Source organism: Amborella trichopoda, chromosome 10 (genome assembly GCF_054954075.1).
Source record: "Amborella trichopoda isolate Santa Cruz 75 chromosome 10, AtrichopodaSantaCruz75HAP2 v2.0, whole genome shotgun sequence".
Classification (NCBI taxonomy): Eukaryota; Viridiplantae; Streptophyta; class Magnoliopsida; order Amborellales; family Amborellaceae; genus Amborella; species Amborella trichopoda.
In genome coordinates this window covers 28869672-28941760 of record NC_142345.1, presented here as the reverse complement: position 1 = coordinate 28941760, position 72089 = coordinate 28869672, and the positions used below count along the sequence as shown (strand labels likewise).

The window sequence follows — 72089 nt, the reverse complement described above, 5'->3', positions numbered from 1 at the left end:
GAGGAAGTGATAGCATTGGTAGAGAGAGAGATTGAGTATGAGAAGGTTTTGAGGTAGTAGGTAGGCCTGCCATCTCTGTATACTAGGAGGGAGTTTGCAGGGCTACACAGGCTCCATTTTCAAAGGCAAAAGGCGTGAGTTTGCCCTTTTGAATGGCGGCCAACCATCTTCAACGAATTCATCTGGGCCGTTGGCGCACCAACATGCAATATGTGATGGGGCGTACGGCATATTTTGATAAATAAATATATATATATATATATATATATATATATAAATATATATATATATATATATATATATATATATATATATATATATATATATATGGGAGTGGATCTGTCAACCTACGGGCTGATTGCTACAGTATCAGCCAATGGCCCAGATTCAATCTGAGCTGATCTGACGGTTACAAAATCATTTCATATTCGAATTTTTATTTGTTTTCTACAAATCCAAATCACTTTAAATTTTAGGTGTTTATTCTTCTCATTAAGGTGTACGTAATAAAAATAAAAAAATAATAATTTACAAAATATAAATTGATCAAAATGCTCTAAAAATATCTTGACAAATTATTTTTTTATATTTTTATTAGATTTTTCTATTTTTGAAGAATAGACGCTCCAAATTTCAAGTGATTTAGATTTGTAAAAAAAAAAAAAAATTCAAATTCAAAATGAAGTCGTGACTGTCAGATTGACCCAGATTCAATCTGGGTCATTGGCTGACACTGTACCTATATATATATGGATGCATCAGTAGCTGTAGAGGTAATTTTGATGGTATATAATTTTATCTTCACTTAAGTTACCACAAAAGGGGGCATGAGCTCAACCGGCAACCCTATTACCGAGTGAGAGAAACCAGAGTGAAGAAAAGAAACCAAAATGCGTTTTCCACTCTATCACTGGTTTCTTTTCTCGTGTTTTCACTCTGGTTTCTCTTCTCCCATGCCCGTGCTCGTGCTCTCCCTCCTCTAGCATGCCCGCTCTCTTCTCTAGCATGCCCTCTCTCCTTCTTTTATCAACCGGTTCAGCCCGTTGCTGTTTTTGTGACATTTTTAGTGAGGTGATCTCAACCGCCCATTTTTTATCTCAACCACCCCTTTCAAACGAATAGTTGAAAACAAAAAAAAAGATAGTTCTTTAAGAGAAGCATAAAAAGCTTTCCCATAATAAAAATCCACGACAAAGAGGGCTAGGTAGAGTGATTAGGGATCGTCTTAGATAATATTCGTTTATCATACTTTGGTCTGTGTGAACCCGCCACACCAAATTTCATCGAAGGAAATCCCTTAAATACCATAAAATGGTGTAATAAAGAGCTAAGAATTTATTGGACTTCGAGATAATAGTGTAGCTACAGATTATGGAGCTTAGTTGCCAATTAACGATTCGTTTCATATGTTTGCGGGGAAGCGAAGCTAATAATGGCAGATGCATTTAGCCAAGACAGAAGCAACTTATCCTCAGGAAATCCATTTTTTGCCCTTTTTTATATCTCCATTTATCGAGGGGAAAGAGAAGATCGAAAAATCATCGCCCAGGGCTCATTATTGGATGAGGTTTATATAACGCATCAACTTTGAGCAAAGTACGGCACACCTCCAAACACGGTGGTTTCGTTGCTAAAAATCGGACTGAGAATATATTTATTATATAAAATTAAAAAATAACGTGAATTGTGCTAATGTATCGATACTTAAAAATCTAAAAAATGAACAGTAAGTAATGTGTTGTAAAATTTACTAATTTCAAAACTTGAAATTCGCATTTTGTTTTTTTGGTACCCATACATCTCGATGTTAAAGATATTTAATTGAAAGGTCATCCAACATTAAAATCACCTTTCTCAATAAAGATAAGGCAATTCTTTTAAAAAAATAAAAAAAATAAAAAATTAATAAAGGCATTTCTTATATATATATATCTCCTGTCCGTATCTTAAGGGCACATTAACCCTCTTTCAAAACCAACCTCGGCTTTTCTCTCTCTCTAATGTAAAACCAAACCCAATTCCATGTGAGTGTGATTTTCGTGAATTGGATAGAAAAAAAAATCTCTCATCAAATGATGAGAAACAAAGGACCAAAAAAAACTCTGTTATCATATATTACAAGGAAAAAAAGGGCTCGCCAAATCCTGCAAAACAAGCCGGATTCCGGCCGAAGCCCTGCCGGAGTCCTTGAAAATGTCACCGGAGTCCTACATGCACTCGCCCAATTTGTCAGACCTCAAGCTTATGGTTAATCGTACGGCGATGAGGGCCGAACCACTTGGCCTGAATATACCTGTATCTCCTCCATGGTGGAAGGTGCATTTCTTGTGCCCTAATCGACCTCTTTGTTTCTTCACAGAGGAGCTTGATGATGGATTTTAGAATTTGTGGTTTTCCGACGAAGACAGGGGGAATAAGTTGCCGGATTCCCAAAAAGTGGCTCGTGGGTCGGGCTATGTCAAAATTTGACACCAGATCAAGATCGATTATGTACCTTGTGGTGTTGTCAATGGAAGAGATGACATCGATGTATTCATAGTCGCCGGCTGGAAGATTGCCCAACCTTTCCCATCTCGATATGCACAGACCTGAAATTCAATTGAGAGTAGGAGAGATTTGAATTACGCGAAAAAGAGAAGAATTTTTCCAAAAATCAAGTAGAAGTGAGATTTAACTCTAAAGAAAAAGAAATAGAGGAGAGATTTTGAATTACATTAAAAAAAAGAGATTTTCGCTGCAAATTACCTGCATTATAACCTTTATCTCTGAGTTTCTTCATCAACCATCGATTGGAGCTGCAAGTTTCTCTACTCGATTCCAATTTTTCAACACAGAGGATAAGTTCTCTTTGAAATAAATCATCAGAGCAAATCTTCCCCAATACAAAACCCTCGATCGTTTTCTTCACACTTTCCCCATCTTCTTCCTCACCTCGTAACAAAAATCCAAAATTCTTACCACCTCTCATATTTTCGCCTGCCTTTTCATCATCAACAAAGAGACCATCATAGAACAGCTCATCGTGCTCGCTTCCGCTGCAACTCTCGGTCCCCGATTCAAACAACTGAGCTTTAACCAATTCGTTCAAGGGATCAGTCACCTTCTTCAACCTCACACCCATTCTCCTGCACATGCCGCCTCTCTCTCTTTCTCTCCAAATTTCAAACAGATGAAGAACTCAGATGATTTCTCTCTCTCTAAGCTCTGGATCATAAAACATGTCCACGATATATAACATGGAGGGCGGAGGAGAGAGAGGAAGAGAAAAGGCTTCATTTCTAGAGAGATAAAGAATGGATAAGGATGAGAGAGACACAGCCATCCATACGTTTGAGCGATAAAGATCGTCTCTGAGGTAACAGCGTCCGTTATGTGGAACGGAGCGCAGCCTACGGTGACCGCTGGTGAGGGTGGAATAGCCAACGGTTTGCGCACGACGTTTCGCCGCCGTGGTGTCGCGACGGCGAGGTGTGTGTCCCTCGTGAAGCCCACGTGCGGGAGGCGCTGACCTGGCCGGAAACTTCAGGTCGACACGTGACCTGACCAACCCCTCGATACGTGTGATATTAGATTGGGGTTAATGCAGACGGAGAGGCGTCTAGGTACATGGGGTTGTCTCCCTACATTGTGTCTGTCTTCCAATTCCCATTCTGTTCTCCTTTCCTTCAAGATTTGCTCATTCATCAAAAATAGGAAAGATTATCGAAAATAACATTAAAAAAAAAAAAAATTTATATACAAGCTCTCCAAACAAGCAAAATTAGAACCCACCTTAATAATTTCACTAGAAAAAAAGTTATTTTGATGTCTAAATATTTTCAAATTAATCATCTCAATATCAAGATGCATAAACATGACAAAAAAAATAGATTTCGAATTTATTTGAAGGCATGCTTTATTTTAATTGTTTAGAGCCTCGGCTCTATACAAACAGCACCCAATTAAGTAAACCACGAGTCGTAAGATGGTTTTCTAAAGGTGGCCGCTTTGTAATGATAAAAAAACCGAAGTGACGCTTTGTGAAAGTAACGGGTTTGGTTTAAGTGACTGCTCTGTGAAAATAACGGGTTTGGTTTATAAAGATGGCCTTCGTGAAAATAATGTGTCATATTACTTAACGGGTCCAATCAAGCGAGTTTTAGTCCAATAAAAAATAATAATAGTATTGAAAATAATACCTAAAACTAAATAAATAAATCAATGAACAACTTCTCATATCTGTTTTTGAATCATATGATGTAATTAAAGTTTCGAACCAAATCTTATAAACGAAACCGTCCAATAATAGGCAACCTTGACAATACCCTTTTAGTGAAGTCATTTGCTTGGCATATCTCTTTTGTCATTTTTTATCTTTTTCACATTTTTTTCTTGAGGTGTTAACCTCCTTTTATTGATAATATGTCTCTTTTGTAACTCACACTCTGTCTAGGAGTTGAGATCTGTTTATACTAGAAAATATGGGCAAGGAACTCTATCCTCGCCTTAGTTTCGGGTACAAATTTGTAAAAAGAGTTGATAGAGAAAGGATCCCGTCAAATTGCATTCCGAGTGAGAAACTGGCCAGCATGCTGTATCCCACTCGGGCCTCCGGCAAAACCAACTTCCCACACACCTTAGCCCACTCGGAGCTCCGGTAGAGCCAGCTTCCCACACACCTTGGCCCACTTGGAGCTCCGGTAGAGCCAGCTTCCCACACACCTTAGCTTTGTAGTTTGACAAAAGTAGATGGGAGTAATTTAATGAAGAACTTTAGAAAAAAGAGCAAAATCAAATAAAACAATAAATGAACTAGGGAAAACTAATAAATATGCAAGAATGATACTAAATAAAGCTCTTAAATGGCAATAAAAGGAATGACAACAAATAAGAAAATGATACTTGAGGCTAGGCCCCTAGGCCCGGCGCCCTGAGTCGGTGCCGGTTCAGAGTAGATTGTTGCACTATCAATCTCGGTCTTTCGGGTTTTAATGGGCAAGTGAATATAGGTAGAAGATGGTCCATTGTGCATACACTTCTTATTTTTGTTTTTAATTATGCATTTTATTATTGTTTCAAAGTTGATAAGGTTTCTTTTGTTAGATGACTTTTCATTTTGAAGGTTTTGAGTTTAAGGAAGTGCGAAGTGCATCAGCCCTTTTTAAAGATCTACGATCCCCTTTAAATTTCCACTCACCAATAAGATTTTGAGGTGTAGGATCCTTGTGGTTTAAAGATAATATAGTCACAGTAGATTCTCATGAACTAGGTAAACTACTAAATATGGTTAAGAGTTATTGTGGATCAATCAAAACATAACCAGCAATAATGAGTTTCTTGCCCAACGAAATCATTTTTCTAACATGTTGAACTACAAAATCATTTTCCATCATCTTGGAAGACTAATATTCTTGAGTCTTAAATTGTTCAATGAAGTTAGCGCAAATTGTATTTCAATTCATCACAAATATCCTTGGTATTTTAAATTTATGAAATCTCAATAATAATTCATCTTCTATGTTTCTCAATATTATGCACTTCTTATTTTCTTTTCTCAATTATCATATGCCAATTTTTTTGCGATACTACTGTCATCATTTGGTGTAGTAGGAACTTCTTCTGAAATGATATAATTCTCATGCTTTAAAATCAAACACAATCTTCTTTCCATACATTAAAATTCCCATTAAGTCTTTCTATCTTCAATTCTAGCTTTTGATCTATTAATAAAACAAAAATACAGGCCAAGTAAAATAAATCTAATTTATGATTTCGATCTCACCAAGCAGTAGCCTGGACCATCAAGAAAAAGAGCTTGAGAAAACTTGGTACAGTATGGTGATGAAGAAGCCTCAATGTGGATCCTTCTCAATCAACCATTTTTCTATCCCTCTCAGCCAAAGTGCAAACAAGCAATAATACAAAGGTTTCCACAAGTCAATTTCGCCCCAAGATTGTGGAAATAAAAAATACATAAAAAATTATAATAAGAAAAGATTGATAATCCTAAAAGGGAAAATAAATAGCAGTAAATAAAATAAAATTCCATACTTTTTAAGAACAACATAGAAGAGCATTGTATATTATCTTAGAAAGAGATAAAAATGAAAGACTGATAATGTCATTTATGGGTTTAAGGAATTTATAAAATAATGCTTTACAGTAGCCAATATAAGAAGGTGAAAGAATCACATTCCCGTTAGAAAACAAAAATGTTAAATTTGCAGCCCGCGATCATTGTGGAGAATTTAGGTTGAAGACTCATTTTAGCATCCGTTATTTCCCTCTTTTTTTCCTCCTTTTCTTTTTCAAATTTGGGAAGGTGGGTGAAGGTTTGGGAGAAATGATCTCTCTCCTCTCTAAATGGCAAGAACGTAAAAGGAAAGAAAGAAAATAAAGGAGAAACTATCTCCAAATTTTCTTGCAGTAAATAAAGGAAGTTTTAGGATGAGCTTTGCATATGGTGTTTAGAAATGTACTTGCGATGATTTTGCCAACATAGATTTCCTCTTTTGACAACAAAGGGGGAGAAATCTTCTCTCCAACAGAATGGCCGCTAAAGAGAAGAAATGCCCTATGTAAATACTCGATTAATAGAATGATAAATTGGGACAATATTGTTGAGTTTATGTGTCTTTAAAGGCTTTATGAGTGTGTAATGAAAAATATTTATTATAATAAAACATAAATTTAGTGGGAGTGTCGTCCCTCAAAAAGCATACTAAGCAAATGATATTTGCGGATACCTGAATGTGCTTAATGATCTATGCCAGTCGGATGGAAAACCCAAGGTACTTAGGCATAAAAATAAACCAAGAAGAGTTTTTAGGTTAGCCTTTGATGAGGTCGGAGCTTATGCCTAGATGAGTGAGCTAAGGGACTGTGTGACCCTTATGTGTGATGGTAGGCCTATAGAGACGGGGGTCAAAACCTCATCCATATTCCATCACACGGCAGGTATATAGATAGATCGTTCGGGAAAACTAAATATCCAACTTTGGGTGAAGCATATGCATGTGCGAGAGATACCCCTATGCGTCATAGAGCTGTGGTCGCATCAGGTCGTAGTGACCTTGAATTGTCTTTAGGGGAGGACCTGTAATCCACATACTGGGATTGCGACTCCTTGGCTCATCGACCAGACTTTGGTGACCCGCTAATGAGCCGCTGCTTGGACTGTGGGTCATGAGAAACACTAGGTCGGTTCGATAAAGCAAGTGTAATCTGTAATCCAAAGTTGAAGGTGGAGTACCCCGTGATCGTTGATTGAATCCCTGAACCATATGGATCCACTTCTCATCATATTAATTTAATTGTGTTCATTTTATTATTAAATTATTTTAAATTTATTATTTGAATTTTTATAAGTCATTTGATATTTTATTTCTTTTTTTTGGACTTATAAAAATAAAGTTATTAATTTACAAAGTTATAATGTTTTAAAATTCATTTTGTTTAATTTTAAAATATTTATTAAAAAATACATGGGGGGCCCATAGTGCACATGCGCGTAGGTATTAGGTGGGGCCCCACATACCATATATGGGTGGCATGCCCCACCCTTGGATACCTTATCTTGTTGCTTTGTCTTCAAGTTTATTAAATATGGTAACTATATCTTGTAGCATGTGGTCAAATATTGATTAGGAAATATTGACCATATCTTATCTTGATTATTGAAGGAAAATCTTGACTTGATATTATTGATATATTCTTATGGAAAATATGAGATGGAATATGCAATTTATGGTTTGCACTACATCTTTAATGGATTTAATTTATTTAAATATATTGACGAGAAAATGATCATGCACCTTCCATAATGTTGATGGCCCATCTGTGGAATGGATGGCTCAGATCTCTCACCTCACAAGTCACCTTGAACAACGGTCCATATTCAATCTAAAAAAAGAGGCAAACTATGGCAAACCCTAATGAAATCTTAGACCTAAAATTCACTATAAATAGGGGCGCTCTGTCCCCATCTCTACACACATCTCTCTCCCATAAACTCTCTCTCTTCCATAGGGGCCACGTCCCTCTCTCTCTACTCTCTCTCTCTGCTAAAAATACCCTAAGGGGCCATGCCCCAATATAGAGACTCTCTCTCTCTCTCTCTCAATATCTAATCTAAGGATTGAGAAAATTAGGGTTTGAGCTTAATTATTTTGGAGTTAGGGTTTTATAGAGATTTAAGAGTGGTTTTTTAGTTTGGCCGAAATTAGCTTTCTCGGTTCGAAATTGAAGCTAGACCGCTGATCCCACACTATTAGATGTGGTGACTCGGTGTGGGGTGGAAAAAGCCCGGTTGAGGTAATCTCCAGCATCTTTCCTTTTAATTGTTTGTTCTTTTATTTTATAATCTCAAGCACAATATTAGGTTGTATGAATGACATCAAGTAGTTGAGATTTATTTTATTGATGTGTTATTTATTTTTTTGTAATTTCTATTGTTTGTAAAAAAACCATCTGTGAGTGATCTTGTTACCAAAATTATAAAGGGTGATTATTATTATTTTCTTCTAAAAAAAAAATTGTATTTCCCCGACAAAAGATTACATAGGTCTTTCTTTCATTGGTATCCGAGCTAGTTTTATTTGATTGCCATTATAAGTCTTTTTTTTTATTTTTTGCTTGAGAATATAAAATAAAATGACTGCTCGTTCCTTCATCTTTGAGATCCTGAAACTGAAAGGTTTGATGGGACCAACTTTGCTTCATGGAAAAGAAAAATCAAATTTGTGCTTTATAAATAAAACTTGTATGAGGTACTCTTTGAGGACCGACTTCATTGTCCAACTGACGACTCATCTCAAATAATCAAATATGAGTATGCCAACTAGAAGAGGAGGAACTTGAGATGCAAACACATTCTTTTATGTGTCATGACTGACTCGTATGCTTTTGAGTACGAATCAATCTATACTGCAAGTGAGATTTTTGATAACTTGAAAGAGAGTATGTTGAACCCTCTCTCATGAAGCAAACTATGACTATGAGAAAGTACAATGATTTAAAATAGTAGAAGGTACCAAGTTTGCAGATCATGAGCACGTGTTTCGTGCGCTAGTCAGAGATTCGGAAGATACAGGCATGAAGCCCAATGAATCTATACAAGTGATTCATTTAATGAATTTTCTTTCTAATTCAAGGGAGACTTTTATATCTTTCATCTTTGGTAGAAGAGAGGCACCAAAATTGGAAAAACTCGTCACGCCATCAAATCTGAAGAAGAAAGGAGGAGTTCAAAGCAAACCCCAAGGGGTGCTATGCATATGGTAAAATCTCAACCATCTTTTAAATTTAAGAAAGATAAGGGAAGAAATACTTTTGAGAAGAAAAGATATTTCAGAAGAAGAGATTTTGGAAATAAGGGAGCAAAGAGAGAGACTCGAACTTGTTTTATTTGTAAGAAGGTGGGCCACATAGCCAATAGTTGTCGGTTCAACAAATCTGATGGAACTAACAAGGAATTGGCATGTGTGATTTTCGAGTCCATACTAGCTGACCCCAAGGAAGCGTCTTGTGTCTTGACGCGGGGGCTATGACCCATATCACAAACACCAAGGAAGGTTACCATTCTTTCACTCCCATGGGACCAAGACAACAACATATTTATATGAGAGGAAATCAGAAGACTGATGTACTTGGAGTTGGAGATTTTGAGCTGAAACTAAAGAGTGGGAGCACCTTGATCCTAAACAAGCAATTTATGCTCTTGATATGAGGAAGTGCTTGGCTTCGGTTCCTAAGATGTCTATGGCTGGATTCATAACTACTTTCATTTGGGAGAAAGTAGTGGTCAAGAAGGGAAAAGATGTGATCATGACTGGACGACTTGTAGACATGCTATTTACTATTGAAATAAAAGAGAAAGTTGTTTATGTCTCGCCCCCTAATGAATTAAATGCTACTATATAGCATATGAGGTTAGGACACATTAATATCAAATGAATGGAAAGATTAAAAAGGGACGGGAGTCTTCATAATTATAAGGGAGATTTATCGAAAGTGTGCAAGTCTTGTGTGTAAGAAAAACTAATAAGGAAAAATACCACCAGGGCAAAAAGAGCTACTAGCGTATTGGAAATCATTCATAGTGACATATGTGGACCTATGAATGTGACCACCAAAAGTGGAAAAAGATATTTTATCTCTTTTATAAATGACCACTAGCGATATGACCATGTGTGCCTTATTCATGCAAAATTAGAAGCCCTAGAAAATTTCAAAGAATATAAGGCCCAAATAGAGAATCAAACCAACCTAAAAATTAAAGTCATTAGAATCGATAGAGGAGGAGAATATTCATCTGACATTTTCTAAGAATTGTGCATTGAAAATGGGATCATTCTTCAATACATCATGCCTTATACTCCTGAACAAAATGGTGTAGCTGAGAGAAGAATAATACTTTAGTGGAAATGGTAAGAAGTATGATGGGGCATGCAAATCTCTCATTAGAGTTTTGGGGAGAAGCCGTATTAACGACATGTTACATCCTTAACCAGACTCCCACAAAAGTGGCCCCACTTACTTCTCACGAAATTTTCACTGATTGTACTCCCTCCCTTGAACACCTGAAAGTTTGGGGTGGCTCAGACCATGTCCTCATCCCACATCAAAATAGAACCAAATTACAACCGAAAACTGTCAAATCCATTTTCATTGGATCAAGGTAAGGGGTATCAATTCTACAACCCTGAAACTGGTACGGTTATTGAAAGCCATGATGCTCACTTCTTTGAGGAAGAGTTCCTTGAAGCAAGGGTGGGTAGAAAGCAATTATGAGGAGGCAAAAAACAAGGATGTAATTCGAGACCCTGAACCTGAAACTTCTAAACCAACCCAACCTGTTTCTGATCTCCCTAAGGAAAGTGAACCTTTACCTGAACCAAGACGAAGTAATCGAATCAGTAAACCACCTCTTTACCTAGAACATTTTGTCTACCTTAGAGAACATTTTGATAAGGTTGGGGAAGATCCAGATTCAGAACCTATAACTCACCGTGAAGCCTTGACCTGTCCTGAAAGGGAATACTGGGTAGAAGTTATGAAAGATAAGTATGCTTCCATTAACCAAAACCATGTATGAGAATTAGTACCCCTACCTGAAAAACATAAGGTCATTGGTTGTAAGTGTTCAAGAAAAAGTTGAACTCTAAAGGGAAAATAGAAAAATATAAATCTAGGTTGGTTGCAAAGGGTTTCACTCAGAAAGAAGGGATAGATTATGAGGAAACTTTTTCCCCCGTTGCCAAATTTCCATCTATCTGAATCTTTATAGTTATAGCAGCTCATTTTGATTTTGAGGTTCATCAAATGGATGTCAAAGCAGCCTTTCTAAATAAGGATTTAGAAGAAGAAATTTACATGACCCAACCTGAGGGATTTAAGGAGCAAGGGAAAAAGAACCTTGTTTGCAAACTTAATAAATCCCTTTATGGTCTGAAACAAACATCGCGACAGTGGTACATGAAATTCCAACAGACGCTTGCTCTTGCTGGGTTCTCTACAAAGAATGAGCATTATTGCATATATCAAAAGGTCAGTGGGAGTGATGTGGTCTTTATATCGTTATATGTGGATGATATGTTAATAGTTAGTAGCTCAATTGCCCTAGTAGTAGAGACGAAAAATTTCCTTGCACAACACTTCGATATGAAGGATCTTGGAGAAGCTTTATATGTGTTGGGCATTAAGATAATAAGAAACAGGAGAGAGAAGACTATCCAACTTTTCCAGGCAACCTATTGTAAGAGGATATTGGAAAAGTTTGATGAGTATGTGTAAGCCCATGTCAACCTCAATTGACAAAAAGATGAGGCTTAGTAATAAAATGTATCCTACCGAAGACATGGATATAAGAGCCATGGAGAGAGTGTCATACAAGAGCGCAGTTGGGTCCCTTATGTACATCATAACGGGAACAAGACCTGACTTGTCTTTCGTCATGAGTCTGGTGAGCCATTTCCAAAGCAATTCAGGAGATGAGCATTAGAAAGCAGTAAAAAGAATTCTCAAATATTTAAAGGGGACCATGAAGTATGCGCTCACATATAAGGGGAGAACTGAAATAACAATAGAGTCATATTCAAATGCAAGCTATCTCGTGGATCGATGAGAAGTCTACATCTGGGTATGTGTTTATGCTTGGAGGGGGTGCGGTTTCTTGGAAGTTAAAGAAACAAGATATTATGACTTTGTCCACCATGGAATATGAGTATGTGGCATGTTGTCTAGCAGCTAAGGAGGCTGCGTGGATTAAGAAGTTTCTTAATCAACTTAATTTCCATCATGTACGTTGTGAGGCAGTACAAATTTTCTGCGACAACACAGTGGCTATTTGTCTCTAAGGAGCCTTGGTTTCACAAGAATTCCAAGCATATCAAGGCATACTTCTATTACCAGAGAAATGAGGTGAGATTGAAAGAGATCGAGATCAGCTACATATCTACTGATTTGATGATTGCAGACCCTCTGACTAAGGGAGTTGTCCCTAATATTTTTGTAAAACATGTGAGAGAGATGGGGATGAGAGAAAGTGAGGAAGAAAGAATGTAATGCCTTCAAAAGTCAAGTGAAAGATGTTGGGTTTGTGGCCTTTAAAGGCCTTATGAATGTGTTATGAAAAACATTTATTATAGTGGAACATAAACTCAGTGGGAGTGTCGTCCCTCAAAGACCATACTAAGCAAATGATATTTACGGATATCGAACTGTGCTTGACGATCTAGGCCAATCGGTTGGAAAACCCAAGGTACCTGGGCATAAAAATAACCAAGAAGGGTTTTTGGGTTAGCCATTGATAAAATCGGAGCTTATGCCTTGATGAGTGAGCAGAGAGATTGTGTGACCCTTGTGTGTGATGGTAGGCCTATAGAGACAGGGGCCAAAACCTCATCCATATTCCTTCACACGTCATGCATAAAGATAGATCGTTCAGGAAAGTTAGATATCCACCATTGGGGTGAAGCATATGCATGTGCGAGAGATACCCCTACGCGCCATAGAGCTGTGGTCGCATCAGGTCGTGGTGACCTTGACTTGTCTCTAAGGGAGGACCTGCAATCCACAGAATGGTAATGCAACTCCTTGGCTCATCAACCAAACTTTGGTGACCCACTAATAAGCCCCCGCTTGGACTGTGGGTCATGGGAAACACTAGGTCGGTTCGATAAAGCAAGTGTGGTCTGTAGTCCAAAGTTGAAGGTGGAGTACCCCGTGATCGTTGATTGAATTGCTGAACCATATGGATCCACTTCCCATCATATTAATTTAATTGTGTTCATTTTATTATTAAATTATTTTAAATTTATTATTTGAATTTTTATAAGTCATTTGATATTTTATTTCTTTTTTTTGGACTTATAAAAATGAAGTTATTAATTTACAAAGTTATAATGTTTTAAAATTCATTTTGTTTAATTTTAAAATATTTATTAAAAAATACATAGGGGGCCCATAGTGCACATGCGCCCACCATGTAGGTATTAGGTGGGGCCCCACATACCATATATGGGTGGCATGCCCCACCCTTGGATACCTTCTCTTGTTGCTTTGTCTTCAAGTTTATTAAATATGGTAACTATATGTAATAATTCTAAAATTTTAAAAAAAAAAAAAGTAAAAAATAAGAAAAAAAAAAATAAAAATAAAAAAGAAGGAAATAAACTCTTAATAAGTGATGGTCTATATGAGCATGATGGTCCTTAGGGACCATCACTATTTTCAAAATCTTTTGGTTAAGTTTCTTTTGTTTGCTCCTGCCTTGCCACGTCAAGTGGGCGTGGGCTTTAAGCATATAAGGGGTATTGTAACGGTTACACCTCGTTTATGAGGTGTCACTTAATAAAATATTATAATAAGGTGTCGTAAGAGTTTAAATACGAGAGGCGAGGACTCCCACGCTAGAAAACTTTTGAAATCTTTCCCTTTCTGGTCGAAACACAGTGAGCTCCTCTCCCTAGCCGAATTTTTATCGGAAGCTCCCTCTCAAATATTTTAAGTAAGTGACATCGTCTTCTTGAAAAATACTCTGTTTTTAATAAATAGTGATATTTCCGTCTAGGATCTTTATTTTATAAGTTTTGTGTGTAAGTGACCTCATTGTCTCGAAAAATGATCCATTCTTTTTAAAAAATAAAATGAAATAATTATTTATGCTTATTATCATGAATTTTAGGTGCTATAAATTTTATGCGCACGTGACCTCATTATCTTGAAAAATAATCTTTTTAATAAAAATTGTGATATTTTATCTATGTTAGAAATTTTGAATATTGTAATTTAGAAAAATAAATTTATTTATTTTTCTTGTCTATTGTTAGAAATAAATGTGATATTTCTGCTTTTAGTAAAATTGTGATATTTCTTTCTACTGTTTTGAATATTTAGACATTGTAAAATTCATGTGCAAATGACTGCCTTATTATTTAAAAATTGACATTTTTGCAATTGATTATAGTATTGTTGTGAAATGTTTATTTGTGGATTGATATCCCATAAATTGTGATAATTCCGTATTCTTGAATTTCTATAAGAGTTTTTCTATACATATTAAATTGGCAATTATGCTAGAATGCCTTTACAAACTACTATCTTTCTAAATTTGAGCCCAAAATATTTGATTGGCTATTTTTGAAATGTTATAGAGAGTGACTGTTATTAATGGTTTAAGTGAAATTCATATTAATGATTTCAGTGATATGTTGAGTACATGATATTGCTGCTTTCGAATGTTTAAAGAGATTTAGAAATAATTTAAGTATGCAAGTGGACTCATCCGGTTCGCCAGTGAGGTATAAGTGGACCTATCTGGGACGCCGGTAGGGATTAAGTGGACTCATCCGATACGCCGGTGAGGTATAAGTGGACCTGCAAGGATTAAATGGACATATCTGGGACGCCGATAGGGATTAAGTGGACCCATCAGGACGCTGATGGGGTATATAGGTGACCTACTTGGGACGCCAGTAGGGTATTTTGTGAAATCCTCTGAATTATGCATTATCGTTAAAAGTGTTTTAAGCATTTCAATTACTCGGATTATACTTAATTATGCATTTATTGAAAGTGAAGTTGTTGATGCATTTCTGTTAATAAATCTTATTTTGGAAAATATTGATATCTTTCAACCATGATTATTTTTAGGATTATGATGATCACTTACTGAGTAGCCAAACTCATCAAACTATGGTAAACATTTTTCAAGATAACTGCGGCTTCATTATGAGTACTCGTCAAGGGCAACTTTGGAAGATATTGTAGTTGTGTCTAAGCTTGTTTTTTGTTACTTTGTAAGAATTCGTCAGTATAAATTTGTCCTATCAAGAGATGTACATATGTTTTGACTGTCACATCTCAAGAATATCAGTATTGTAAATTCTTGGAGTGTAACAATTATGGCATCAGAGCAATAGGTTTAAGATTATTAAGAAATTTTTATTAATAAAAATGTACTTAAAATAATAATGAAGTTGAAAGAATATGAGAAAAAAAAAAATATCCCTATTTTTTTAGTAATCAGGTACACAAATTTAGAGGACTAAATTTCTTTAAGGGGGGAAGAATGTAATAATTCTAAAATTTTTAAAAAAAAGTAAAAAAATAAAAAATAAAAAATAAAAATAAAAAAGAAGGAAAGAAACTCTTAATAAGTGATGGTCTATATGAGCATGATGGTCCTTAGGGACCATCACTATTTTCAAAATCTTTTGGTTAAGTTTCTTTTGTTTGCTCCTGCCTTGCCACGTCAAGTGGACGTGGCTTTAAGCATATAAGGGGTATTGTAACGGTTACACCTCGTTTATGATGTGTCACTTAATAAAATATTATAATAAGGTGTCGTAATAGTTTAAATACGAGAGGCGAGGACTCCCACCCTAGAAAACTTTTGAAATCTTTCCCTTTCTGGTCGAAACACAGTGAGCTCCTCTCCCTAGCCGAATTTTTATCGGAAGCTCCCTCTCAAATATTTTAGGTAAGTGACATCGTCTTCCTGAAAAATAGTCTGTTTTTAAAAAATAGTGATATTTCCGTCTAGGATCTTTATTTTATAAGTTTTGTGTGTAAGTGACCTCATTGTCTCAAAAAATGATCCATTCTTTTTAAAAAATAAAATGAAATAATTATTTATGCTTATTATCATGAATTTTAGGCGCGATAAATTTTATGCGCACGTGACCTCATTATCTTGAAAAATAATCTTTTTAATAAAAATTGTGATATTTTATCCATGTTAGAAATTTTGAATGCTGTAAATTAGAAAAATAAATTTTTTTTTTTTTTTTGTCTATTGTTAGAAATAAATGTGATATTTCTGCTTTTAGTAAAATTGTGATATTTCTTTCTACTGTTTTGAATATTTAGTCATTGTAAAATTCATGTGTAAATGACTGCCTTATTATTTAAAAATTGACATTTTTGCAATTGATTATAGTATTGTTGTGAAATGTTTATTTGTGGATTGATATCCCATAAATTGTGATAATTCCGTATTCTTGAATTTCTATAAGAGTTTTTCTATACATATTAAATTGGCAATTATGCTAGAATGCCTTTACAAACTGCTACCTTTCTAAATTTGAGCCCAAAATATTTGATTGGTTATTTTTGAAATGTTATAGAGAGTGACTGTTATTAATGGTTTAAGTGAAATTCATATTAATGATTTCAGTGATATGTTGAGTACAAGATATTGCTGCTTTCGAATGTTTAAAGAGATTTAGAAATAATTTAAGTATGCAAGTGGACTCATCCGGTTCGCCGGTGAGGTATAAGTGGACCTATCTGGGACGCCGGTAGGGATTAAGTGGACTCATCCGGTACGCCGGTGAGGTATAAGTGGACCTGCAGGGATTAAGTGGACCTATCTGGGATGCCGATAGGGATTAAGTGGACCCATCAGGACGCTGATGGGATATATAGGTGACCTACTTGGGACGCCAGTAGGGTATTTTGTGAAATCCTTTGAATTATGGACTGCCGTTAAAAGTGTTATAAGCATTTCAATTACTCGGATTATACTTAATTATGCATTTATTGAAAGTGAAGCTGTTGATGCATTTATGTTAATAGATCTCATTTTGGAAAACATTGATATCTTTCAACCATGATTATTTTTAGGATTATGATGATCACTTACTGAGTAGCCAAACTCATCAAACTATGGTAAACATTTTTCAGGATAACTGCGGCTTCATTTTGAGTACTCATCAAGGGCAACTTTGGAAGATATTGTAGTTGTGTCTAAGATTTTTTTTTGTTACTTTGTTAGAATTCGTCGGTGTAAATTTGTCCTATCAAGAGATGTACATATGTTTTGACTGTCACATCTCAGGAATATCAGTATTGTAAATTCTTGGGGTGTGACACTATATCTTGTAGCATGTGGTCAAATATTGATTAGGAAATATTGACCATATCTTATCTTGATTATTGAAGGAAAATCTTGACTTGATATTATTGAAATATTCTTATGGAAAATATGAGATGGAATATGCAATTTATGGTATGCACTATATCTTTAATAGATTTAATTTATTTAAATATATTGATGAGAAAATGGTTTAAGGAAAGGGGGATAATGGTTCATGCACCTTCCATAATGTTGATGGCCCATCTATAGAATGGATGGCTCAGAACTCTCACCCCATAAGTCACATTGATTAATGGTCCATATTCAATCTAAAAAAAAAGGCAAACTATGAAAAACCCTAGACCTAAAATTCATGATAAATAGGGGTGCTCTCTCCCCATCTCTACACACATCTCTCTTCCATAAATTCTCTCTCTCTCTCTTCCCTAGGGGCCATGCCTCTCTCTCTCTACTCTCTTATTTTCTCTCTCTACTCACTCTCTCCTAAAAATACCTTAGGGGGCATGCCCAACATAGAGACTCTCTCTCTCTCTCTCTCTCAAAATCTAATCTAAGGGTTGAGAATATTAGGGTTTGAGCCTAATTATTTTGAAGTTATAGTTTTATAGAGATTTAAGAGTGGTTACTTAGTTTGGCAGAAATTAGCTTTCTCGGTTCAAGATTGAAGCTAGCCCGTTGATCCCACGACATTGGATGTGGTGACTCGGTATGGGGTGTAAAAAGCCCGGTTGAGGTAATCTCCGGCATCTTTTCTTTTAATTGTTTGTTCTTTTATTTTATAATCTCAAACACCGTATTAGGTTGTATGAATGGCATCAAGTAGTTGAGATTTATTTTATTGATGTGTTATTTATTTTTTTAGAATTTCTATTGTTTGTAAAAAGACCATATGTGAGTGATCTTGTTGCGAAAATTATAAGGGGTAATTATTATTATTATTTTTAGTTTTTAAAAAATTTGTATTTCCCTGACAAAAGATTACATAGGTCTTTCTTTCAAGTTTGAGGAAACCTCTATAGCAATGGTAAAAATAGTTAAAAATAACTCTTTTTTTTTTTTTTAGAATAATAATAATAATAAACAAGTTGTATTTGGGAGTCGTTGTAGCACATATCATTTTATTAGTTTCAATACAAAGAAATTAGCACAAAAAATAATGCCTTGAAAGAAAGAAATAAATAAATAAATATATCAATGAACAACTTACTCGGATCGGTCCCTAAATTACACAAGGGACTCAAGGTTCCATACCAAATCCTATAGAACGAGGCATCAGGTGATAGGCAACATTGAGAGTTATCTTTTGATGAATTATTTTACCTTGCATATCTCTTTCATCCTCCTCTACTTTTTTTCATGTTTCTTTCTTGAAGGTTTAACCTCCTTTTATATATAGTATATATTTTGTAATTATCATATTCGTAGTCTAAAGAAGTTGAGATCTAAGTGTAAATATGCTTAATTACCTTAAATGCAACTAATTAAGATTAACAAGTTGTCACCAAACTATCAATCCTATGTAGTGAGCTAAACATGTCATTAGTCTACTAATGACTTACAGAATAGGATGTCATCCAAGAATTTCTACAATTTGATTAAAAAAATAGAAATTAAATAAACTTTGCATATCTACAACATAGGAAAAACAATTTTAACAAGGAATTCACACACACCATTGGATTTTTCCTCCAGTGACACTGGGTTTTCCCTCCAATGCTACATCCTATTAAAGCTCAAAAATGGATCTAAGTATAAGACATTCCCTCAAGTTAACTACATGAAATTTCACATATAATACAATAAGGATTTTATATCATTATTAAAACAATTCTTATAAGAAAAGGGGTTGATAGGATTTCCAACACCAAATATAACCTAAATTCATAATTTTCATATTTTATAAAATCAATGGATGATATAAATTACTTTTTGAGGGGAACCGCAGGGAAATGTTTCTCCAGAACGCAACGCATGGAAGATGTTTTTCAGGAGATAGTTTCCTTTAGAAGTCTTAGGAGATCGTTTCTTTGAAAGTCGTCATCTCTGGTTACATAACTAGTTTGGAGTTTCTAAGGAGTTTAGTTTCTTTAGCATGATTGCCCTTGAGCTTAGAAAAAGCACTCCATTTTTTAACCTTAAATTGAAAGAAAAAAGTTTAAATCAAGCCTCCATTTTATTAAGGCTTCCTCATAAACCTCCTAAAAAAGGTTGTATTCATTATCTTGGAAAACCATCCAATCGGCCATCTCGTCCTTGATATGTATAGATATAAAAAATAAAATATTTTAATTCTTTCAAATAATGTAATTTGTGACATTATCTTTTTTTTTTTAAAAAAAGACATTATTTAGACCATTCATTCCAAAATTTTCAAGTATTTATAAATTATTTGATCTACACTATTTTTGAAGCTTTAAATTTCATAACTAAATGTAAACATATATTTTCAGACCTTCATAGGGGTTTTTGGCACTAGAAATGCATCTTTTCGCATAGTTTGCATGTGCACATCAATTTGAATCTTTAATATATAAAGGGTTTGTCTACAAATGTACATAGAGGTCAAAATCATTTACACTCTATTTTTTTAACATTATTATTCGCACTCATTAAATGTCAAATTGGATGGCTTGCGGTGAGTCATGAAGTTCGAGAAAAAATTTTAAAAACTTTTTGTCTATTCAATATCACTCTTACAACTATCTATTTTGAAATTTAAGAGATAAGAATGATTGTAACCTCCATGTATAAAGAATAAATGATCTCTCATATAGTAATGTATTTACGTACCCAAAAATAAATGCCTTTACGTTTCTTTTTGTCCGAGGTTGGTTTAGAAGAGAAGTGAGGATGGCAATGGGCCTAGGGTTGGCAAGACTGCCCAACCTTGCCTTAGACCCTTGAGGATTGGCCTCGCCAAGCATAGCTCCACTCTTGCCTTAGACCCTTGAGGATTGGCCTCGCCAAGCATAGCTCCACTCTTGGTCTATGTGGCCTTTGCCTGGCCAAAACTATCCCCACTCTTAGGCTAGGTGGCCTTTTGCCTTGCCAAGCCAAGCCATAGTCTTGGGCTAAGTAGTTCGACCTGGTATTATTAATGAATCAAGAATTTTAAGCTCATCCAAATCATTAAAAAAAAAAAAAAAAAGACAAAAAAGGCAAGCAGGGCCAAGTTAGGACCTTTGGCCTTGGTTCGGCCTGGGATAGAGACTGGGCTTAAATTTCATTTTGTGGCCCAATTCTCGGTCAAAATTTAGTAGCCTAGGCCAAAGAAGTTTCGGGCTGAACCACACCAAATGACCCCTTACACCCCAATGCAAAAGATTAAAGGAAAAATGGTTTAAAACTCCCTAATATAGACTTTCTAGGCACTTTACCCCTCCTGACTTTTCTTAACATATTTTTCCTCAAAACCAACTTTTTTAGCTAATAGCCCTTCATTACAAAAAGTTCATTTTTTTTTTTAACGAAAATACCCTTCTCAGACATAACAAATCATTTTTGGATCCCAATACAAGGAAACGCAGGCCGCACTTGTACAATGCCGGACTGCTCACTTCAAAACGTCAGGCTGCCACTTTAAGACACCTGCCCCTTTAAAATTTTGTACCACTACTTTAAAATGCGAGACTACCCCTTCAAAATTTCGGACTGTTATTTCAAAACAACGGACTGCCCATTTCTCCAATAGCATAATCCCCGGACCATCACAATGAAACGCCGGACCACCCATTCCAACAAAATAATCGTCGAACCTCCCTCTCTAGCGAAAATATTTTGTTATGTAAAGAAAGGGTATTTTTGTAAACATTTTGTATTGGGGGTATTAGCTAAAAAGTTGGTTTTGGGGAAAAATATTTCAAAAAAAGTTAGGCTGGGGGTAAAGTGCCTAGAAAGTACATATTTGAGGGTTTTAAGCAATTTTCCCAAGATTAAATCCAATGCAGGTCATAAAGAAAATAAAAACAAATAAAAACTCTCTAGCATAGAGGTTTTTTTTTTGGGAGAGTGAGCGTCCCTTCCCTAGCCGTTCAAAAAACATAAAGCATTCATTTCCTCGAGCAAAACCCCAGCATTATTTTTAGGATCCTGAATTCTAAGATGCAACCTTGTCGATGTAGACTATTCTCAAAAAAGAAAAAAAATACTAAAATCAAAATCAAAATATCTTCTCTTGAGATTTAACATAACAATTATCATCATCTAAGCCTTATCCCAACTATTTAGAGTAATCTAGATTCAACGAAATGCATCTTAAAACTAATAGAGACCATCCAATTTATCAACAGCTACATCTAAGCACTCAAGAACTCATTGACTTTCTATTAAATCCTCATTACGTGATTCTAAAGTGGATCACAATTTTCATATTAAAAAGTTGTCCTTCGTAGCTCATTTACACGAAGGGAATAAATGTATAGTGTGCTCTAAAGGAGATACACCTTATCTTGAGAGAGAGAGAGAGAGAGAGAGAGAGAGGAGAGAGAGAACTCTCTTTAGTAAGGTGTTAATTGCAAGGTAGTGATTCAAAAATTGGACTTGGGCCTCAACTCAGTTGGGTCTGATTTCATTTCCACCAGTTTCACTAGGGGAATATTGAGCCAAAAAAATTGAAAACCAAAATACACCAGTGATTTTAGGTTTTTCAGCCCTAAATCTCTAGTCTCTCGATAGTTCAATTCATGCGATTCTCGAGTCAGACAGGCAACTCTTTTCAATCACCAGTAGAAAGAATGAGAGTAATTGGTAATCATAATGAAATGGGAACCTTTAAATGTTGATGTTAGTTTTCTTTTATTTTTGGTAGCGAAAAAAAAAGGTAAAAGGATTATGAAATATACTTAGAAATCATCCCTGATAATCACAAATCCAAAAACCTGATCAAATGCAACCCTCTGGTGCCCTATGTGGTGTCGAATCTGGATTTTCAAATAGATGTGAGAAAGTGTCTTAAAATTATCTGATACTATGTTAGTCTATGTTTCATTAGAGGAAATTAGTTCATAGACTTGTTGATTGAGTGGAGGTCAATTGCATACAACTTAGTATTGAGGCCGAGAACTAAAATTCCGTTGAATACAAAAATTTCAGAATACCACAACAATAATAGAAAATCTTTAATTTTGTAGGAGGGATAGGTTTGTGTTGATTTGCTCAATTTAGTTTTTGAGTATATATAAACCCTAAAATCACTCGAGGACATATAAGAACAAAGTTTATATAAAGTTGTAACTTTAAAATGTAGAATTACAGATGCACCTCAAAAATCCATCGAAAAAAGTTGTTTTAATGTTAAAAAATCTTCTACGAGATATATGAATATGAAAAAAAAAAGAAAAAAAGTTTTGAACCTTAAAAATAATGCATCTTGCAATACATTATCTAGACCGTTTATTTTTCAAAATTGTCGTATATTTACATATCTACTTGATTTTTACTATTTTTAGAGTTTCAAATTTTATAATTAACGATGAAAATATATTTCAAGATAATCCTATGAATTTTTTAGGACTTACGATAAACCACACCCTTCCTAGAAACATTACTAGAAACAGGGTTATAGTGAATGGTAGGTGATCGATCATCCCACTCCTTTTCTATCCCCTCTCCCTATTTAAATCTCTCTCTCTCTAAAAAACACAGCTACCTTCGAAGGTTAGGCGTCGAGTAAATAGGGCTTCGTAGTTTTGTAGCTTTCGTTAACAAAGGTTCAAACTATATTATAGGTAGTCCTCAAATTTAAAGTATGACAATAATCTTATGCATATTATGTTTTTTAAAAAATCAATTTTATAACTAACTTTGCAATATATGATGAACATAAATCCCAACTCCTTTTCCAGATCATGTGACTGACTAAATGCACAGTACATGTACATAGGTGTACCAAATGTTTGCCACCTCCCGAACCCAAAGATCAACACCACCTACTTGGAGGCACCGAAATTTCGGCAATTTCGTCCCTCTCTGTTCTTCTCTCCCTTGAGTTTTCGATATACATTGGTAGTCGGACGATTACATAAAGAGAAGGCGGCCTCAGTCTTTTTGCTGGATTTCTCGAATTTTTTCCCGTGTATTTCTTCTATTGAAGTTGTTCTTTTTCGTTATCTTCATTGATGCAATATTATGAATGTTTTATCTACGTCTCAGTAGATTTTCATCTCTTTGAATTTTTAGAATAAGTATTAACAACAAATGACAGGATCCTAAGATTCTTGCAAACTTATGATGTAATTGAAATTATTTGGAATCGTTGTTGACCTAAATTTTGACCACTTCAATACATTAACTTATTCCCACATCTGTTGTATTTCTTTTATTGAATTTTTTATTTCTTTGTATTTTGATTGATGCAATATTTGGAATTTCTTCTATGCATCTCATTAGATTTTGATCTATATGCATCTTTAGGGTTAGAAGTAAAAAAATTTCAACAACAAATGACATGCTTCTAGGGTTCTTCCAAAGTTCTGATGTATTTCAAATTTTTCAGTATTTTTGCCAAGGTAAAACCGAACCATTTCTTTACTGAAAGTTGAATTTTATTTTCGACAAAGTCATTGCTATGTATTATTGCAAAAATTTGTCAGCCTTACTGAACTTCTACCAAGTATAGACGCCCACAAATTTTAAAAAACCAGATTCCTTATCTATCTGTACAGTTTTTTGTATTTTTTTTGGTCAGTCATGCTTTGAAAATTCACTGATAGAAATCACATTTACAAGGTTATTGGGTTTTAGTTTTGATTCTTTATGTCTGTGTTGCATTTGTTTATGAATTCATAGCAAAATTTTATTAAGATGGAGAAATTTATTGAAACTGAGATATAAATTTTAGGGTATTTTCTGCAGTAACTGGAACTCTAATTTAAATATTTTGGCTGCCATATATTTCTTATGTATTTTATTTAAGATATTTGTAGTTACGTTTCTCTCTGAGATTTGGTTTTATTCTCTCTGAGATTTGGTTTTACCATCTTTATATTAGGGTTTCTTAAGGAAAAAAGATTAATTCTTGAATATATTCAACATTTCCCTATGAAATTATTCTTTTTTGCCCAAATTTATGATATCTTATTAAAAATTTACTATGTTTATAATAATGTGAGTCATTGTTGATACACTATATTTGATTTCTTGATATTGCACACCAGTTGTTTGATAGATCGTCTAAAAAATGAATAAAAAACAACAAAAAATTTAGATTTTTCATATCAAATTCAGTCAATGGAACATAAACCATTTCTCTTATTTGTGAGGCCAAGCTCTCAAGTAAAGCATACATTTTTTCTGATTGTGGATTCCTCCTATCTTCAACCCCAAACATGTAAATAGTCTCTAAATAAATCTCCAAACCTGCTACTGGATGGACTTGAAGCACCATTAATTAGGTGATCTTCACTTGGGTTTAATTAGGTGGCCACCAACATGAGTCAAATACCTTTGGTATTAGATAGGGTTTTGCACCTACACGCTATTGGTAAAAAAACTTCAGCTAAGCTATACAACTAGGATCGCAGGTAGACTGTATGGGAATCTCGTTAGTAATTTAGCAATGGACTTGCCTGAGTATAGTAGACCGTTGATTGTTCTTCCTTTGAAGAACCTATTTGTTTAGCTCTTGTTGAACTTTCCAGATGATAATTGAAGAAAGGAAAGTGTTTCATTGACTATGGTTGCATAATTAATGAAGGTAGCTCTCATTTGTGGTCTGGTGCTTTTCATATCCTACTTTTGGAACATCATAACAGTAGGATGCCTTCTTAATGTGATCAAGAGGGCTGGTAAGGCATCCATTGGTCTTGGAGTATCCAAGACAAGTTAGAGGATACTCCTCATAGGAGCACCTCTTTCAGAGATCTCCTTTAATTATCCAAATAAAGAATTACAAAAGCTCTTGATTGTCATAGCTCGAAATGGGCAAGCATTTACTTGTATGAGCATATGGGAGTATCTCCCACAATTGCAAATTGAATGGTTTGCCGTTGGTTTGGCTACAGCTCGTGGTCCAAGAAATATGTGGTTTGAGATACACTGTTGATGAGCTTGATGAAAACTTACCACAGGTATCCTATCAATCTCCTCATGTTATTCATAACTTATAATTCTTATTAGAAACCACAATTTGTTTATATCAAATTAGAATCTCTATATTCAGGTGATTAACTCTAAAACCAATAGGTTTCATCAAAAGAAAATATCATAGTAATATATAATGAAATTTTTTTTAAGTGAAGCACATTCGAGCATCTTCTATTACTATCACATAATGACCACATGTATGCATATTACTAACTCTGTCTACCATTCCAAATTTTTTCGAATAAAATTCGTGCAAATTTACTTTTCATAGATAATACTTTTATAATTCCACATATCTTTATTTAATATATTATATGGTACATCTATTTATGATCATTTTTCTTTTATATGTTTACTTTTAGCATAGCTGCTCTCTTTTTCCTCTAGATTCTTTGTCCTGACAACAATACCTGTTTCCTTATCTGTCAACTCCAAGTACAACCCAGTAGTAATGCTGTCATATCGAAATCTTTGATCTCTAATTTTAAAATTCACTTGCTCAGTCGTAACTAACAGATGAAAGCTCTTCATACTTTTTTATAACATCTATTAAAATAATGCCATATGCATTTAGATCTGACAGTACCCCATGAGTTACATGCCTGAAATAAACCTATAACACAAGATGTTATGCCTTCCAAAGGTATTTGCAAGACTGTTGTTGTGGCCCAAAAATGGAGGTTATTTCATGCCTATCTCCTATCCTAGATGACTGAGTAAAGACCAAAAGTTACTATACAAAGGTTTGGGGTTAGTACTTTTGACATTCATATCCATGATAAGCACACACATACATATTCATATGCATGTAATGTAGTGATCAGGAATTTCTTCGGATCATGTCCAATATTCTGATGGGATAGGTGTGTAATTTCTATTTCCTAATAGCCAAATAGAAAAATACCGTTCTTTCCAAGTTAGTTTAGATCCAATGGTGCAAACTTTTCCCACACTACATGGATAGACAACAGTCTACTAATAGTTTCTCATATACAAGACAAGACTAATAAGGAATCCATATTTATTTTAGTATTTGTACAAATTTGAGTAATAGTAGAGTGATTTTACAGATATCATCGAATTCTTACTGAACAAGTGTTTAATTAATTTCTACTCCCAACATAACATTACTTACCCGAAATATAACTGTATGACTTAGCAATTGAAACCATCAAATAGTTACATATACAGCACCATAGATTAGAAGCTCACTAAATTTACAATATGTCAAGGGCTTAAAACCCAAGTATAGCTTATGAGCTATACCTACATCATTAATGACCTCTACCAAAACCCATGTGTAACTTATGAGCTAATGAACTTGTATTATCTCATAAAAAAACTATGCCTATTGCCAAATGATTTTTGAAACTCTAAAAACCTCTTTCTTATTTTCTTCAATAGTATAATTAGAAATATTCAAACAATAGATTGTTTGATTAAATTTTTCTATTGTAAATACTTTTTACTATGATTTCTATATTCTCAGATGAGCTCACTTTCCATTTGTGTGTAGGTTTTATCCCTTTGTATTGCCATTTCATTAGATACAGAGATTTCACTCTTATATCATTAAATTACACTATGAAGCCTTTGTTTTATAAGTTTTGCTCTACTTCCTTTGTATATTAAACGATTAGGCTTGAATTTGTTTGATAAAATGTCTACAGAAAATTTGGTATCTTGGAATACATTGATAGAGGGCGGCAATTTGTGTGAGGATGTTAAGGAGTCTTTCTCATTTCTTAGAGAGATGAGAGAGAGCATTAATCTGGGATCTGTTATTATGTGTGATCACGCATAATTTAGACTAATGCTTGAGAGGTATAGTCTCATGGAATATCGTTATAGGATAGGACAATATAACCAGAGTAACATAGCAGTGGACACACTAAACTTCTTTAGAAAAATGGATATTTCAGGTATTAACTCTGATCATCAGAATGGCCATAGCCATTATAGCAATTATTGAAATAATAACTATTGTATTGGACAAGCAGCTCCTTGCTTAGTCAATAAAAAATTGTACTACCTTAAAAATTACAGTTCAAAAATCATTAATCGATGTGTATTGATATTGTAGAAATTAGAAAAATATCAACTGCTGCTCAAAAAATTATTCAATAGAACAATTGTTTCATTAAATTCTATTATATAAGGGTATGTATATTGTGGAAGAGATGTTAAAGCTCTAGCTATCAATGCTCAAATGATGAATATACGCATGAAACTTGATCCAGTCACACTGGTTAATGTGTTGCTTACATAACCCCACAAACCCCCCCCCCCCCCCCCCCCCTTTTTTTTTTCAACATAGAACAATAAATTAAGGAATGAAAAGTTAAGTGTTATTCAATTATTGTGACTAATGCTATTTTCTCTACACAATAGATAAGGCATTTTTGATGCAATTGTTTGAGACATTCCATTTAAAAACACTAAGGCATCTTTGATGCAATGGTTTGAATCATCACAGGGTACATATGGAAGCACATCAAAGAATTTGCATATAAGCAAAATAACACAATAGTTTGTTCCACCAAGATGCACATATTCACAAAACCATAAAATAGAATTGGAATAGTCAAAAAATTAGGAAACCAGGGCACAGTAAATGTTAGAGCTATTTGAATGTAGCAACGTAAAGATTGAGTTTTAATGATAAGAAAAGGTATATTGATCTTTAAGAAATAATCTGAATAGGAGTCTTGTGGTATGCACTGATGTTGGTGAAATAAAGTTTTGATTTTGTCGATGCGGTATATGCTCAGGTTACTGGTCTGCGTTGATGCTGATGAAATGAGATTCTGTAATCTCTCCGTCTCACACTAAAAGAAATGCTCTCTCTGCCCTTATAAATACTCAGTTATGCTCTCTCTCCCCCTATATAAATTTAGTTATTATATGTTCATTTAATAGCTATTTTATAGATTATGCAAATTTTTCACATTTAGTTCAATAATGTTTATCTGGTCGCATGGATAAATCCAAATGCTATTTCCTCAATACGTAATGTTTAATTATCACAACTAACCGAGTTTTAAATGAATTTAAATATTCATATATCTGTTTCACCATATACATATCGTAACAAGCCAACTGATTTCAACACTCAATGCATTAATATTCTCTTCATGAACTTCAGAGAGACATGGAAGTCAAGATTCGAGTGGCTCTTGAAAAATTAAAAGAACGGACCATTCATTGCATTCTCAAAATTTGCAAGCCACTTATAGATACAGCAGCTTATCTTTAAAGATACTTCAGGACAGATTAGTATTTTGAGTTAGGAGAGCATGACATAATCGAAAAGGAGAACTACTTTTTTGTTTATAGTGTATATTTCTTTACTTCAGGTCTCTATATATTTTAAGGTACTTGGTAGTTCAGGGCAAGAAAGTACGAGGTAATCAAAAAAGAGAACCACTTTCTGTTTACAATGTATATATTTTCCTTCCAAGTCTGTATATATTTTTAGGTACTTGTATAAATAATAAAAAAAGGAACTGTATGTTTATAGTGTACAATTTCTTAAATATCTTTTGACATTTTCTAATATTTGTTTGATGATTTCAGTGGACTGTTAGAAGAGCAGCCAAATTAGCCCTCCTTATTTCCTCTTTTTCCCACCAGCCTTCTTTTTCTTTACAAGATTTCTTCCAATTCTAAACTACTATAACTTCGCCAGGATCCCAATGGTCCATTAGACTTATCTCTAAGGCATCTGTTTTTAGATCATCCTTAACTCATGCCCCATTCTCTTTAAAAACCCCTTCTGGAAAAGCCGATATAACATGTCTTTGAGCCATTGTCACGGATGGGTATCATTGATTTGTTTGTTTATTGGTGAAGCTTGTTAATGAATCATACATTGGCCAACGCACAATTCATTTGATTTTTTGTTAAATTGATAGAAGTTTAAATTATATGTAGGTTTCTCTTTTAAGGCAGATAATTAGTCATAAAAGCTTATGGCTTTGAAATGAAGTTGCTGAACCAAAATTTGGAGTAGGTTTAATTGAACGGAATGCTGACTTGTGCTTTGATCACGTACCTTCGTCCTTTGGCAAACCCAATTTCCAATCTTCTCAAGAAGATATAAAGTAGGTCTTGTATCAGAGTAATAGCACCACATTTTAATAGAGTTACGATGTTTAGAGTTTGCTCCTCTCGCTAAAACTTTAATGTTTCGAATGAAGCTTATCTCGATTACATATCCTTATAGTAGGTAATATATGCTTTGTCTTTAAGTTCACTTATTTTTAATGGTCTTAAGACAAGAACATAATAGATCTTCTCATTTCTCCGTTTAAAAATGTGGGTGCAATTATTTTTGGAAAGAGAGTGAGAAAACAGAGGCGCCTAAAATTTTTATGTATATGGTCTTTGCTTCTAGCTTTAGATTATATGACTGGAAAATATTTATAATTATTTATCTTACAATGGTTATTTTTTAAAAAAGAGAACAATTATTATTGTAAAGAAAGCATAAATGTTCACCTTCAAGTACGTTATATATGTTGAAAATTCGCCTCTAAACTATGCAACAGAGAGTTAGAGAGAGAAATGTCCATCTTGAAAGAAAGAAGATTGATTAATTTTCATTAGCAATTTACAAGAAAGTACGTAGAAATATGCCAACATATTTACTCCTTAGAAATTAAACTTCACAGACAGCATATGTCATTATGCATGTAGAAAAAAACTTTCCATATCACCCTGGAATTTATTCGAACACCTTCCTAAGAACTTATATCGACTTGCTAATCATCATGAGCACAAGATACTAAACGTATTTACTTTCCATAAGAATTAAGTTTAACATTATCTCAATTAAATTCATTCTTACACGTGTGGAGCACGTGCACTTACTACTGTTATATATAAGCCCAGCTCAATCCTAATAGGGCTAGCACTGAGGCTGTGCTATTGCCAAGGCCACCTTGCCCCGGCCCTGATTGGGGCGAGGCTTGGGCCAGCCCTGGCCGGCCGGCCTGTTGCCAGCCCTACCGTACATTACTGAATATCCTCTTTCTAGGGAAACACACGTGTACAACATCCATAAACGTGCCCCAAATAGAGTGGGAGATTTTTGGGAGGATGATTTTTTCTCACGATTGGGAAGATGATTTACCTTGTAAGAAAAAAATTATGGGAAAAAATTATTTGTTGTTTTCGTTAATTGATTGGTGTGCTAAGAGTTCAAGAATGGCACATCTCAAACTTGCCAATAAAGAAGTTTCATAGGCAAGTGGCTGAGTTCTTCCCTATTTTTTTTCAAGGAAAAAGTTTATGCAAAGTATCAAACTTTATACTATTGAATAAGGTACCCCTAAAAAATCCTTTATAAGAGTGTTCCAACATTGGAAAATCTTCCAATTAATCATCTCAACCTGGAGCCGAGCTGTATGGATATGAATAAAAAGAAAATTTTCAAAATCTGAAAATATTGCATTTTTTAATAATTTACCTAAACAATTTCTTTCAAAATTTTCAAGTGTTTTTAGATATGCTTGGTCTGGGCTATTTTCAAAACTCTAAATTTCGTAACCAGGGATGAAAATAGATTTTCAACCATCATAAGATTTCCAAAACCTACTGCATCTCCGAGCAAAATTTCGATGTGCATATTACTTCTGCAATATGAAGAAGCTGCCTTATTAGGCCTCTCCCAAATTAAAATATGGTCCAATTCGAAGAATTCGACAAATAATTTGCCTGTTTGGAGTATCTCTTATTGACTGAATTTAGAAGAGCCAACAACAGTTCTGAACTGTAGTTAGCAAGTTGGAGAACAATAAAATATCAGCAGACCAAAACATTAGTAATTAATCGATTTTGTTTCAAAAAGTTGGAAGAAAAAATCTGATAAAAAATGCGGATCACCAAAAAATAACGTAAGCTATAGAATTGTGAATATTTCGGATTTAACTAAAAAAATTAAATATGTAAAAATGACACAATATAGGATTATGATTTGTTATTATTGTATAAATATACTAAAACCATTAAACAATAATTTTATAGCCTTACTAATGTCATTAGAGTAATACTTAACAATTTTTTGTTGAAACTTTCAATAAATCCAACAACAATACTTACTTTGTTGCCACATCACAGAACATATCGTAGATTTATTGGGAGTATAAAATGAAACAACAATACTAAACATAAGAACCACGTAGCAAATAACAAGAACTATGAACTAAGGTATAGGGTTCTTTTCAAAGAAAAAAAACCAAAAAACACCCTCAATATAGAATTGCAACTAATTAAAAGAAAGCACAAAGCCCCAAATGTATAAAATAGTTGCCCATCCAAAATGCTATGTTATATACAATAATAAAATACAAAAATAAAATATGAAATTAATCAAACATATTCATGCATAAATAAAACAACAAAATGCTTATTAAAATTTAAATCTTGTATTGAATTCCTAGCTATCTAAATCTTTAGGATCATTGAATCTATCTCTTACTCTTTATAAAGACGCTATGGATTTAAAAAAACAATAGATCTTTCATTAGTTACTCTTCTTCTAATTCTACCTATTATTTTTAATATAAACGATTATTTTAAAGGAAATATATGATGAAACCATTTATCTTTGATACAAGGTGACTGCATTTATTCATTGATCAAGCTCAAAGTTCAAAAGAAAATGTTCGAACTTTGTGACACCTAAACTATCAAATTTTACATCAAATAGTTGTGAATAATTGTAACCTTCCTGTACCAAAAGTAAATGATCTCATTGATAAAATTCCATGTTTTAATTATCTTTTTTTGTAAAAAAAATATGGCTGATATTTTTCGTACACTTCTTTTAAGAGAACACATTGATGAAATTTTTTATGGAATTTTTATTTAAATCAAGATCCTTAATTTTTTATTTAATCTAAGTCGGAGAATTTTTTTAAAAAATCGTGTTTTAACATATACTTGCTAACTATGTTTGGAACTGATCCAACTTACCAACAAGCTCCTGCCAAACCAATAATATAAAACATTTGCACGGAATGCATTTAAATAGCATCTCACTCTGGTTGAAACCAAATTCTAGATCTACTAAAATAACGAATTACCTGAACGATGATAGCAAAACCATTTGAAGCCTCAGTCGTATGGCACGCATTTGAAAAGAGAAATGTTTTTATGTCACCCCAACGATGTATAAGTTATATGGGACAACTTCTCAACCGTTAGATCTGAATTAAACAGCTACAATTTATACCCCATTGTCACACAAAAAACTGTTTTATTTTTTATTTTTCATTTTTCATTTTTTTCTACAAAATATTTTTGGATGATATTTTAGACGTCCCATCATAAAATTAAGGGAACCTGGGAAAAATAAAAAATAAATATTTTCTATAAAAAAATAACCAGAATACCCCTATAATTTTCAGAGGTATTCTTGTAATTGTAATTGTTTATCACAAAAAAATATTTTTTTTTATTATTATTATCATGTCCCCATCAGATCTATGCATGTCCCTCTTTAAAATGATTTATATAATAAAAATTAAAAATAAAAAACTTTGAGCTATCCGATCTAGATCTAACGGTTAAAACCAATTTGTGACATTATGACTCAAGCCATCTTAGCCATCTAGTTAGATCCAATGGCCGAGACTAGGGGTCCCACATGTTGTATATGTGGGTGGGGTCATATAAAAACCTTCCCATTAGAAAAACACCTCTAATTGAGTGTGAAATCACAAACCCCTCATCAACAAACAAAACTGAAGCACTAAACTTAACTTCAGCATAAATTAAAAGGATCAATCCTACAAAACCATTTTGGGAACCATACCATTGTTCCCCATTGAACTATATGCCGAAAATTCCCTCACTCCAAACAGAAGAGGGAAAAAAAATCATGATTTGATTCAATCAGTTAGCTTTATCCCAAGACGACAAATGGGGTTTTCTTTATGAGACCAAGATCCACCTGCCACACAAATTCACTCATCAGCTTAGGAATGAAAAGGGAATATCATGACTGCAAGTTGATCTAAATCGTGCGTGTGAGAGAAAGAGAGCATACCTTGTGCCCAAACAGATCTCTGATGTTGTCAATACCATACAATATCATGGTAGGCCTGGTTTTTAGAGTTCAAAAGGATGTCCGTAGAGAATCCACATAGTTTGTGGCTCGCTCCCTAAAGAAAAGTAAACATAGGGATAATCCTAGCCAACCTTTCAAGAGATAGACCCCATGCAATCACATTAACATCCTCAGGAAGCCCCATAGGACACAGCATCTCAGGCCTAAACATGCCAGAATTGCCAACCTCCACCCATTTCTTGAACCCTTCATGGTAGCTGATCAAATAAAGATACACAGAACCATGACTGAAAAGATACACAAATTTATATCAGAGATTCATTAGGAGGCTTAGCACATAAGGAACCACATTTCCAGACCTGAAAATCTCCATGCTGGGCTCGGTATATGGATTATATGCAGGCTTGAACCGTAGCTTCGACACACCTACAAAGAATTGTCCAGTAGCTCATAAAACAGGCAAGGAAAAGAGGGCAATATATATACATATAAGGTTATGTTAGGGCACTTATAAATATGAGCATTTATGAGCATTTACTAAATGTACTCAATATTTTTTTATATTAATTACCCTTGCTTTGTAGTACAAAATTTTTTTGAGCAATGGTATTTTTTTTTATCATTACGAAGGGTAGGACAGATATTTTTATAAGAATTGGGGCTTTTAATAATCCATATTGACGATGTCACACCCCATATGGATGACATCATTCTCCACAATAATTAATTAATGTTCTTCTTTCTATCATGAATTTCTACTTTGGCCTTGAATAATTACCTAAAATACCCCTAAACAAAAAGTTTCCACATTATAGGGTAAAAGTATTAAATGTTTAAAAATGTTAGTATAATTAGTAAATAATCACTTGTATGTGTGTGTATATATATATATATATATATATATATATATATATATATATATATATGAAAACTCTTAAAAACACCTATAGGCAAAATTGAATAGTATTTCGCCCCACTACGGACACGCTTATGTCCGTGGTAGTTTTGCCTAAAAAACCACCACGGATCTATAGGAGCCATGGCGGTGGCCCGTGTTTTTTTGCATGAAAAATTATCCCAATGACCTACTATGTCTGTTGCGGTACATAGTAGGTCCGTTAGGATCTTTTAATCCACGCCGTCCGATTTAGTAGGTCCATTGGGGTCTTTTAATCCATGCCGTCCGAAAAAAAATCAAACGGCGCCAAAGCTATGGGCGAAAACACTGTTCACTTTCGCCCATAGACGTTGCGTAGATGCTTCCCACAAATATATGCTTCCCATGGGCAAAAATGAACAGCGCTCTTGCCCATAGGGCTCATCACCGTCCGAAAAATCGAACATAACAAGTCTGGCGGTGGTAAAACACTATAGCATTTCGCTTGTGTGTGTGTGTGTGTGTGAACTCTCCAAAGAATAGTAATGAACAAAAAACCAGTGTCAAACACTAGTAATCAATAAGCAAGAAGCTAAATCCAGGTAATTATATCCAATGGTTGTCTCCTCAAAGAGGCCAAGTGAATTTGGTCAGATGACGATTTCCCAGTTCAATACTAGAGTTCAACTTGCAAATCATTTACGTAAGAAAAAAAATTATTCAGAAAGGGGTTAACTTGCAAATCATTTATTTAAAAAAAAATATTCAGAAAGGGTCACAAGTAGTAGTTTCCCACAATGTTGTTAGGTTCGCTTCGCTTCGGGCAAAGCACCTGAAGCCTTCAAATTTTTCCTCACCAACGAAGCGAACCGAAACGGAAGAGTTTTCTGCGTTTGTTGCTATTAAAACTTTCCATATGAGTGTCATGTATACAAAGAACGACAAAGGGAAAAAAGCATCAAACCTACTTTGACATGTATAAAGTATAAACTACAAAGAGAAGTACAAGAAGCCATATCACCTTACCTACTTTTACAGGTCTAAAAAGTCAAAAGTAAAAAAGATATTGATATTTTTAAATTTGAAAGAACAATTTAAGTACTTTCTATTATCATGCTCGTAAATCCAAAGGCATTAAAACTTTAAATTTAAAATCGAAATTTTATTTATTATTGAGTGTAGTATTAAATGCATATATTAGTAATTTTAAATTTTAAATTTTTTATAAAAATTAAAAAATATATTTTTATTTATTTTAAAATATAAAAAAAATAACTGAAGTCTTTCTCCGAATCAACCGAAGCACTGAATTACTTCATTTTTCAAACCAAACCGAAGCAGACTCCGAAACGAATATGACAACATTGGTTTCCCAGTTCAATGCAAGAAATCGTAGTTCAAATTACATATATCTCACTTGGTCTCCATGTTGAAACACAAATGGATCAACACCCACATATCCTACACTATACCCTATATTTCAGTCAAATTCGTCTGAATTAGAAATATATACACAATTGCTCGCATACATAAGTGTCTGTAATTGTCTTCTATGCGAAATACATTAAAAGAGCCCAAGTTTTGGAACTTTTCTTATAAGTTTCCATTAAGAATTGGATGTCAAAGATGGTTTTTAGTATTAAAAAGATATATTTTGAAGCCTGATCTCCAAGCATCATCCAAACGCCCATGATTTCTCCCCTATAGCCAAATTTGCTAGAAAATGTAAGATTAATAAGTTTTTTATGGTGCCAAGAAAATCTTCAAGTCTCTAGTGGACTCTAGCATATTACACTGAGAGATGGTTGGTGCACTGTAACCAAATTAGCTGGTTTCAACGTTGAATTACCTAATCGTGAAAAGAAGTCATTCAAGACACCAATCAGATCTCCAAGAGTCGAACCTCGATCACAAACAAGACCTGGGAATAAGATTTAGGAACAAAGTTAGCTTCAACTACTCATAAACTGGAAGTAAAGTACTGTTCATATGGATTTTGTTCATAATAAATAATAAAGCAAGGCAGGTATACTATATCCCAATGGACACTAGCATACTTAAGGTCAGGTCATCAATGTATGGGTGGGAGTGATGGATAGAGAGGGAGATCCACCATAACAGGTCATGACCCATATCATGGGTCCTACTCTTCATCACTGACCATCATTTCATTGTAAGGTGATCACCTCAATGGACTAAGGTCCTCCATAGTCCATAAGAATGCAGATTACTTTCCCATAAAACAGTACGCAAAAGAAAAGCTCAAAATTTACTAGAGTCGTGAAGAAAATAAGAGACCCTCTATCTGGTGAAACTCCGCAAGATGAGTTTCGATCCACAGCCTCGTTTCTAAAAACACGATCTATTATATTGAAAGGTACCGCTTTGGGGTGAAAGGTTTCTGAAATGCAGTGACTCTATTATTAGGACAAAACTGAGAGAGGAAAAAAGAAACGAAGTGGACCATATGGAGAAAGCCTACTCCTCGAAAGAGACACAACGAGACAAATTACAAAAGTAATAAGGAGCCACCAAATAAAGAATATAGACTGAAAATCTTCTGCACCTGAGCAAGCAAGTAAAGCATCCTCGAGGAAACAGCTGTTGTGCGGGTTCGGAGCAAGTTCTTCTCTGCCTCCTCCCTCTTCCAATCATATCCATAACTGCAAATGTCATTTACTTAAGAAAGCCCATTGTGATAAATTAAGTAGACCATTCTTATACAACCTACCCTTTCGAACCAAAACCACCAGATTCATGAACTTTCTGTACCCTCTCCAAATAATCTTCAGGTAGCTTTTTTGTAGTCGAAGGTACTGCAGGGTGCAAAAATCAAAGATACAGATTTGTAATTTAAAGCCCCAAATACATTCCTCCAATGAATAAATCAGAAAACACAGTGGAAAACCTGCATATATCATGGTCAAGAAACTTTATATATAAAGCTGGTATCTGACCAGACAAATTTTTCTCAAAATGGCTATCTTTTCCCTAATTCAGTGTTTAGATGTAAGAGCACAAAGGTAAACCAGCCATGGTATATTGATCATTTAAAAAATATATTGGTCCAAATACTATGCTAATATTCAATTTTCTAGACCACCTGCATGTATGCATATCTTCCAAAGTACTGCCCATATGTTTTCCAAATATGTTAAAACTCTTCTATGTTAATATAATAATGAATAATCTACCCTGTAAAAAGAACGTATCATGGGAGTTGCGGGCTGGATGTTGCTGTGGCTGGAAGAGAGCATCAAAGTTCTAAAGGCTGCATCCAAAGCCATATTAAGATAATGATGTTTATATATCAATCAAATATGAGGAGAAGTATCACTACTTTCAACTGTGTGATTCAAAGATGAGAAAAACCAATCCATGTTTCAAAAGTAAACCAATGCCTAGGTGCCAAAGTAGCCTCTTAAATGGATTGTGCTAAGTGGATTGTGCTGCATTGAGGATCCTGAAGACCAAGCGCCGGTCTGCAGATTGATTAACAAGGTAGCATGAAACCGGCCTTTCATATTTCTAGAGCATTACAAGATGATTTGATAACAAACTATTTCCAAGAACATATTTTTTAACAAAAAGCAATAAGGTCTTGCTTGTGTTTATTATCTGCATAATTTTATATCACAATTTCTATATAACACGTAAGTCGAGGATATATGATATATGTGTGTGTGTACATGCGCACTGATCTTAGTGGTGGTCTGTGCAACCAGGACCTCCACCCATTGTATTACTTGTGGAAGAACTCACAAGAGTCAGAATCCAATCCTTGGGATCCTAAATCTACAAAAAAAAAAATTTTGAGAAAAGGTTACTAAATCTACATATTTCTCTAAATCGTTCCATGTGTAATACGACCTCACTATGTAATTCTCTTTCTCTCCATGTACACAAGGATCTCGATACATATACTCCTTCACTGAAGGTCATTGGGAATTCGTATCTCCCATCTTCCATATACGAACTTTTCTCCTACGTTCATTGATGGGATTATCTTCTATATATAAACTTTTTCTCCTACATTCATTGACGGCATTATCTTTGCCTCTAGGAAAAAATTTTAAATCTTTCACGTCACCTCCCTAGGTATCCCTTGAACAGAATAATAATGGTCTTCGTTTCACATGTTTTTTTCTTAATATAGTCCAAACTAGATTCAATGTTCAAAAATGCGGATTCAGGTGCCCCTCACCAAAATTGAACCAAACCCCCCCCCCCCCGACCCAAAACAAAAAAAGCAGGGTCTTTGGGAGTTTTTAGGGCAATTTTAAGCTCCAAACTCCTCATGAAATAGACGAAAATGTAATAGTATGATCACATAACACATTTACGAATACAAGTCTCAAAGTGATTGTAACTTGTAAGACATTAAAATGCTTGAAATCTCAACTATCATTGTAGGAAACTAGAAGTCTTGACTAGAAACGATACAAAAGGTCAACAAGGCAAAATCAAAAAACAAATACATCATGTCATCAACCAAACATGTAAATATATTGTAAACGAAAAATATAAGGTAAAAAGAAAAACACATGAATCACAACATAATATGTTGTAGCAAAATAAAATCAAAACTGTCTTTCACATATGACAATACTTTAAAAATATCAAAATCAAATCGATTTTAGTGCAAACTTTGTCATTGGGTCGCCAAAAGTCCTCAAAATCAACTACTAGAAGCTCTAAATCCACCCACGAACTGTTGCCTTTGTTTTGGGAAGAAATCACAAAAATCAAAACTTTATCGATCTTTCGATAAATCACAAAAGCGTAATTTTTGGAGAGTTTTTCTCACCCTAAAAGCCACAGTTTTTGTTTTGGGGGTTTAGAATACCCCCCAAAACCCTATTCCCCTCTTTTTAGAGAGGAAAAATGACGTTTTTTTACCCTCGCCGAGGGTTTTTTTTGCCCTTCCGCAAACTGTCACTGGGTGAAACCTAGGCAGCGCCTTGCCCGCCTAGGCAGGCGCCCGGAGAAAGGCCGCAGAATTCCACCGCCCAGATATTGCCTAGGCATTTTTTGAAATTTTTCGCCTAGGCAGTCAGGCAGCCGAATTTTCAAACACTGACTAGATTGGAAAGTGAATTACTCAAAGCTTGGCAAAGAACTTGGTGAATTATTTTTTTAACTAATTTATAAACAGGTTTGGAATGCTTGTACCCGCTATGATTCTATTGTTAAACCTTCCACATGATTGCATGACAAAACCTCATTCAACGGATTTGATGAACATTGATCGTGTCTTTAATGTCGGCTTTAGATAGGAAACATCTATTGCACCCATATTGACAACATTTATATATTGACATCATTTATATCTCTAACAGCTTATTTTGGAAAGATGCCCATGCAGACCATGAGGCTCTAGGATGAATTAGTTTCCCATACCGCCTCTAGTGTATTCTTTTTTATCAACATACACTCGAATTAGTTCATGGGCACATTTTGAGGTGACTTCTCTGAGCACCCAGGTGCTTGCATCTTCCCTGCTCTGTCAATAGAATGAGTCTACTAGGAATTATGAATACATATAAATACATAATTATAATAATCGTCTTAACACATAGGATAGACATAATAATTTTCATTTTTCATTAGGGGAAACCTCCAAAATGCTTGAAGCTGCCACCCAATTTTAATTTCTTGCATTCTTTTTCTTCAAGCCAATGCTTTAACATGCCTCAAGAATGATTATCAAACGTGCCAAGAGACTTGTTACACCATAGTTAATAGGATCTCCCAACTTGGTGGCGATCCCAAAAATCCCACGCTCCCAAAGCTGAACCTTGGATGGATCTCGTTCCAATATGGTGGGAACGTGATATAACTGCACTCATGTTAGATTGATCTGAGCAAAGTCTAACATGCATATCCGTTAAAAAAAGAAAGTACTTATGTTGCAAAATCATGTTTTATATATTTGTTACAGGGAAAAGAGATGTTTTTACCAAATGGCATTCGGAACTTTACAATTTAGTATGCAATCCCAAAAAATTGGGATCCAACCCTCCAACATATAGGGGTCGAGGTACCTAAAATTCAGGGTGTATGGACAATAATCCCAATCATACGGAGTTTTAGCCTATCATGATCCCACGCTCCAGATTCCACTCCCTCTCTCGTTGCCCACAGTGTTCAACACTCATATGCAATGCATAAATCTAGGACCATGAGGAGCTAAATAGATAGCCTTACTAGGTGCGTAATGACAATAAAGGCACATGCCTCACTTGGCAGTTATTTATACTTGAGAAAAAGTAAAGGGAAACATAATGGACATAATTTCCAAAACTTTTGAACACAAATAAAAAAACTAAAAAATCGTCATAAGTTATATTGTAAGCAAAGAAATTTGTACTTATAATTATAATTATTAAAAAAATTTAAAACTAAATAAAGCTGGTTTCCTTTTTTGAGTCAACACTCAACACAACATAATTATTTTAGAATATTTAAAAATTGCAATAAAAAATTTAAAAGCAGTCATAGACATCATCTTTGAGGGCCTTACTAACATTTGTTCCAGCCCCAATTTTGCACACAGACTCATTTGGATCCAACAAACAAGACCATGCAAAAAAAAAGAAACAAAGTTGAAACCCTACAAAAAAGGTTCTTTTCCGAGAGAGACAATGCAATAAAAACGGACCTTCCATTTAGGTGATCTAAACTGGTTTAGATCAAGGGCTTGGGATATTATTGTAGATTGCCACCCATCACCATCTGAAGAAATAAATAAATAACTAAAAGTGAGTGCTCCATGACCTTGATCTAGTCATCCAAATGTGGACAGCCTATGTTCATCACTGGGGAGGTCTTTTGTAGGCAATTCTAGGAAATGTATAAAGAATGTTTTGGGGGGGGCTTGGACACTAGGATAAGTAAGCTTATCCCCAAATTTTGGGTCCAAAGGATCCCCCTAGTTATGGCTCTGAGCTAGGGTGGACATTGTCGAGGCCCACCCTCATGTGTACGAGGGAGAGCTAGGGTGGACATAGTAGCAGTCCATCCACGTTTATCTTAACCTTGATAGTTGACGCCTCAGAGAAGGTTTAATCAACCGTATCAAAAATTCTCATGAGAATCACAATCAAGACGTTGACTAATTTCCTTTTCCATTAGTTTACCATCCCAATTTCTCCACCAGTCCAAGCTATGAAACATGGAATGTGTTTGTTTGAAAAAACAATGGCATTTGGGACTCTGGTATTACTTTAATCTCCCGCAAAATCTACTTTTTAAAGGGGATGGTTACATTTCCAAGCCTGCACAACTTCATTTGGCATGTCATTAGCCCAACAATGCTCATACAGAAAATCCAGCATGAGTGAAATTTACTCTTCTAAAAGAGTACAGCCCTGTAACCTATAGGAACTATATTGTCAAAATACCCCATGTACATCCACATTCGTGTAGTGCAATTCACTCGCTACATCTAATTTTATACCTCTCTCTCTCTCTCTCTCTCTCTCTCTCTGTGTGTGTGCATGGGTGCTCATGGGTATGAGACCAATGCCGCACCTCACGAGTCCTTTAGTCTGTAATTTCAGTATTAGGAACATCTATTTCTGTCCTTCAAAGAAGTCAAGAGCAGTAAAGAGTAAGAACTTCAATTGTAACTAAAGAGTATAGAAAGATGAGAAATCATGCTCAGCTTACCTGCTTTCAACAAAGTTATTAGTTGGCATCTCCTCAAAACTGCGACCAAAATGGAGAATACTTCAGAATGCATAATGAGCTAGAATTGTAAAAGGGCGAAGTCATTGAACATAAGCAACATATTTAATATAAATCAAGCAAATTACATAAAGTACCAACATACCCCATTTCCAAAAAGATCGCCCTGAATTGAGCCCTAACCTGGAAAACAAATGTTTGGAAGCATATTGTTAACTTGCAGAAAGCATCAGAACACCACTGCCGTGCTACAACCCAAGTAATTTCAGCTTCAGAAAGAGTAACAAAGTTGCAGCAATGGAAGAACACCAAATTATCAAAAAAACTTTGGAAATTTTAAGATTTTACCACATTAAATGATCTGCCGGGTGTAACTATCATGCAGATAACAAGACCATCATATCGTTATTCATGTCACTTGTGTGTGGGTATGTGTAGCCAAAAGATGCCATGCTCCTGAACATTGTTTTAAAAGGCAGCCGCATCGCCGCATAATGCGCCCTGAAGCACACCGCATAGGAACGCATATGTGCTTTGGTGAAGCCCACATATGTGCGGCATCCCACCACATATGTGATCGCATAACGCATATACGCCGTATAGCTCTTGGGCAAAAATAGTGCCCATGAGCATGGGTATTTTTATTATTAAGCCCCCCTCCCCCCCCAAAAAGAAAACACACAAAAAACAGCCACAAATGGATCAAACGAATGGGGGAAAAAAATTGGCAGAAATGTTTTTTGAAAAAAAAATTGTCGATTTGCTCTAGGTGTTACTTGGGATTAGCTTGGGTGTTGTTTTGAAGAAGTATGATAATATGATATCTTCTAAGTCATAATGTCTTTTATAAAGTCAGTTTCTAGTTTCTACTTTCTACTTTCTACTTTCTATTTTTAATTTCTTCTATTAGGGGATTCAGAGTCTCCACCAGCTGATAATATTTGAAGATAATGAATAAATTAGATACCTACTATCACATAAATCACCTCCATATTTTTTCCATGCATTAACCTATTTTTTGAGATTTTTTTAATTTGTTTTATAGTTATTGACCACATCGGGGTGATGCACCCGCATCTGGATTGCATCGAACCGTATTGGCCCCCCGATCGCATTGGGACCGCATCCCACATTTTAAAACACAGCTCCTAAACAAGCATATTGTCCATTTACTCCCTCGAGTCAAAATTCAATCGGGAAGTATCTTTTGGGCCTCAAATTTTGTGGATGTAACATCCTCAACTCGTAAACTAATCTCAATAAAAGAAGTCCCCATATCACTCTATATGGGCTTGATAAAATAATGTTACTGAATAAAGACCGTCAATTTTTGGAAGGTGAGAATTAAGTGTTACAAAACACAAAATCCTTTTTTTTTTTTTGAAAATAATCATCTAGTGATTCTTAGGCGGTTCCCAAAATTTCATATTGAAAAAAATGTTCCCATATAGGTCTTTTGACCGAGGGAGTGAGTGCACAATATATGCTCCCATGGGAGCATAGAATACATGGCATATATGTATGTATGTACGTATGTATGTATATATATATGTATAGGAAAAGTGATAATGTCTTATAGGGAAAAAGATCGTCTAAGCCAACAAGTTTAAACTGTAGTATAAGCCATTCGAAAAGAACCTAAATTTTGCACACATAAAGAGAGAGAGAGAGAGAGAGAGAGATACTGCCAAAAAAGCAAAAAGGAGAGAGCGAGAGAGAAGGGGAAGAAGAGTGACTGTATATCATTTAGACACCCCACACCTCTCTCTCTCTCTCTCTCTCTCTCTCTCTACCCCCTCCCCCAGGTAAATGCAAGGAGATAAATCCAGAAAGAATAAAAAGATTTCTTGCGTTTTAAAAGTGGAAGTATGCATAAAATATCATGGTCGTTGAGATTTCAGAAATTTTCTCATTTAAAGCGAATATGTCAAAATGTTTTTAAGTCTTTTCTGGTATTATCCCTGATGATAGTGAAATTAATTTATAGATGCACAAATCTTTTCTACAATATATTTTAAGTGGAGTACAAACGAGGAAGTTAAGATTGACGACCAAGAAATACCAAAAAAAACCCCTTTCAATATCTCGGATCGATAAACCCGGAAAATAAAGAGATTGAGGAAGATGTCGCACATGGATTTAGAGCTGGGTGAGCGAAACAGAGATGTGCACCCGGAGTTTATATGATCGCCGCATACCAATGAAGTAAAAGGGCAAGTTTTATAGGGCAGTTGTGCGACGAGCTTTGCTTTATGGGCCAGAATATTGGGCGGTCAAGAAACAACATGCCCATTGAATAAGTATAGCTGGGATGTGGATGTTGAGATGAATGAGTGGCATGACAAGAAGGGATAGAATTCGAAATGAATACATTTAGGAGAATTTAGGTGTGGCACCAATAGACGATAAGATGAGAGAAAGTAGGCTTAGGTGGGCTTGGTTATACATGGCGCAGACCCAGTATAGCACCTGTTAGGAGGTGCAAGTTAGTTTAAATAGAAGGCTCAAAAGGGGCAAGAGGTAGGCTCAAAAGGACATGGTTGGAGGTAGTAAGAAAAGATATGGGAACTTTTGACCTCAATGAGGGTATCGCCCTTAATAGAATAGAATGGCAAGGACCAACATTTGTATAGCCGACCCCAATTAGTTGGGAAAAGGCTTGGACGATGATGATGATGAACATATTTTCCATAGTATCTGAAGAACAAACATGTGTAGAAGAATATCAGGAGTACCAACAACTGCTTTTTAGGAATAACAACCAGTTCATAATACCAAAACACTTCAGCATTAGAAAATTACTATTACAAAACCATTATGATTAGGGTTCATGATAAGATGTAGAAAGTTTTATGCACCTAACACAATCCACCTCCATTACCCAGGGCTTAGGACGGGTTAAGGGAAAGTTTAAGCACCCTTATTAGGCCAGAAAATAACTATTACAAAATACAAATTACAAATATCATTCGATAAATATCTAAACGAAATATCACCTTTTAAGTTAGAAATTGAGCTGTAAATATCTAATGTTCTTTCAAAAAATATCTAATGTTATATGCCAAGATCAATGGTGTCAAGATTAAATCACTTAAATGAAAAATGCTACGATCAAATTAATGAGCCTAAAATGACAAATTATAAGTGTTAAATAATATTTGTAGGTCAAAACATGTCAATCTCTTAAGAAGCTCTACAAAGAAACCTCATCAAGGACATCTAAGTGACCGAAGAACATGCAATCAACTATGGAAACGACAAAATGGGGAATTGTTCAAGTCATGCCTTCAGCAGAGGATGAAGATGGCCACCTTCTGTGGGTTGGCCTAGAGCACTGAAGTTGTAATCTTTGAACTCCAGATCGTTCCATTCCCCCCTGAAAAGCAAATGTGATGAGATTCAATGACATACATGAAGAGTAACTAAGACCATAGCAAACAATAATCTGAAATAAACCAATCACATAAGATGGGAGCAAACCTCTGTAATTGCTCACGAGTTAGATCAGTAGCTGCCATAGTCCTCTTCAAGGTATAATTGGGACCTTTTCTCAATGAGTAGCCCTTCCATGCTCTACATGTAACAACAAGCATAACAGCATTACTTAAGGAAATTCACCTGTATGGAAAGAACTAAAAGATATGTAAGTTTCTTCTGAAGTTATCTAACAGTGGATCAAACTTATCAATTCAGTTGTAATAACAGCTAGTTTATTGGGATGAGCATTACTGCAAAGCAATTCACTTCGTTCTCTTCAAAGAATCAATCTCTTCCGGCTGCAATGCCTGCATTACCATCAAATGCATCAAGAATACGCCAAAACGCAAGATCCCAAAATGCATGGATAATAAGCAAGTCCTCTACTTCTACCAGAGGGTAAGCAACATGGCATATAAAAAAGTTTGAAAGTAAATCTTTAGGAAATTTGGAGCCAAAATTCTGCCTCAGCATAAAATAAAACATCATGACAAATAAGGTTTTTCCATATAATAAAGTGTCTTGCATCAAAAGACCAGACATGCTTAGTTTGATCCTCAGTGAGTTTCATTTGAAATATTCATTTGATCCTCAGTGAGTTTCATTTGAAATACTTCTATTTTAAAATCATGGGATCATGACCCTGTTCTCATGAAATTGAGAATAAGTCCTCAATTTCTTGGTGTAATTCTATGAAGAAGCACAAGTAGCAAACCTATCTAAAAGGTAAAGTCTAAAGCCATGTCTGGATGCATGTATAAGCCACCGAGGGATTGGACTTATACATGTGGCCTTTTAGTAAGGCACTTGGTCCTGCATGAAGAGGAATGTTGATCTAACCAATCTGTGGGAAGTCCTCCTCATCAACAATGGAAAGATTTTCAAAAAATCCATTCTGCGTTCAACATTGACTGCTGTCCATAGCTCCTATCAATTGGCGCAAACAACCCCCAAATGAATTCCTGAAAATTGGATAACTGAAAATGACATGAATTCCCTAATAAATCTCATTATAAAGATAAGAGAAGCAAATGGGAAACCAATACACATAATCAAAAGAAATTGCCAAAATAATTTACTATGGCACGCTCTCAAATCTCAATTAATTTAAGTTGATAAGAGAGAAATTAGACTCTAATAACTATAAAAAAAAAAGATGTGACCTATGTAAATTGAGCTCGATATGTCTTCTTATGATTTTATTGATCTACATCCTGCATCCTTTTGTGCTTATTATGACCATCCACAAGTATCTAAGACACATGCTCTTTAGGTTTTTTTTTTTTTATGATGTTAACATTGTATTACTGAAACAAGAAGAAATACAAAAGATTGAGGAGAGAGAGAGCCGAGATTACCCTCGAGACGGGTATCTCAGTCAAAAACTTAAGCCAACACCCCTATACAAACTATATACTTCTGTAGGGACTGTATACAAAAGATTGAGAAATCCAAAAAATAGGGCTTATAGGCACGCCTTTTTACAAGAAGATTAGGGTCCTAAAGAGCCTCGATGGTCCAGTGCAAAAAAGGAGGTGGACCATTCATTGTCTTCCATATGAGATCGTCACCGAGCACCATCTTTAGCTAGGAGGTTTGCGAACTCGTTCGACGTCCGCCATATATGCCTCCATAAGACGTTGGTATCCCTGCATAGGTGGTAAATCAGACACATGCTCTTTAGGTTGTGATTCAAATTACATATTTGGTTTGCATTCACGTCTTTTAAACCTTAGCTCTAATTTCACAAAGTCACAATAATACCATCTGTTTTTCATTCATAGGGATTACCGTCCAATCAACCTTTCGCCTTGTTTCTCAATATCAGTTGAGGCCTCAGACTTTGAGGCCCCCATCTGCAATCATTTAGTAATATGTTTTGATTTAAAGTTGTACTTAAACCTGGCTTATATGGAACTCGCCCCATTTGAGTCAAACTCCGGATTTCCACTTACAGCATTGCAATTGAATTCAATTATGTATAATTAACTTTTAAATTTGTCTACGGTGTTTTCCGTTATAAGGAATCCTTTTTTTGCCCCTCACACTCTCTTTTTCCTTTTCTGAATCAGAAATTCTAGGAGAAAGATTCACCCAAGTAACAGCTTTCCATAAGAATAGGGAACACTACAAATCCACTATATTTAAATTTTTGTAAAAGGCGACCCCAACGAAACATTGAATAGCTAAAAGTCTTTAGTCGTGGGGCAACAAGCACAAAGACAAATCCTACATGTAAATGGAAGCAGTTACTATCTATTACAAATTATACAGCAGAAAACATCTTCTCAAAAAAAACATACAGCAGAAAACAGTCCCTTGAACTTGGCCCCTTGTTGACTACTAATGCTGTACTTTCTTAAACTAAATTGAAACCATGATTGGTGATTGTGTCTCCAGAATTTAACCAGTGACCAGATGATGCAGCTGCAATTTACAGACCACAAATGCAACCTCCCAAACTTCATTGAAGTGCCATGTCATCAAGCATGAATGTAACGTCCCACTTCCCATGGTATCACCTATAAATCCATATACGATGTAACCTCAAAAAGCTGCACCTAACTTGTCAACCTCGACAACACATCCACAAGCGCAATTGATAGGAGATATTGGGAAGGTTACAACTAGAGTTCTGGTACTTGGCCGAGTCCACTCGGACTCAGCCGAGTTAGCCTCACCCTATGCGCAAGGCAAGTTTCTCCAAAGTCTACTGTGAACCCATGTATGTATTACTTACATACATTAATATGGCTATTTGGACTCATCATCATCACCATTTTAGCTTTTTTTCCCAATTAATTGGGGTCAGCTACATGAATCTTGATTCTCCATTCTACTCTATTAAATCTCATATCTTCCGTGAGGCCATAAGTCTCCACATATTTTCAAACTACTTCCAACCACGTCTTTTTGGGCCTACCCTTTACCCTTTCAGTCCTTCCACTTGAAGTAACTGGCACCTTCTAACAGGTGTTGTACTTGGTCGGCGCCACACAAGGCCAGCCCACCAAAGTCTGCTCTCTATCATTTTATCTCCTATTGGTACCATGCCTAAATTCTCTCGAATGGATTCGTTTCAAATTCTATCCCTTCTTGTCTTGCCACTCATCCATTTCAACATCTTCATCTCTACCACACTCATTTTATGAGTATATTGTTTTTTGTCTGCCCAACATTCCGCCCCATAAAGCAAAGATGGTCTCACCGCTGTCCTATAGAACTTGCCCTTCAGCCTCATTGGTATGCGGCGATCACATAATATTCCAGTTGCACATCTCCACTTCACCCACCCTACTCTAATTCTATGTGCAACATCTTCCTCGATCTCTCTATTTTCCTAGATTGTCAACTGAAGATATCAAAAGTTTGTTCTTTTTTGTACTTCCTGACTGTCAATCTTAACTACTTGTCTCTACTCCTATTACTACTAAACTTACACTCCATATACTTTATCTTAGTCTGACTAATTTTAAAACCTCTGGATTCTGGAGCATCCCTCCAAAGTTCCAACTTTGTGTAGACATCGTTTCGAATCTCATCAATCAAAACTATGCCATCTGCGAACAACATGCACCACGGTACCTCATCCTGTAGGTGCCTAGTTAAGTCGTCCATAACTAAGACAAAGAGGTATGGGCTCAATGCAGACGTATTGTCATAGAGAACCCACTCCTCTCTCCACTAGTTACTGCTCCATCGTATATATCTCTCAGCAAGTCGATGTAGTGTCTAGAGATGCCTTTCTTTTCCAACACCCGCCAAAACAAATCTTGAGGTACTCTATCATAAGCTTTATCTAGATCAATAAAGACCATATGGAGGTCTTCTCTATTCGCCCTAAACTTCTCAATCAGTTGCCCAAGTAGAAAAATAGCCTCAATTGTTGACCTTCCTGGCATAAAACCAAATTGGTTCTCAGATACACTTGTTTCATGCCTTAGTCGTTGCTCTCTCGATAGTTTCCACAATTTTGTATATCTCCTTTGTTCTTGTAAATGGTACCAGGTTATTTAGACTCAATGGCATTCAAGTTGCTTGTTGGGTAGCATGGCATGTTTACTTGCCACCAGGCTGAGGGTTTGAGTCCCCTCACAAACTGTCTCGTTTTAAATAACATAGCCCCCTTTTAAAGGAGTTAAGTAAAGAGGCATACCAACAGCAGCACAGCTAACTGACATGCCATTGTCGCGTTTGATGTAAAAAAATGGGTGGTTATATAGCATTTATTGATTTTTTTTGGTCTTGTATTTGTTTAACTCGAGCTGGACTAAGGAGAGTTACTCAGACTCACTAGAGTAACTCGCCTCGGCCAAGGGTCGAGTACCTTGGCCGAGCCATTTTTTTGTACATTGGTTAAGATGTGAGGGAACATTTAATTCGATTCAAAAGAATTCTTATGTACTTAAAATGTCATGGTGCTACAAGAGGTCTATCTGAAACAAAATTAATCATGAAATCAGATTAATGAAAGAATGAGATAGAATGAAATTATCAACTAAGAAGCATACTGACCTCTCCCTTCTGTACACGCAGAAGTAACTCTTTTACCCTATCCTCATCATGTTGAACTTGTGATTAAGGATCAAGAAGAAAGCTATAAAGATGTAGAGATATGGCCTAATTGATAGAACAAACTACATATTACTCATTGAAACTGGAAGATAACTTTAATGTCTACAACATCCAAATTGCAAGATAGGTCCAAACTTTAGATGGTATTTCTGTTTAGATTTGGAGATATGGAATACCATAGCCACAAAACATTTATTTTAATAATAATAATATGATTAAATTGGATATTTTATTACCTTTCTAGACACTAGAAGCTTTCCACCCTCCACCCATTTGTTTTTCACAGGTTGAGAACAACCTATTTTGTAAACAGAGGGATCTATCTTCCCCTGCATAGGAGTCAATTTTCAGTCAAAAGCGTAAAGGCACGAGTGACTACCAACTAAATTTGGAGAAATCTACACGTTACTGTTGTTGCTTATTAAGCAACTCACATGGAATGTTAAATGACAATAAAATTGTAAGAATCGCAATTCAAACAAGTGTTGAACATCCCAAAATCACTTTAGTTCTCTAATGAGAATAACATTAAACCTCTCAGAATAAGAGACTTTTATCTTTATGTAACATGCACAATTCAAGCAATAGAGCTTGTCATTTCATTAATGGTTTCCCATGCTTAAAAGGCAAGTTTTGGGAACTCAGTTCAAATTATTTTGAAACCAAGAAGAATATGGAAATAATAGAAAACTGCCTAAATTGGAATGGATGTCCACTGCATTGCAAAAATCTAGGTCGGGATTCTAGAATATGATTTTTTAACATAGGCAGAAAGAGGAAACCCGAAAGTTTTTTTTCCATTTTTTAAAATTTTTGGGCTGTAATAAGCTGATTTTGAAAAATAACAAAAACCAAATGTTGGCAGAAATTCTCACAAAAAAAAAAAGCAGAATTCCACCCAAATTTCAAAATTAACTTCATTTGACAAAAAAGAATCCATAACTAAATCTTGATACTATCTCCATTAAAAAAAGTGAAAAACCGAATTCAAAAATTCAGCATGTTAATCCATATCAAGTCAAGTTCAGATGCAAATCCTAATATTTTAGACAAAGTACTCCACATATTATTCAGTACATGGATTTACGTCATTGCATCACAGTTCAGCACCAAATTTCAGCTGAAAATTAGCTAATATCAAGAATAATGGAAAACAACTACTTATCACAAAGCCGAAACAAATAAAATAACAAAGCATTCATCACCTGCAATCCTTCCCTAGAGATACCCTCACGGGGAATCGCAAAGAAAGACTGAACTTCTGGAGAGCCTGCTACTGTGTATGATTTGCCCTCATCTGTGAGAACCCACTTCTCTCTTTTGATATCCTGTTCAATTTCAGTGAAACCAAAGGAAAGTAAAAACCTAGGTTCAGATTTATCACTCTAGATTAAGAGCATAAATGGAGTTCAATGAGAGAGAAGAACCCCATAATCATGCGTAATTGTGTATCAAACGCTGGGAACAGAAAAAGAGACAAGAATAACATCTTCACTAAATCAAAAGGCACATATAAACCTAGGGTTCAGGTTTCCCACTCTAAATTCTCTGCAGAAATGAAGTTCCGAATAAGGAAAAAATAACCCGTAATCGTGTATAATTGTGCATCAACTAACTTGCAACCAAAAAGAGCAATTAGAGGAGAGAAAAATCATTTGCAAATCAATGGGGAACAACTGAATAAAATGAGAAAGAAACAAGAAGGAAGCAAGAGAGGGGAAGAGGGGACCTCTGCATCGACCAGCTTGAAACCATGGAGGCTCTTGATGACATTGACAAGGAAGTCGTGATCAACGCCAAGACTCTCCGCAAAACGATCAGAGTCTGATATCTCCTCATTGGAATGGAGAAACCCTAGAATTGCATCTTCTGCCATTCTCACCCGCTCCCCCACTCGCTCTCTCTCTCTAGGTTTCTCTAAGGGTGCGTTTGATAACTTTTTGTACAGTTTCCTGGATTCTCCCTTCCACAGACTTTCCTAAAATCTGGGAGGATTTGGAAATTGGTAGGGTGAAAGTTGGTAATCCAGTTTGATATAGGAAATTGGTAGGGTGAAAGTTGGTAATCTGGTTTGATATACTGTGGTGCTACTGCTTTCTCCTGTTCAGTAATGTTGATGGTGGGAAAGCACAAAATTGCTTATTTTAATCGTTCATCATGTATTTTCATAATTTGATGTGTAATATATATTTTTGAATAAAATTTTCTTGTTACTACGTAGGCCCAAAGCTGAATTGACCTATGGTGGTCGGTCGTATTTTCCATAGGAAATAAATTGAGGTTCTTTTTGGTAATAAAAAAATGAGGTAAAGCAAAATAATTGAGATATCTTTTGGTTAAAAACTAAATTGATGTACTCCTTGGTAACTAAAATGAAATTAGGTATTTTCCATAGGATAAAAAATAGATGTATTTTTTGGTAAATAAAAATAATTTGAGGTATTTTTTGGTAAAAAATTAAATTGAGGTACTTTCTGGTAATAAAAAAAATGAGGTAAAAAAAATAATTTGAGATATCATTTGGTTAAGAAATAAATTGTGGTACTCTTCAGTAACTAAAATAAAATGAGGTATTTTCCATTGGAAAAATAAATTGAGGTACTTTTTGATAATAACAAATAAAATGAGGGAAAGAAAAATATTTTCAGGTATTTTATATAATAAAATATACAAAAATTAGATATTGGTAAAAATAATTTATTTCTTGTTAGAATCTTATAATTATATTATAATTATAACTAATTTTTGTCCCCAAAAAGTAATTCAAAAAATAAATAAATAAACCTTACTACGAAAGGTTCTACAATAATTGTAAAAAGTAAGTATTAGTAAGAATAATTTATTTTTATTAGAATGTTACAGTTATAATTAAATTCTATAATTGTAATTACAAATAATATTATTTTAAAAAATTTATTCATTAAAAAATTATTACTTTTAAATTGAGGTACTTTTTGGTATTAATCTTACAACGTATGGTTAAGATTGGAATTTAATCTCACATCTATGTAACTTAACAAAGAAACATCTTAAAGAAAGCAATTAGTAACATCTTACTACAAATTTGGCAAACTGTAAAGGCAATTCTTCCATCAACAATTACAACAAAATTAACTCCATAGAGTTCAGAGTTGATGTTCAAAACCTATTTGTCATACAAAAGAAAATCCATCAAGAAGTGTGTTACAGTTCTCTGCAAGAAAGCTCTGAAATTAAGCATCCGACTTCAAACATAAGCAAAAATTTAAGCCATAATTATGTTGACAGTGACAATACAGTAATTAGAGTGTTCCAAATTAACATCACGAACAGAAGCATTGGAGCTTGAATCAGTGAAAATTTCATCAATAGGGTGGAGATGGAATTTGCCTATCCTCCAAAACAAAAATATCATTTGCAGAGAATCCAAAGTAACCAGGTTTTAATAAAAAAATTTCCCAAATAACCAGGTTTTATCCCCAGAGACAGGTATATAGAAACAAAATTCTACTAATAATAAATCAAAGACGGTAACAATAGTAATAGGATTACTGTATACTTTTTTTTTACTATATATTCAGGGGTCAATTAGAAATGGGTTAAACCATAAGCCCTGATTGAGGAGCTTTCAATCATGAAATGTTAGGAAGGAAAAATCAAATTAATGCAATAAGTTAAGCCTTAGTTAAAATGCATGATTCCAAGATGAGCGAAATGGGTTCAGCCAAAATGATCAGGAAACGCCAAATTACAAAGCAATAACAATAAAAACATACGAGAAAACAATAATTGGAAGATGGTTCTCGATTTCTCAGATTTGAGTATGAATATAAAAGATTTCAAATGAAAAATGAAAAACAATACCTTATCAGCGGGTTCCTTCTTTGTAACCTTTAATCTCGCCAACTGTCATAGCCCTCTCTCTCTAGAAAAATGCAGGGTAAGTAAACCCTAAACCCTCTATCTCTAACCTCGCCCACAAGAAGGTTATCTCCGACTTTCCACTTTCTACTATTCCCAAACGGGAGAAAGGTAGAGATCAAGAAAACTTTCCAAGCATTTGGCGTTATCAAACGCCGACTCTCTCTTTCTCCTGCGTGTTTAAAAAACATTAGGGCCAATCAAAGTTCTCATTTTTGCCAGCGTCTCTACTGGTGTTTAAAACCTCGGATGGGCACCCGGATTGGTCACCCATAGATCCATATTATTGGATGGTGATCCAGATTCGGTCTCCATCAGTTGGTATTTTAAAAAATATTAAAAATAAATAAAATTACATACAAAACAACGATGTATACCATGTGAGTTTAGTGGGGATCTAAGTGCTGTCGTTTGGATCCTAGAGAAAACAAAACTATGTTTTGGATCATAACATGGCTATGCAAATCCAGGTTATTAATAAACGACTGTTTAGATAGTTTGTAGATAATAGTCAGGTTATGCAAAATCTCTAGGTTGGATCTTCTATTCGGGTAACTTGGGTTTACATGACTTAGGACAATTTTGGTTGGTACGAAACATTTCCATGCAAAACATTTTCATGTGAAAATTAAGTTACGCATATTTGGTATGCAATAATACATATAAAAAAAAATTTCATAATAAAAATTTGAAAAAATTATATACATATCTATTGTACTTTATGTTATTATAGATGTACCGAATAGTTTTCGTTATTACATGTATATATGTTTTTTACTATTTATAATTTAATTTTTTTAAACAGACGACTTTATTTTTTTTCGGATGTTGCACATCCGAAAATAGGCTGAAAGTGTAACGTTCAAATTTCTATTTTCGGGTGTGGAACATCCGAATTGAAGGGTTTTTCAGATGTTCAACATCCGAAAATAGCCCGAAAGTTAAATATTCACATTCCCATTTTTCACCTTTCGCAATCAGATTTTCGGATTTTGAACATCCGAAAATGTCCGGATGTTCAACACCCGAAAATGGAATATGAACTTTTGGCCTATCTTCGGATGTTCAACATCCGAAAAAGTAAAAAAGAGTATGTATGTAATTTTCGGATGTTCAACATTCAAAAAAAGAGTAAAGTTGTATTTTAAAAAAATTACATTATAAAATGTAAAAAACGGACATACATGTAATAACAAAAACTATTTGGTATATCCGCAATAACGTAAAATATAACGGATATGTATGAATTTTTCCTAAAAAATTTTACCAAAATTTTAAAGAGAAAACCTATACCAAATTTTAGAAAGAAAACCTACCTATAAATTATTAGAGAGAGATAAACTATCTCAACATTTTTAGAGAGAAAATTGCCTTAAATTTAAATTTGATATTGTTTCTCTCCAAATATTTTTAGATAGTTTCTTTCTCTAAAAGTTTGAAGTTTTATATAGTTGGAAATTTCTCTCTAAAAATTTTAACTCAGTTTCTATCACAAAAAAATTTCAGGTAGTTTCTCTTTCTAAAATTTTATATAGTTTGTCTTACTAAACTTTAAAATATTTTCCCCCTCTAGACCTTAAAATTTGAGAAATTTCTTTAAAAATTTTGAGATAGTTTATCTCTTTAGAATTTGAAATTTAAAATAGTTTCTCTCACTAAAATTTTTGAGAAAGTTTCTCTCACTAAAACTTTTTAGATAGTCTCTCTCTAAAATTTGATATAATTTATATCTCAAAAAATTTAGGATACTTTTTTTTTAAAAAGCTTGAAATTTTGAGATAGTTTCTCTCACTAAAAATTTTCAGATATTTCTCTCTAAAAAAATTTAGATAGTTTCTTTCTCTAAAATTTGATATAGTTTCACTCTCTAAAATTTTACAATACTTTCTCTCATAAACTGGAAATTTGATATAGTTTCTCTCTCTAAAACTTGAAATTTGAGATAGTTTCTCTCTCTAAAAAATCATATAATTTCGCTCTCTAAAATATGATATAGTTTCTCTCTCTAAAATTTTAGGATTTGTTTTTTCGCTAAAACTTTAAATTTAAGATAGTTTCTCTCTAAAATTTTAAGATAGTCTCTCTCACTAAATTTTTTGCGTAGTTTCCCTCTCTAAAATTTGATATAGTTTCTTTCTTAAATTTTGATATACTTTCTTTATCTAAAACTTGAAATTTTAGATGCTCTCTCTCTCAAAATTTTGATATAGTTTCTCTCTCTAAAAAATTTCAAGTAATTTCTCTCCAAAATTTGATTAGTTACTCTCTAAAGTTTTAAGATACTTTCTCTCTCTCAAAATTCAAATTTCATATGGTTCAGCTTTCTAAAATTCTTGAAACAGTTTCTCTCTAAAAAGTGCAGGTAGTTTATCTATCTAGAATTTGAAATATTTTATCTCTCTAAGATTTTAAGATACTTTATTCATCTAAAATTTATAATTTGATATAATTTCACTCTCCAAAATCTTTTAAAAGGGTTTTCACTCTCAATTTTTTATATAATTTCTCTCTCTAAAATATGTTATGGTTTCTCTCTCTAAAATTTTAAGGTACTTTCTCTCTCTAAAACTTAAGATTAAATATAGTTTATGTTTCTAAAAAATTTGAGATAGTTTCTCTCTCTAAACTTTGATATAGTTTCTCTTTTAAAAATTTTAAGATACATTCTCTCTCTAAAACTTAAATTTGAGATGGTTTCTCTCTCTAATTTGTGTGGATGTTTCTGCATAATTAATTGTTTGTAATAAAGTGGGCAGCTCTAATGTGTGAAAATAATATTGTTGTAAGTTGTATGCCTTCTTTCATACTTACACAAAACAATATTTTGAATAACTCAATTTTTTTTCTTGGTTACCATGTTTTGACTCTCTTTCTTGATTACAAAAAACATGATTATGTATCAAAAAAGTTGTCAAAATGTGTTATTTTGCGGTATAACACGGTTATACAAAACTACATTTTGTTTACCCTAGGATCTGAAAAACCCCTCAAAGAATACTAGATAATTTTATAAAAAGGAAAAAAGTGGCTTTTAGAGGGAACTTGGCCTTCTTATAATTAGTTCGGTCTGTACTAATTCCTATCTAGATCGACAATTCGATTGGAAATTGACGATTAAACATTGTACCCTTTAGCAGAAGGGATCTGAGAAGCTTTTGCATCTTAAAATTAGCTATTGTTTGGTTTCCAATAGTGTTTTAAAACAAGAAACTACGCTCATATTCTTATAATTTATATTTTTTAAAAGGGAAACTGGCCTCTACCCCTTTAGAATTTCCATCTCTATTAGTCCTTTCGGTTCACCAAAATCCCGCTTACCCTTCCAAGTTTAAAATTTTGGGACCATTAGCTCCCCCCTCCCTAATTATGCTTTTTTTTGTTTTTTTATAAATTTGATATTTTTATTTTACAAAAGGCCAAACTCTTCCATTAGTCAACTTTTTTTCCTTTCTCTTCTGTTGCCTAAAACCAATCTTACCTCCATAGACCCCACTTTATAAATTTAGATATGAAAATAAAATGAAATTTTTTTAATATTATGACTTATTTTACAATTGCGTCAAGATCTTTTGAACTTGAAAATTAATTAATCAATATCTTTATTGTTATTATTAATGGATTATTATTATTTATTTATTTATTCATTTAAAGAAATTTTTTAAAATACTTATAAGAGATTTAATTATTTAACGGTTAATATATTGTTGTTGTTATTGCTATTATTATAATTATTATTGTTGTTGTTATTATTATTATTATCATCATCATCAATAAAACTTTTATATCAAGTCAAAAAAAAAAGGATGACTAATTTATGGGTTTGGTATTTTATGATAAAATTTATAAAAAAAAACATATTTAGAGGGCTAATGTCCCAAAGTTCTAAAGTTCAGGCGTAGAAGGGATTTTGGCTAATGCCCTTTAGCCTTCCTTGTCGTGTGGGTCTATGTTTTGTTCAAACAGTTCATTGATTTTCTGTTATTGTTGCAGCAAAAATTTCATTTAGTTGTGAAAACAAGGGACTCATGAAAATGAGAAAATCAATTCCCATATGTCATTCTACAAGGGACCTACGTGGAAACACATGCTAATTCAAATTATATGCAAATGCGTGAGAGAGAAATACATGCTAATACAAATTCAATAAGTCATTTGTTGGGAATAAGTTATTCATAGTAAGTGACATGTCAAAACTGTTTTGTTACTCTTAATATGGATATATTGTAAGGCGGGCAACGGGCCACTTGGCCCGGTCCAGTTGTCCTGGCCGTTAAAAACTTGGGCCTGGGCACAAAATATGGCTTTGAGGAGCAACCATGGCCTGAGGATAGGGTTTGGCCGCGCTTGGGCCTGGGCCGTGATAGGGCTGACGTGGTTGGTCCCGGCCTGTCCCTTTTATTCCTTGTTTTTGTTTATCTTTTTTGTATTTGCCAAGGCCCAGTCCATCCCAGCCTCGTCAAGGCTACGCCTGGGCTTGGACTAGGGCCTCTTGGGTGCTGTCCGAGCGGGACAGGGCTCAGGTGAGCCATATGACCAGGCTACAAAGGCTAGCCTAGCCGGACCTAGGCCTCTGCCGTCTCACCCCTGAGCAAATCAAATTATTTTAAATCGCATCTGAAATTTCTACAAAAAAAAAAAAATTATTTGGGAAAATGATTAGAATTTTTATTAATAGTACATGAAAATTACAACACAGAGGTTACATTATCAGAGACCATCGACCCCCATTAGCACTATCCATGAGAACAGATTATAGGCATCAATTGATATATTCTCGTAAAACCCCTCTAGCATTATCCTTCAAATTTAGTCTGTAACATTGCTGTAAGGGAGGTTGCCAAGCTTTCAAGTTTCAACAAACCCAAGCAGTTCCTTTCCCATGCGGGACCACCGTGCTCTTTTCTGCGAGCAACGATTTTCTCTCTCTGAATCTAACCTCACCCTCATTTCTTACCCCAAACCCATTGCTGTGCGACTCGGTGAGAGCAATGCGCTTCATATATGCTCTGCGAACCCTGCAATCCTCTCTCTTTCCTTTTGTTCTCTCCCAGTTTCCCAGTAAGATCTGTAAAAACCTGCAAAACCTAGAATTTCCAGAAGAGTCATCCAACGATGCTGACAATGGTGCACCAGGTAGCTCCACAACTCTCTCTTCATTGCAGCCAAGAATGGTGTTTTATGCCAGAGCTGGAGAGTTATCAGAAGCTCAGAGGACGCTTTACGAAATGGCAAGCTTTTTGGGTAACAAACCCTCTGCTTATGGTTATAATGCCCCGAACGCTTCTTTGTCGAAATTGGGTGAAATTTTTACGAGAATGAACAATTTTGGACCTTTGCTTAATGCCTCAGCTTACAATATAGGGGAAAGGTTTCTATGTTCTCCCTAAATATAAAAGTTCTATCCTACCCTTTATCAAACTCTCCATATTTGAATGGAGGGTTAAGATTGCTTCAATCACAATGTCACATCTGTACATTGTTTTATTTTTATTTTTATTTTCTATAAACTATTTTGACATCAAATTTTGGACGTCTATTCCTATGTTAAACTCGCACTAACGAAAAATATAAAAAAAAGTATTTTTAATAAAATAAAATAACAAAAATACTCCTGTAAGTTTCAAGGGGTATTTAGGCCATTATTTTTTATCAAAAATTTATTGTTACTATTTTTTATAGGTGCGCTCCAATGAGAAGATGACACGTACCAAATTTCGTATTCAGAAAAATTGTATTAAAAAAACTAAAAATAAAATACTTTGAGATGTCGGATCTAAATCAAACGGTGAGTGGCTCTTGTGATAAAAAATGGAGGGCTAGATAGTAGGGGGAGGATAGAACTTCTATATTATAGGGGGAACATAGAAAGCTTTCCCATAATATAATGCTTAATGGGCTTATTAGATAGGGTTCTTAGACAAATCCTCTAGGTTTGATCATGAAATTGTTAAATAAGCTTATGAATTCAGGTTTTGTTTAGCGATCGATTGTACTCAACATAACTTATATATATATATATATATATATATATATATATATATATATATATATATATATATATATATATATATATATATATATATATATATATATATATATAGAGAGAGAGAGAGAGAGAGAGAGAGAGAGAGAGAGCAATGGTTTCATGCAATCATTGTATAGTAATATGATGCAACAACGTTAAAAAACCATCTTATGGCCCTTTGTTTGATCCAAAATTTTAAATATACACTCTTTTCATTCTAATGAACAATCACAAAAAAATAAAAAATTGAAAATACAAACTAAAAAGTATTTTTTTAGCCCAATTAACATAGGCCGTTCGTTTTGGTGAGATACTTAGATCTAGGTCTTAGAAGGATTTTTTCATTTCCAATTTTTTTGGATGACTTTATTATCATTAGATGAACAATGTTAGAAAAGAAAAAAATGATTTTGAGTTTATAAAGGCTAAGATCTTGAAATTCACAAAATGAATGGTCTAGATTTCGTTTTTGGAGGGGACTCATTTTGACCATATCTAGGGTTCAAATTGCTATTTTTTTAAAGGGGGATTGATTATTGAGATGAAGAGTGTGTGTGTGCAAAATTTGAGGTCATACAAATACAACAAACATGGTTTTCTAGAAGTGTCTTTTCATTACACTATGATACAACCGTTGCATTGGATCATTGCTCATATATATATATATATATATATATATATATATATATATATATGGAAAAGTATTCCCAACTCCTATAGGCGAAATTAAACAGTGATTTCGCCTACCCTCATCATCATCCAAAGTTCATCACACGATCACGATCTTCTAATGGTCTTTCATTTTCCATTTGTTTTCTACAAATCAGAATGATCTAAAATTTGGAGCGTGCGTACATCTTAGTGAGGCGCACCTAATAAAAATATAAAAAACATAATTCACAAAAAAAAAATTGATCAAAATGCCCCAAAACATTTCTGGAGTATTTTGGCCAATTTTTTTCATATAAAATATGTTTTTGATATTTTTCGTAGATTCGCCTATTTTTTTATGAACACCTGCTCCAAATTTTAGGTCATTATGATATGTAGAAAAAAACAAGAAAAAAGAAACATTGCCGGACAATTGTGACTGTGCGATGAACTTTGGACGGTGATGAAGGTAGACGAAATCACTGTTCATTTTCGCCTATAGGTGTTTTGTAGTATCTTCATATATATATATATATATATATATATATATATATATATATATATATATATATATATATATATATATATATATATATATATATATATATATATATATATATATATATATATATATATATATATATATATATATATATATATATATATATATATATATATATATATATATATATATGGAAAAGGCTCCTGTAGGCTGGATTGCTTACCTGTGAAAATACACCAAACGACCCATATTGAATCTGGGCTGATCTAACGATCACAGATGTCTAGTAGTGTTTCAATTTTAATTTTTTTATACAAATCTGAAGCACTTGAAATTTTATGCGTGTATTCTTCTCATCAATATGCACCAAATAAAAATATAAAGAAATAATTTAAAAACAAATTAACCAAAATACCCCTGTAGTATTTTGGGGGTATTTTGATTAATTTATTTTATATAAATATTTTTTTGATATTTTTTTGTAGATTCACATATTTTTGAAAAAAACACGTCTAAAATTTCAAGTACTTTAAAGTTGTAAAAAAAACAATAAAATTCAAACACTACCGAATATCCGTGATCAATCTAGGCCTTTTGGCGTATTTTCACAGGTAAGCCAATCGGCTTACATGATATTTTTCCTATATATATATATATATATATAGATGGAAAAAGATATGGTCAGCTGCTTCATGTAGATAATTGGCAACAGCCTATATTGAATTTAGGCCGATCTGACGATCAGAGATGTCCGGTAGAAAATATTTAAAAAATATTTTACATGAAAAACATTGACCAAAATACCCCCCAAAGATTTAAGAGTATTTTGGTTAATATTTTTCATGTGAAATATTTTTTTTAATATTTTTTGTAGATTCACCTATTTTTTAAGAACACACTTCTAAAATTTCAAGTGATTTGGATTTGAAAAAAAATTAAATAAAATTCAAACACTACTAGACATCCATGATAATCAAATCAGCTCAGATTTAATCTGGACCGTTTGGCGCATTTAGCTTATCTACATGAGGCTGCTGACCATATCTTTATATATATATATATATATATATATATATATATATATATATATAGGAAAAGGCTTCTGTGAGTCAATGGGCTCGCAAGAAAAAATGAGCCTAATGGCCCAGATTGAATCTGGGCCAATCTAACTATCATGGATGCCTAATAGTACTTGAATTTTAATTTTTTTTTTCTACAAATCAAAATTACTTAAAATTTTAGACGTGTGTTGATAAAAAATGGGTGAATATTTGAAAAATGTTAAAAAAAATATTTTACATGAAAAACAAGATCAAAATGCCCCTGTAAATTTATAGGGGTATTTTGATCATTTTTAATTTTACGTATTATTTTTTTTATATTTTTATTAGGTGCGGATTGATGAGAATAATATTCACCTAAAATTTTAAGTGATTTGGATTCATAGAAAAACAATTAAAATTCAAACACTCTCGGCCATCAGATAGGCCCAAATTCAATCTGGGCCATTGGGCTGATACTATTCTGTGAGCTAGTGCGCTCACCCTAGCATCTTCCATCCATATATATATATATATATATATATATATATATATATATATATATATATAAAAGAAAAGTCTTCCTAACGCCCGTAGGCAAAAATAAATAGTGATTTTTTCTACCGTCATCACCGTCCAAGTTTCATCGTGCAGTCACGATTGTCCGGTAGTATTTTATTTTTTATTTTTATCTATAAATTGGAATGATCTAAAATTGGAAGGTATGTACATCTTACTGAGGCACATCTAATAAAAATATTAAAAAAATTATCCATAAAAAATAAATTGACCAAAATACCCCTAAAAGGTTTCAGGGGTATTTTGATCAATGTTTTTCTTGTAAAATATTTTTTTTATATTTTTAGAAGATTCCTCCATTTTTTATGAATACACGCTCCAAATTTCAAATCATTCCAATTTATAAAAAAAATAAAACACTATAGGACAATCTTGATCGAGCGATGAACTTTTGACGTTGACGGGGATAGGTAAAATCACTATTTATTTTTGCCTATAGGCGTTGCGTAGTGTTTTCCACACACACACACACACACACACACACACACACACACACACACATATATATATATATATATATATATATTTGCCAAAAACCAGATTTTAAATCGAATTTGGAGAAGATTACAACATGTAAAAGTCTATCAAGTAAATCTTTTTTATTTGGAATGGGATATCTAATCCATTGTAAGACTTTATTGAGGGGTTTATAATCAATAACTAATCGTGGAACTCCTCGTTCTTGCTCAGCATTTTTATTGACATAAAAAGCAGAGCAACTCTAGGGAGATGAACTAGGACGTATAAGTTTTTTTTGGAGTAAATCTTTTATTTCAAGCTGACATGTTTGTAATAATTCTGTATGCATCTGAATTGGTCTAGCTTTTGTTGGTATCTTTGTTTCACTAAAATTTGGTTCATATGGTAATCCAACAATATGTTGTTTTCTATGCCAGAAAGCATTTGGTAAGTCATTGCATATTTATTTTTCAATAAAAATTTTGAGTTGTTGTATTTTTTGTAGTATCTCATGAGTTTGGAGGTTTTCACTGATAAGTTTATGTTTGATTTCAAGTTGTAAAGATCCTAAAAATTTTCTTTGTGTTTAATATTTTGTTTGACAGTATTAATTTCTTTAATTTTTGGCTTATCAAGAAATTCAAATCTAATAGGAGTACCATGAGTATTTGTTTCAATATCTGTATGAGAAATTGTAACTGGATATAACAAAGTAAGAAAGGGTACGCCAAGGATTAGCGCTTGACTGAGTCCATTAACCATTATGAATGAAGTAGGAAAACAATGTCCTTCTGTACAAATTTTAGCATTGGATAATTTGTATTTGATAAATAGTCTACTACCATCAGCCGTATTAAGGATTTGAGTAGTCTTATCAAAGTATTTTGTAGGGATTAATCCTTCATTGAGGCAATTCAGATCAGCACCTGAATCTACTAAAGCTAGAGATTGGAATTCATATTCATTATTTATGATTATGGTTATTAATAAAAAACCATTTTTGTGTTATTACTTTATTTAAAACATTTACCGAATGTCTATTCGATGATTCACCTTGGTCCATTTGATCTAAATAATCATTGGGATGATATGATTTGAGTAAATGATTAAATTCTACTATGTCTTCTTCAATAGATTTTTAGGATGTCTAAATTATATAAGTGCTTTTTACCAAAATCTAGCTCTGGATGCTAAACCTTTATATGATCGATTAAAAAAGAATCCTCCACCCTGGACTAATACTCATACTTTGGCTGTACAGCGAATTAAACTCAAAGCCAAAGAACTTCCATGTTTAACTTTATCTGATCCAACAGCTTTTAAAATTATTGAATGCGATGCTTCTGACTTAGGACTAGGTGGTATATTAAAACAATCAATTGATTCTAAAGAACAATTAATACGTTTTACTTCCAAAGCTTAGAATCCTACCCAAAAGAATTACTTTACTGTGAAAAAAGAATTACTTGCTATTATTCATTGTGTTTGCAAATTTCAAATTGATATTCTAAATCAACATTTTTTAATTCGCACCGATTGTAAAGCTGCCAAAGATATTCTGCAAAAGGATGTCCAAAATCTTGTTTCAAAGCAAATATTTGCCCGATGGCAGGCTATTTTATCTGCTTTTGATTTTTCTATTGAACATCTTTACGGTTCTTCCAATTCCTTACCTGACTTTTTAACCCGTGAATTTTTGCAGGGGGGACCGTATATACCCACATCACCCTAAAGACGCTACACTTTCATCCTACGGATTCTCATCCTACGGTTTGCAACTCTTCCTTAACAATAAAAATACCAATGTGAATAATCCTCAGTCTTCAAATACCAAAGGAAAACAACCAATGGATTTAGTCCCAAGCAACAGGTATGGGCCTCTTATGCCCATCCATTCCTCTCTTAGTCTGACACCCATGTCACCTCTCCGATCCTCAAATGTACCTGAATATTTAATACAGACTCCTCCACAAAGTCCAATATCTACTCCAAGTCCGGCGTTTTCCCCGGCAACATACCCAAATAAACAAACCTCAGCCTCTGCCAAATCAATTTATATAGACACCGCTTTTCTATCAGATATACACATCTCTGATTCTCATGCACAACTTGACCCAAATAAAATAGCTCCCCGTTATCTTGTAAATCATTTGAATTCATCCTATGGAGTCAAAACCCGTGAATGGTATGAAGCTATTCTCATGGAAACCGGTTGGGTTTCAATTGTTCATTTTTACCAAAGCACGACTAAAGTATATGCTTATTCTAAATTTCAAATCAAAAAATTACTTTCTTATGAGGATTGGGGATGCAATCCCCTTCAAGGAAAAAAGTTATTGAATCCGGAATTCCAATATAAATATTATAAATATTCTGAGTACATTGATGCATGGTACAAGGTATTCTCCTACCAAAATCCAAATAATACTCATTCCTGGTATCTCCAATTCAAACTCCATGTCTGCGAAAGATTCCCCAGTTGGTTTCGTCATTGGTTCTTATTATGGGGATCTCAGACCCAAATATTACCTGTTACTTTCCAAATTTTACAGATAAAATTTGCACAACATAATACTTGTACAGACCAAGATGATTACCATCTTTACTTCATGGCAATCTATCAAATACCTTAGATTTTAAAATGGGAATACTCTATTTCTGAGAATAATACTAATAACTATGAGTATATTCCCAAACTAAGAAAAACCCTTAAAGTCAAATGGTGGGATATTTTCAGTACCAATCCTGCCACCTTACCCCTGAAAAGAATACCTCAGCAAACCAATATCCTCAATCCACCATCAAATAATACAGCCAGTCTACCTACATTCTCAGCCTATCTAAAGAAGCTGAAACAGACACATCCCAATGCTACTTTCGAAGAAATAGAGCAAACACTTCTTCATGTATTTGCTCCTGATACTATTGCACCAGCAACATCATAAGAAACTGTCCAATCAGGCAATCGCTTAATGAATGATATCTTTAATCCCTTTTATAAATTCATGATAATTTACATTGATGATGTTCTAGCCTTTTCTAAATCACTTGAACAACATTTCAAGCATCTTCATACTTTCATTCACACAGTAAAAACAGCTGGGTTAGTTGTTTCTGCTAAAAAGATAAATTTGTTCCAAACAAAAATAAGATTCCTAGGACACAATATTAACCAAGGAACAATCATTCCAATTGATAGATCAATTCTCTTTGCTGATAAATTTCCTGACAAAATTTAGATAAAACTGAATTATGGTATCAGAGCCAACCTTGTTTTAAAGATCTACAGTTACTACTAGTTCTTCTATTTTAAGAAATTTAATAAATTAATCCATTAAAGAAAGTTGGTCTGAGAATTGAGGTTAGAGACGCTCAGGACACCCAGTTAGTTGACCGTTTAGGCCAGGAGAGCCTCTGAGGTCTAGAAGACGTAAGAGGTAGTCAAAGAGGACTGTCCAGATAACACTCAACCGCAACCTAATAATGGAGAAATTTATTAAGAATCTGACAGATAAAACAACTAGTACAACTAATAGAACTCTAAGGATAAAAAACAAAGAGGAAATTATTATTAATGATATTAAACACCAAATACAGAATTGGAATATACCTAAGGTTCCAATATCAGATATATACAAGAAGGGTACATTCGACCTCAAAATCGGATATGCTATAAAGATAGTAGAAGAGACTCTTTCTGTCACAAATAATCAAGAAGACTTTCAATTATTATCCCAAAAAATATTACAAGAACATAAAAACAAAAGTTATAAATATTTACATATAGGATTGATTCAAATAACTGTCAAACCATTGACTCGTTTAGGACTAAACAATTCTATCCTAGTCTGCTTACGTGATACTAGGCATAATAGATTTTTTGATTCACTATTAGGACTGGTTGAATCCAGTTTATGTAGTAGATCAGTATACTTTAACTGTTTTCCAAATTATTTCGTATCCCTTACAGATCCAAATATATTAAATGTTTTATCCTTAAACCTTAAAACACAAGGATTTGATATGATGACAGGTTCTCAAAATATAGCTATTGTTTATCGAATATATTACAAAGTAATGACTACATTATGCTCAAATGTACTTCAAATAGATACTAGAGGACAAACAATATTTTTTTAAACTAATATGGAAAAATCAAATACAATTATACCAAAAACAATATCATGGTCAGATATTGTTCTACCACAAACATGGTCTATTCATAATGAAAACCAACCATCACATGTACCTACTCAAAATATTCCAGATAAAATTATTGAGTATACATACGGAAATATTGAAATACAATTCACTGCAGATAAGCAAAAAATAGATACGACTTCCATCTCAGGAATTTCAAATCTCATTCCTTTAGAAAGCCAGAACCTCCAAGAAAATCTATTACAACCTATCATAGCATTCCTCCTCCTCATTTTGTAAACACTCCATCAAAACCACAAATTGATGGACTTCTATGAACATCTAACAATATCATTATACCCTAATATAGAGAAGTATTCACTAAAGAATATCATTCAAGTATTACAATATCATTCAAGTATTACAACTTGAAGAAATATTCACTAAAGAAGATATTATCAATGATTTTTTATCCCCAAAAAATAAAAATATTAGAAAATGGTATGTTAAAGAATTTGAACCTAGATTAGTAGAATTATTTTACTCACAATTTAATAAATGGAGAAAAAAGGGAAATAGAGGAAAATGTTTCTTTAATTGGTTAAGAGACACCTTAAGCCAACACAATATCCCTATTCCTGACTTCAAAATAAATACATTAGAAACCCAATACACAGTGTTCAATACTACAGAAGGAAATACTATCAAATCTATACATCCTCCTGAACAAAGCTTGAAAATACAAGGAGTTGCTACTACAGTACCAACTGCAAAAACTCCAGAACAAAATATAGAATCCTCATCTATAGCAACCCAAATGGTTGTATATGAAACAGTAGCCACACCATATAAACTCAACAATGCCAATATCGCTCGTGTAGAATTACTCCCACACATAATTGAACAAAATAATTATACAAATCTTTGTCTTCATACGCTTGGACAACAAATAAATAGAATAGAAAATTTACTACAACCTCCCACTTACAAGGAAAAAAAACAATTATTTTTTAAACCACCTCCTGACTTGAATAAAGATAAATTTCATATCGGCGATGATAATACAACACTTATGGGTCAACTAATCTCTAAATTATCTAAACTAGAAATAAAAGATCCCAAACCAACAATTATTTTATCAGATAATGATAAAGGAAAAGCAAAAATCCCTGAACATGATAATATGACTCTACAAGAAGAAATACTTTTTTAAACCACTGAAATAAAGGAACCACCAATTGCCAATACAATACAAAATATGCAAACAGCGTTTTCTGAAATACAACTTACTCCTGATAGTATAAATCGTATCAATTATAGTAAAAACTGGCAACCAATAAATGCCCGACCATATTATAAAAAACCAACCCCAGTTGATATCCAATTAGAAGAAGACTTAACAAGTCATACTTCTACTTATACAGGACGAACAATTATAGATTGGAATATTGATGGAATTTTCGATCACCGAATACTAGATACAATGAAACACATGACTATGTATGCTTCGGCATGTAAAATGGCTGGTAGTCATGACCAAGAAATAGCAAAAGCTATAGTCTCAGGATTCACTGGATGGCTAAGAGGATGGTGGGATTCCTATCTTAATGAACAAACAAAACAACAGATATTAACTAATACTCGACAATGGACAGCAAAAAATGAACATAACCAGGATATGGTATATTCTGAAAGTGATGCTGTCAATTCTTTAATATATACAATTGCCCTTCATTTTATAGGAAATACTTCGATACTTGCAGCACGAACTGTTGATCTTTTATCTAATCTACGATGTCCTACACTATCACACTATAAATGGTATAAAGACGTCTTTTTCTCTCGACTACTTATACGAGAAGATAGTCATCTTGACCACTGGAAAGAAAAGTTCGTAGCCGGACTACCTTACCTACTTGCTGAAAAAGTCAAAGAACGTCTAAAAAATAAGAATAGTGGTGTAATAAATTATTCTCAATATACATTAGGAGAATTATCTTCAGAAATCTGTGCTGAAGGCTTAGCCCTATGTACAGATCTGAACTCAAAAAGCAACTTGATAAACAAAATTTAAGTGGTAAAAAAGAATTAGGAGATTTCTGCCAATAATTTGGCTATCATATGGACCAAATTCATATAGATAAAACTAAACTACATAAAATCCATAAAGTATATAAAAAGAAAAAACATCGTAATAAACCAGACAAAACATATAAGTCTTTCCCAACCAAACAGAAAAAATATAAGAAATTTACAAAACGTTTTGCTTCTAAAACATCCCAAAATAAAAAGAAATTACCCGTTTGTTATAAATGCGGCAAAGTCGGCCATTATAAAAGTCAATGTAAGGTCAAACAAAAATTAGACTCTATTACATTCGATGAATCCATCAGGAATAAAATCTATGATATTATTCAATTATATGATTCGACCGATAGTTCAGATTCAGACACTACTTCTTCCAATAGTGATACTTCTTTTATAGGAACAATACATAATGATGAATTTTATTGGTCTGACAGTTCGAATACAGAAAATGAAACATGTCAATGTCCTATTACATCTTCTGATATTCATACATTAACAAAAGAAGATAATCTTATCTTAAATTTAATAGAAAAAATACTTGATCCTAATGAAAAAAGAGAAATAATTACTCAGTTTATCAATTTAACTAAAACAAAAGCAAAACATACACCATTAGTTAAACCTCTGGATAATTATAATTTTTCTGACATCATGAAACGAATCAGTCAGCATGAAGCCACCCAAAAGGAACCTACTATTGCTGACCTCAAAGCTGAAGTTAATACAGTAAAAGTAGAATTAGCCCAATTAAAAACAAGAATTCAAATCCTTGAACTTCATGATAATACTTTCGAACTACATACTGAAGAAGACATAGTAGAATTTAATCATTTACTCAAATCATATCATCCCAATGATTATTTAGATCAAATGGACCAAGGCGAATCATCGAATAGACATTCGGTAAATGTTTTAAATAGAGTAATAACACAAAAATGGTTTGTATTAATAACCATAATCATAAATAATGAATATGAATTCCAATCTCTAGCTTTAGTAGATTCAGGTGCTGATCTGAATTGCCTCAATGAAGGATTAGTCCCTACAAAATACTTTGATAAGACTACTCAAATCCTTAATACGGTTGATGGTAGTAGACTATTTATCAAATACAAATTATCCAATGCAAAAATTTGTACAGAAGGACATTGTTTTCCTACTCCATTCATAATGGTTAAAAGACTCAGTCAAGCTATAATCCTTGGCGTACCCTTTCTTACTTTGTTATATCCAGTTACAATTTCTCATACAGGTATTGAAACAAATACTCATGGTACTTTTATTAGATTTGAATTTCTTCATAAGCCAAAAATTAAAGAAATTAATACTGTCAAACAAAATATTAAACACCAAGAAAATTTTTTAGGATCTTTACAACTTGAAATCAAACATAAACTTATCAGTGAAAACCTCCAAACTCATGAGATAATACAAAAAATACAACAACTCAAAAGTTTTATTAAAAAAGAAATATGCAATGACTTACCAAATGCTTTCTGGCATAGAAAACAACATATTGTTGGATTACCACATGAACCAAATTTTAGTGAAACAAAGATACCAACAAAAGCTAGACCAATTCAGATGAATACAGAATTATTACAAACATGTCAGCTTGAAATAAAAGATATACTCCAAAAGAAACTTATACGTCCTAGTTCATCTCCCTGGAGTTGTTCTGCTTTTTATGTCAATAAAAATGCTGAGCAAGAACGAGGAGTTCCACGATTAGTTATTAATTATAAACCCCTCAATAAAGTCTTACAATGGATTAGATATCCCATTCCAAATAAAAAAGATTTACTTGATAGACTTTTACATGCTGTAATCTTCTCCAAATTCGATTTAAAATCTGGTTTTTGGCAAATCCAAATAAAAGAAGAAGATAAATATAAAACAGCATTCAATGTCCCTTTTGGACAATATGAATGGAACGTTATGCCTTTCGGTCTTAAAAACGTTCCATCTGAATTTCAAAAAATAATGAATGATATCTTTAATCCCTTTTATAAATTCATGATAGTTTACATTGATGATGTTCTAGTCTTTTCTGAATCACTTGAACAACATTTCAAGCATCTTCATACTTTCATTCACACAGTAAAAACAGCTGGGTTAGTTGTTTCTGCTAAAAAGATAAATTTGTTCCAAACAAAAATAAGATTCCTAGGATACAATATCAACCAAGGAACAATCATTCCAATTGATAGATCAATTCTCTTTGCTGATTAATTTCCTGACAAAATTTTAGAAAAAACTGAATTACAAAGATTTTTAGGATGTCTAAATTATATAAGTGATTTTTACCAAAGTCTAGCTCTGGATGCTAAACCTTTATATGATCGATTAAAAAAGAATCCTCCACTCTGGATTAATATTCATACTTTGGCTGTACAGCGAATTAAACTTAAAGCCAAAGAACTTCCATGTTTAACTTTATCAGATCCAACAGCTTTTAAAATTATTGAATGCGATGCTTCTGACTTAGGACTAGGTGGTATATTAAAACAATCAATTGATTCTAAAGAACAATTAATACGTTTTACTTCCAAAGCTTGGAATCCTACCCAAA

General features: G+C 33.8%; 1 protein-coding gene, 1 long non-coding RNA gene and 1 pseudogene across 5 annotated transcripts; 1 reads left to right on the top strand and 2 right to left on the bottom strand.

The window, feature by feature from the left end:
• Positions 1–1902: 1902 nt before the first annotated feature.
• On the bottom strand, positions 1903–3201 carry LOC18429693 (uncharacterized). The gene is made up of 2 exons (XM_006838976.4): positions 2746–3201; positions 1903–2588 (listed from the first exon to the last, which is right to left on the bottom strand). The coding sequence occupies exons 1-2, from the start codon at positions 3131–3133 to the stop codon at positions 2230–2232; spliced, it is 747 nt and encodes a 248-aa protein (XP_006839039.2). The 5' UTR covers positions 3134–3201; the 3' UTR covers positions 1903–2229.
• Positions 3202–23174: 19973 nt separating this feature from the next.
• On the top strand, positions 23175–28977 carry LOC148780124 (uncharacterized). 3 transcript variants are annotated; one of them, XR_016042765.1, is made up of 4 exons: positions 23175–23432; positions 25360–25425; positions 28213–28306; positions 28587–28977. It is a non-coding gene; the product is annotated as an uncharacterized LOC148780124 (long non-coding RNA). The 3 variants fall into 3 exon arrangements; XR_016042763.1 differs by having other exon boundaries at positions 28213–28977; XR_016042764.1 differs by lacking the exon at positions 25360–25425 and having other exon boundaries at positions 28213–28977.
• Positions 28978–33190: 4213 nt separating this feature from the next.
• On the bottom strand, positions 33191–52715 carry LOC18429692 (phenylalanine--tRNA ligase alpha subunit, cytoplasmic-like; annotated as a pseudogene). Its single transcript, XR_016042762.1, has 18 exons — positions 51863–52715; positions 51339–51461; positions 50370–50462; positions 46399–46485; positions 45811–45866; positions 45562–45654; positions 45367–45457; positions 42227–42264; positions 42064–42102; positions 37587–37663; positions 37124–37208; positions 36959–37055; positions 36691–36793; positions 36242–36313; positions 33875–33941; positions 33647–33772; positions 33495–33549; positions 33191–33398 (listed from the first exon to the last, which is right to left on the bottom strand). The product of XR_016042762.1 is annotated as a phenylalanine--tRNA ligase alpha subunit, cytoplasmic-like (transcript).
• Positions 52716–72089: the final 19374 nt, after the last annotated feature.

What these genes read in the sequence shown, in the direction of transcription:
- LOC18429693 (XM_006838976.4), bottom strand. Translation starts at nt 3,133, where the DNA reads ATGTGCAGGAGAATGGGTGTGAGGTTGAAGAAGGTGACTGATCCCTTG. An exon ending in AGATAAAGGTTATAATGCAG is followed by an intron (nt 2,589 to 2,745) that starts GTAATTTGCAGC and finishes ATTGAATTTCAG; the next exon opens with GTCTGTGCATATCGAGATGG.